This window comes from Hyperolius riggenbachi, chromosome 4 (genome assembly GCF_040937935.1).
Source record: "Hyperolius riggenbachi isolate aHypRig1 chromosome 4, aHypRig1.pri, whole genome shotgun sequence".
Taxonomy (NCBI): domain Eukaryota; kingdom Metazoa; phylum Chordata; class Amphibia; order Anura; family Hyperoliidae; genus Hyperolius; species Hyperolius riggenbachi.
In genome coordinates this window covers 331,642,920-331,715,008 of record NC_090649.1, presented here as the reverse complement: position 1 = coordinate 331,715,008, position 72,089 = coordinate 331,642,920, and the positions used below count along the sequence as shown (strand labels likewise).

General features: G+C 42.1%; 2 protein-coding genes across 2 annotated transcripts in view; one reads left to right on the top strand and one right to left on the bottom strand.

Moving 5' to 3' along the window:
• Window positions 1–19,326, top strand: part of COG2 (component of oligomeric golgi complex 2) — a 142,863-nt gene extending 123,537 nt beyond the window's left edge. The window contains exon 18 of the mRNA XM_068231820.1: window positions 18,928–19,326. Within this exon, the coding sequence (XP_068087921.1) occupies window positions 18,928–19,020 (93 nt within the window). The 3' untranslated portion in view covers window positions 19,021–19,326. The remainder of the gene's footprint in view (window positions 1–18,927) is intronic.
• A 6,705-nt stretch (window positions 19,327–26,031) lies between these two features.
• Window positions 26,032–60,591, bottom strand: AGT (angiotensinogen). Its single transcript, XM_068231821.1, has 5 exons — window positions 60,486–60,591; window positions 51,176–51,966; window positions 42,430–42,703; window positions 42,207–42,351; window positions 26,032–27,570 (listed from the first exon to the last, which is right to left on the bottom strand). The coding sequence occupies exons 2-5, from the start codon at window positions 51,951–51,953 to the stop codon at window positions 27,376–27,378; spliced, it is 1,392 nt and encodes a 463-aa protein (XP_068087922.1). The 5' UTR covers window positions 51,954–51,966; window positions 60,486–60,591; the 3' UTR covers window positions 26,032–27,375.
• Window positions 60,592–72,089: the final 11,498 nt, after the last annotated feature.

Here is a 72,089-nt window from a genome sequence, read left to right as displayed (position 1 = left end):
GCTCAACTCCGTCATTGGTCTCCCAGCGGCGATCTCCGCTAGGGAACATTTACAGTGTACAGCGCTGCAACCTATGGCAGTGCTGTACTGGGGACAGCCGTGTCACTCGGTTGTCCCCTGGGGAGGCACAAGAGCGATCGGCTGTCATAGGCTGATGCCTATGACAGCCAATCGCTGTCATTGGCTAGCGGGGGGAGGGGAGTAAAACAATAAATAAATAGGGAAATTTTATTTAAAAAATGCACAAATAAACATTGTGGGATTGATCAGAGGCCACAAACAATATGGTGGTTTTACAACAGAAAGCTCTGTTGGTGGGCAGAAAAGGGGGGAGGAGGGAAATCACTCGTGTGCTGAGTTGTACGGCCCTGCAGTGAGCCCTTAAAGCTGCAGTGGCCTGAATTGTAAAAAAATATCCTGGTCAATAGAGGGTTTAAGCTTAACCACTTGCCGACCGCGCACTCATACCGCGCGTCGGCAAAGTGGCAGCTGCAGGACCAGCGACGCAGTACTGCGTCGCCAGCTGCAGGCTGATTAATCAGGAAGCAGCCGCTCGCGCGAGCGGCTGCTTCCTGTCAATTCACGGCGGGGGGCTCCGTGAATAGCCTGCGGGCCGCCGATGGCGGCTCGCAGGCTAAATGTAAACACAAGCGGAAATAATCCGCTTTGTTTACATTGTACGGCGCTGCTGCGCAGCAGCGCCGTAAGGCAGATCGGCGATCCCCGGCCAATCAGCGGCCGGGGATCGCCGCCATGTGACAGGGGACAGCCTGTCACTGGCTGCACAGGACGGATAGCGTCCTGTGCAGCCCCGATCCCCAGAGGAGACAGATAGGAGAGGGAGGGGGAGAATGTCGCCGCGGAGGGGGGCTTTGAGGTGCCCCCCCCGCAACACCCATCAGGCAGGAGCGATCAGACCCCCCCAGCACATCATCCCCCTAGTGGGGAAAAAAGGGGGGCGATCTGGTCGCTCTGCCTGCACCCTGATCTGTGCTGGGGGCTGCACAGCCCACCCAGCACAGATCACCTAAAACAGCGCTGGTCCTTAAGGGGGGGTAAAGGGTGGGTCCTCAAGTGGTTAAAGAGACTCCGTAACAAAAATTGCATCCTGTTTTTTATCATCCTACAAGTTCCAAAAGCTATTCTAATGTGTTCTGGCTTACTGCAGCACTTTCTGCTATCACAGTCTATGTAATAAATCAATGTATCTTTCCCCTGTCAGACTTGTCGGCCTGTGTCTGGGAGGCTGCCAAGTTCTTCAGTGTTGTGGTTCTGCTATGAACTCCCCCTTCCAGGCCCCTCTATGCACACTGCCTGTGTATTATTTAGATTAGGGCAGCTTCTCTCTTCTCAATTATCTTTTACAAGCTGGATAAATCGTCCTCTGAGCTGGCTGGGCTTTCACATACTGAGGAAATTCAGACAAGGGCAAAGCTGTTTGCAGGAAGAAAAGAGCAGCCTTAAACTTCAGTGCATGAGAAATGCAGGGGGAAAGAAACACACAATGATCTCTTGAGATTCAAAAGGAAGGCTGTATACAGCCTGCTTGTGTATGAATGTATTTTCTATGTGTGAACATACTGTACATCAACCTACTTCCTGTTTTGGTGGCCATTTTGTTTGTTTATAAACAAACTTTTTAAAACTGTTTTTAACCACTTTTAATGCGGCGGGGAGCGGCGAAATTGTGACAGAGGGTAATAGGAGATGTCCCCTAACGCACTGGTATGTTTACTTTTGTGCGATTTTAACAATACAGATTCTCTTTAAGGTCTTTAACCATTTAAGCTTCCTGGACGTAAAAGTTTCGTCCAGGAGGCCATGTGCGCTCCCGCTAAATGCACTTTTATTTCCAAATAAAATATTGTCGCCATACATTGTGATAGGGACATAATTTAAACAGTGTAATAACCGGGACAAATGGGCAAATACAATACGTGGGTTTTAATTATGGAGGCATGTGTTATTTTAAAACTATATGGCCGAAAACGGAGAAACAATGAATTTTTCAGTTTTTTTCTTATTCTTTTACTGCATTTACAGTAAAGTGGCTCTTAGCAAAATGTACCCCCCAAAGAAAGCCTAATTGGTGGCGGAAAAAACAAGATATAGATCAGTTTATTGTGATAAGTAGTGATAAAGTTATAGGCTAATGAATGGGAGGTGAACATTGCTCGGATGCATAAAGTGAAAACGACTGAATGTGAAGTGGTTAAGAGGTTAAATACTGTATTTATGCCACAAGGGTGTATTACTGTTATTTTTTTTACAAATAAGGGCTTGTAATTGCTGATGGAGTACAGTGGGAACACCAATAACACAAAATGGGAAAAAATACATCTTTGTTTCTAAATAACATATTGTTGTCATACATTGCACTAGGAACATACTTTAAATGTTGTAATAACCATGATAAATGGGCAAACAAAATGTGTGGGTTTTTTCTCTCTAGTACCACTTTTCATTTTCAAACTGTAATGGCTGAAAACTGAGAAATAATGACTTTTTTTTTTTGCTTCTTATTCCCTTTAAATGCATACAAAATAAAATAATTCTTACCAAAAAGTACCATCCATACAAAGTCTAGTTTGTCCTAAAAAAAAAAAAAAAAGTGTGTGTGTGTATGTATGTATGTATATATATATATGTATGTATATGTGTATATATATATATATATATATATATATATATATATATATATATATATATATACAGTGGAGGAAATAATTATTTGACCCCCTCACTGATTTTGTAAGTTTGTCCAATGACAAAGAAATGAAAAGTCTCAGAACAGTATCATTTCAATGGTAGGTTTATTTTAACAGTGGCAGATAGCACATCAAAAGGAAAATCGAAAAAAATAACCTTAAATAAAAGATAGCAACTGATTTGCATTTCATTGAGTGAAATAAGTTTTTGAACCCCTACCAACCATTAAGAGTTCTGGCTCCCACAGAGTGGTTAGACACTTCTACTCAATTAGTCACCCTCATTAAGGACACCTGTCTTAACTAGTCACCTGTATAAAAGACACCTGTCTACAGAATCAATCAATCAAGCAGACTCCAAACTCTCCAACATGGGAAAGACCAAAAAGCTGTCCAAGGATGTCAGAGACAAAATTGTAGACCTGCACAAGGCTGGAATGGGCTACAAAACCATTAGCAAGAAGCTGGGAGAGAAGGTGACAACTGTTGGTGCGATTGTTCGAAAATGGAAGGAGCACAAAATGACCATCAATCGACCTCGCTCTGGGGCTCCATGCAAGATCTCACCTCGTGGGGTGTCAATGGTTCTGAGAAAGGTGAAAAAGCATCCTAGAACTACACGGGAGGAGTTAGTGAATGACCTCAAATTGGCAGGGACCACAGTCACCAAGAAAACCATTGGAAACACATTACACCGCAATGTATTAAAATCCTGCAGGGCTCGCAAGGTCCCCCTGCTCAAGAAGGCACATGTGCAGGCCCGTCTGAAGTTTGCCAATGAACACCTGAATGATTCTGTGAGTGACTGGGAGAAGGTGCTGTGGTCTGATGAGACCAAAATAGAGCTCTTTGGCATTAACTCAACTCGCTGTGTTTGGAGGAAGAAAAATGCTGCCTATGACCCCCAAAACACCGTCTCCACCGTCAAGCATGGGGGTGGAAACATTTTGCTTTGGTGGTGTTTTTCTGCTAAGGGCACAGGACAACTTAATCGCATTAATGGGAAAATGGACGGAGCCATGTATCGTGAAATCCTGAACGACAACCTCCTTCCCTCTGCCAGGAAACTGAAATTGGGTCGTGGATGGGTGTTCCAGCACGACAATGACCCAAAACATACAGAAAAGGCAACAAAGGAGTGGCTCAAGAAGAAGCACATTAAGGTCATGGAGTGGCCTAGTCAGTCTCCGGACCTTAAAGAGACTCTGTAACTTCGAAAAGATCCCCTGGGGGGTACTCACCTCGGGTGGGGGAAGCCTCTGGATCCTAATGAGGCTTCCCACGCCGTCCTGCGTCCCACGAGGGTCTCGCTGCAGCCCTCTGAACAGCCGGCGACAGGCCCGACTGTAATTTCAATATTTACCTTTGCTAGCTCCAGCGGGGGCGCTGTGGCTGCTTTCTGCTCGGAAATAGACGGAAATACCCGATCTCCGTCGGGTCCGATCTACTGCGCAGGCGCCGGAGACTTGCGCCTGCGCAGTAGAGCGGACCCGACGGCGATCGGGTATTTCCACCTACTTCGGAGCCGACAGCCGTCAGAGCGCCTGCGCAGGAGCCAGGAAGGTAAATATTACGTCAAGGCTGTACGGAGGGCTGCAGCGAGACCCCCGTGGGACAGAGGACGGCGTGGGAAGCCTCATTAGGATCCTGAGGCTTCCCCCACCCGAGGTGAGTACCCCCACGGAACGTTTTGCCGTTACAGTTCCTCTTTAATCCAATAGAAAACCTATGGAGGGAGCTCAAGCTCAGAGTTGCACAGAGACAGCCTCGAAACCTTAGGGATTTAGAGATGATCTGCAAAGAGGAGTGGACCAACATTCCTCCTAAAATGTGTGCAAACTTGGTCATCAATTACAAGAAAAGTTTGACCTCTGTGCTTGCAAACAAGGGTTTTTCCACTAAGTATTAAGTCTTTTATTGTTAGAGGGTTCAAAAACGTATTTCACTCAATGAAATGCAATTCAGTTGCTTTCTTTTATTTAAGGTTATTTTTTCGAATTTCCTTTTGATGTGCTATCTGCCACTGTTAAAATAAACCTACCATTGAAATGATACTGTTCTGAGACTTTTCATTTCTTTGTCATTGGACAAACTTACAAAATCAGTGAGGGGTCAAATAATTATTTCCTCCACTGTATATGTGTATATATATATATATATGTATATATATATATATATATATATATATATATATATATATATATATATATATATATATATATATATATATGTATATATATATATGTATATATATATATGTATATATATATATGTATATATATATATATAATGTATGTATGTATGTATGTATATATATATATATATATATATATATATATATATATATATATAATGTATGTATGTATGTATATATATATATATATATATATATATATATATATATATATATATATATATATATATATATATATATATAAATAATTTTGGTGTGATAAATAGTGGTAAACTTGTTGGCAAATGAATGGGAGGAGAGGGATGTGTGAAAATTGCTGTGGATTTTAAAGGGAAATAGCCCGTGGTAGGGAGGTGGTTGAGGGACTGCATTAAATGTGTGTTTGTACAAACCTTAAAACCATTGAGCTTGACAAAGGCCCAGAGATGTGGCATGGTGACTGCAGCAGGCATGTAATAATTTTATTAAAACAAATCAAAATTAAGATAAAATTTTAAAAGGTTGAATTTTTTTTTGCTATTTTACCAGCTGCTTTTTTAAATCTGACTTAAGTTCTGTTTTAAAGCAAACCTGCAGCTGCAAACTTGTATTTAGTATGTCAATTGACATGACAGAAAGAATGTCACTGGCTGTCAGTAAAGGGTACAGTCATGATATATTCTGTACGTCACTGGCAGTAACAGAGTTAAAATAGCAACTGGGAAAATAGTAATGTTTCTCAATGTTATTTTGAACTAGCGCCTGAAAATAATTAGGTTAATTTACTTGAAAAATAAACAGCTGGTGTTTAAAATTTAGCACATCCAAGGAAAAAATGTACACCACCTGTTACTTTCTATTTCCAGCACTGCAGCTGCCTGAGGAGATGGAAACGAGCAGCAGTTATGGGGTTACCATGCCTGCTGAATACAGCAAGACCTCTGAAAGATTCGTTTTGACTGACATTCATCAAATAGTCATTGGGGTTGATATTCTAAATTAGCCGAGATTACAACAGCAATACTTTATATACAGTATGATCTGCATGTTTGTGCATCTCTGCTATTTATCACAGGCCTTATATTTTGTGTTTATGTTCTACCCATCGAAGGAATACGTGTGTGTGTGTGTGTGTGTTCTCTAAACTGTTGTTTTAAATTGCATTTTAAGCACGAAAAAAGGATTACATTAAATAAACTATTTAGTGATGTCTTACAATGTAGCTAAATTTTCATTAAAATATTATATAACATACAGTACATCAGTGCTAGACAAATCACTTTGCAATGTAATGTTAAATTGAGCTATAGCATCCACTTCTGACTGCTTCGCTAGGTTTGCTTTAGCTCTACCACCTTAATGCACAACTCTGCAGTTTTACAAAACATCTGCTGTTCATACTGTCTTGTGCTTGCTTGCTGGATGTGGATGAAGTATCTGCTGGGCTGTTCTACATACATAGACTGACCCTTATCAGATGCTATTCTGATGTTGCCATCTCATCTTTGAAAGGCCCTTTGGCTACCTGGATACCTCACTGTGTACCTGCCCCTGCGAGTTGGGGGCAGCGTTTCTTGTGGCACTAAGAGTCCAAGTGTGGCCATTTTGAACATCCACCCTTTCAGGACATTAATATATTTGGTGGAGCTATAGTGCTGTGTGCACTAACATCTATTTGGCCAGTCCTGCATTTGATTCAGGTCTTGACAGAGTGGGACTATATATATATATATATATATATATATATATATATATATATATATATATATATATATATATATATATATATATATATATATATATATATATATATATATATATATATATATATATATATATATATATATATATATATATATATATATATATATTATACACGTACACATTGGGGACTGCGGCCCCATTACCATTGATCATCAGTGATTTGTCGGTTGCACTTATGGAGCCTTGAGCATGACTTTTTATTATACTATTTTTAGGGGGGTTTATACTGTGTGAATTTATGTTTTTCTAGGTTCATTAAGTGATTATTAATAAAGCTATTTATACTATTTTCATGCACTAAAGAGCCAATTCTCTTTCTTGTTTTTTTCATAATGTTAAATTGACTTGTACATTTTAGTCTGCAGCCAGCAATGATTTTCCATGAGACACAGTATGCTTCTTTGGAATCACAATACCAGTATGTGGTCTTTTATACAGGAATCTACTAATTTTCATTTCTCTGCTTCTTTTATTCCATGAGACACAGTATGCTTCTTTGGAATCACAATACCAGTATGTGGTCTTTTATACAGGAATCTACTAATTTTCATTTCTCTGCTTCTTTTATTGGGGGAATCCCTATTATTTGTATAGCCAGTGTTTCATTTTATATTCTTGAGGACTAAGAACTGTTTACAAGCCTAAGCTATGTCCTTGTATACATTCCCTTGTACAGTTATTCAGCAGCTGAGGAAATCAGCTGAACGCTGCCAATCAGCTATGCAGCTGTCAACCGTGCATCGCTCCTGCTTCCGGCACAACAAAGTAACAGCTTTTCTCAACCACGTTTTCATCAGTATTTTGTAATGAAAAATAGAAAACAACACAGAAGGCCCTAGTTTTTAAAGCAGAACTAAAGTCAAAATATATTCTTTTCATTTTTCTTTCATAAAATGTTTCAGAGAGTTGAGAAGAAAGAAGCAGTTGAATCACAAAATACATTTTTTTGGGCGGGTTACAGACCAACAGGACCTTGACATACAGTTGCCGTTTAAAGATTTGATGTGGTGTAATCCATCATGACGGTCTTTCAAAATGCATGAACATCGTCTGTCTTTAACCATTATGAAAAGATAGTTTCAAAGATAGTTTCAAAAATTTCTCATTTACTATTATTTTCCTTACCCAATTATGCTCAAAATCTGCGCGATCCTTGCTATGTCTGAAATGTAATTACTTTTCTCTTTCACAAAATGACCTTATATGACAGCCAAGTGTTATTCTCTAGGTCCAAAATGTTCCCCAGACGTATTCCTTTATCCTCCCACCTCCCGTAGCCTAATGCAGTAGTCCTGGGATAAACCTAAGTAGTCCTTCCAGAGGCATATACTTAGACTTTCCATGGCATGTGAAATCTTTCTGACCTCTCTCCATGCTATGATTGTTTCCCTCAATAGCCTACTGTGCTTCAGGGATAGCCCAGCCCTATCAAAACCCAAGGTCCTGCTATTTCTTTTTCTGAGAAGTATTAGAGAACTCTTCCGTGTCTGCCTAACATGCCAAAAACAAGCATGACAAATTGTATTGTGAGACATTGGGTATGCTTAGTCCCCCATCACCTTGTAATCTAGAATGTGCTCTATGAGGTTTTTTATTGCTTTGTATTAAATTGGTGAATGCCTTAGAGGGCAGTTGTATATTTCTTTGTTTTAACAACAGTGACAGGACCTGCATGGCGTTCAACAACCTCCTAAAGCTGATCATTTTTATCAGCGCAGCCCTGCCTGCTACACCCAGGGGCATATTGCTCCATCCCTGAAGTTGCATAGTTATGCCCTTTATGAGTAGGAAGATATCAGGCGTATAAGGAAGTAGGGTCTTTATATGAACGCCCAAGTATTTTATCTTGTCCTGTACTATTTTTAGTGTTCTCTAGGTGATAAGCAGGCAGCAAATTTCAAGGGGGGTAGCAGTTCACTCTTTCTCTTATCCTAAAACCACATTTATAGTATTGTCTTGCACACACTAAAGGATCAAACCCTTTGTCTTTGAGGGGAGTGCAACAGCTGGAAAAGAGGGATAATGCCCTCTATGCAGTATTCAGTAGAAGAAAGAGCTGGCACATCCAAAGTAAATCTTTATTTGTTCCATGTAAACGCATATGGGTAACATTTCAAAGTCACGTAGGGCCCCTTTATCAAGACAATGTTTGCTCGGAGGCACAAATCGCTCTGCCGCTGTGTAGAAATTCCAGTAGAGAAAGTGGGAGTCAGGCTCCTCTAAACACTCACATGCAGCGATGTGTACACATCAGATGAGTACACATCACTGCATGTAAGTGCTTAGAGGAGTCAGACTCCCACTTCCTCTACAGAAATATCTACACAGCAGCAAACAGATTTTTGCCTCCGATCAAACATTTCCTTTATAAAAGGGCCAAACGTGGCTCCGAAATGTTGGCCATATGGTTTTACATGGAACCAACAAAGCTATAAAGGAGTGAGCGCTGTACGGACATTGTTTATATTTATCTGTTAAGGGAGGCGGTACTCCCCCATTCTGTATAGCGATCCATCCAAGTAACATACAAAGAGAGAGGACTTTGAACTCATTTGGGTGGAGCGGTCATACCACTTTGTAAACAAGGAGTGGTGACAATTCCTGCTGTAACATTTTATAATTCTCCCAGCGTTTGGTTCGGGCACGGAGCTTTATGATTTTTCAGGTCTTTGTCTTTTTCACCTCCCTGTCTGAAATATATGTGGTCAGGTCTTCCAGCTTCCCCTGTGTAATGCCAGATTGTTTTATTTTACCCTTTCTATCCCCCTTGTATGTTGTTGCATCTGTCTGTTATATATAGTTTTTCATAGACCCGTTTTAAAGTTTTTATTGATTTTTTTCGGTTGATGTACTAAATCTCCCCTTTTGTTTTTTATTTCATGAATTACCAATGTAAAAAAAATGCCCCTTGCCTTTATTCGCCAGTAACTTTCCTGCTTTATTCCCAAATTTGTGTTTTTTCAGCCCCAGTTAGGGTTTAGCCATCAGCTCCCTCGTCTTAAACCATTGGATCCGTACATGTTTTTGCTTTCTTCCATTCCTCTCTATTTGCGGGAGTAGAGGCCTGTTTGTAATTCTTGTATGCCTCCTTTAGTGCTTAATACTGCTTCTGTGTAAGTTTTAGCTGCCTGTTTCTTCTTTGTAACTGTGTATGCCATGATCTAAGCACTGCCTTATGGAGTTCATTAATCTGGTTGAATTGCATAGCAGCTTTCCTTCTGTTAGTGGGTACAAACAATGGTTTTTGATAGATATTAAGATCAAATTGTGAGACCAATTGTCCAGATAATTGTATTTTTAATGACCACAATTCGCAGTATCCCCAAGGAAATGAGGGTGAAGCAGATAATTTGCATTGGTAATTTAAGCGCCTGAGGCATCCAAGTATTATAGCCACTATTTACTGTTTAGAGCAACTATATAGTTATTTATAGTTTATAGCCGCTAATTGAAGCTTTTAACATTGCTGCCTATGACATTGAAAATATCAGGGGTTAGGAAGCTGGGGTGTTATTAGTGTGGGGGGTCTTTAAGGAGTTAAAGAACTGTAGTGAAAATATCAATATAATAATGAATAGCTAATTTTTTACAACATTCATTTATAGATTATTTAGTCCAGTGGTTCCCAACCTATGTGCCACAACTCATTCAGGTGTCGCGGCAGTCCTGGGAATGTGTCGTGGCTGTCGCCACTCTGGCCATCACACATTCTGTGCAGAGCACACTGGGACCACAAATAGGAGAGTCCTGGGTGGCCCTCGGAGAAACATCAGGCTGCGCCCCCCCCTCTCTCACCAGTAAGCGGCGTTGTTGTTTTTTTTTCTTCAGCCAATAAGCGAGAGAGGCAGCCAGCCGAGTTTGCCCCTCCCTCCACAGCCTGGCGTGCAAGTCCCAGCCAGCATGGAGAAGTGAGAGCTCCCCTTTGCTCTTAACTCCTAGCAGAGCCATGCAGTCTTTCTCCTTCCTCTGTTTTTTCATCCTGTGCCACTTCCAGTCTAAATTCCTGAACACAGGGCTTGATTCACTAAACCTTGATAACTCATATAATGGCAGTTTTCGCGTGCGTTTGCGCGTGATTGCGAATTATCACGCACAATCGTGAATTTTCACGTGATAATTCACGATCGCACTCAAACGCAAAAATGTGCACGACAACACCCGTGATATGAGTTATCACGGTTTGGTGAATCAAGCCCATACTGTGAGCTGCACGTGGGAGCTGATGAGTGCAGATGCCTCGGATCACACACAGGAGGTATGCGAGCAGGGAATCATTTCTCCACACAGGACATCTGTGATTTAAGGTTCCTTGTTATAAAAAGTGTTGTGTGAGGAGTGAAGCAGGGAAAAGAGAGAATAGTTATTGCATCATTTCCCCCCAGATGAGTTTTGTGTCCATAGATATAATCACCTCTGACTTAATATACAGGACTCGGCTCTGAAAGGGCAAAGCAGGAAGATTTGAACCAGGGCAAAGGCATTGTTTTGGGTTGTGAGCTGTTCAGATAATTGTAATATAGCAGCAACAGTATTGTGTGTTCATCTGATGGGGGATCACTTCTTGTATAACTTTAATCTGGGACATCCACACACAAGCAGGACATTTCAGATGTACTTGCTTGTGGCTTCTTCCAGCCCCCTGCAGTCTAACAGGTCCCTTGCTGTACTTCCACTGACCTCCAGAGTGCCACTGGCTTCAGATCCGCTGGTTGCTCAGTCAGAGGCTACTGAACATGCATGGGCGCATCTGCAAGCCTTTTCGACCACACTTCTATGGCCGGGAGCGTTCTGAACTTGCACAGTTCACAAAGACTTAAATGCACATGTGCAGAACTCTCCTGGCTACGGGATCGCAACAGAGAAGTAGCAAAGATGAACCCATGCATGCGCAGTAGCCAGATCTTTCAGAGGGAACAGCGGCATCATGGAGGGAATCGGAATCACAGTGAGGGACCTGATAGACTGCTGGGGGCTGGAAGAAACCCTGCGTAAGTAAATCTGATCCCCCCCCCCCTTTCACAGGCTTTAATAGTACTGTATTTTATGTGTGTGCAATGGAAATATTTTAACCTCCCCTACAATTTAGTCCTACCCCCCAGATAGTTTGCTGCTGCTTACTCCACCCCCTGTCCATCCCCAAAAAAATAAGTGTCCAGATTTTTGGGGCTTTTTGCCCTGCAAAAATTATAAATGAGGTTGGCAACCCTGGCTTACCTATACTGGGGTCACCTATACCTGGCTACCTATATGGGGACACCTACGCTTGGCTGCCTATGTTGGGGGCACCTATAACAGACTTCCCATACTGGGGGCACCTAAACCAGGCTAACCTACCTACCCTGAGTGGGTTTTTTTGTGGGGGGGAGATTCACCACAGATAAAACACACGCAAATTGTCTGGTGCTGTGCGATCATTCCAAATCATGGGGGCCTAACTGTATTTTTCTATTATAAACATGTGATGTGTCACGGAGATCTGAGCGTTTCGCGTGATGTGTCACAACTTCAAAAAGGTTGGGAACCACTGATTTAGTCAGTGTTTTGTCCATTGTAAAACCTTTCCTTTCCCTGATTTTACATTCTAAAATTTATCACTAGTGTTGACATCTTTAGTTCTGCCAGGTGATTTGTACAGACTGTTCATTTACTTAGCATTCTATGCATAGAGAGGGATACTGCTTGCTTGGCAGGTTGGAAAAAGCTGTTATTTTCCACAATGCAACGAGGTTCACAGACCGCAAACTGTCAGGATCATGACATCACACTGTGGGAGAGGTTTCACTACAATATCATCCACACAGACCTCCGAGGATCTGTTCGAGAAAAGGTAAAGATTTCTTTTCTGGGATAACGTTCAATCCGGGGTTAAAGAACCCCCTTTAAGGTTAGGCACAGGGGTGGGTGAGTAAAGGGTAGAAACCACAGGGGCAGAGGGGGATTAAGGTTAGGCACCACCAAGAGGAGTGGTTAAGTTTAGGCACCACCAGGGCTGGTTTGGGTTAGGCATAGGTAGAGGGAGCATTCTGTGGGAGAGTAGGTTAGGTCATGGTAAAAAAAATGGTAAAGATTACCAATATTTTACTATCAAAATTAAGTAGTAGAATATTGGTAATTGTATCGATATTCTACCAGCAGATGTCATCAAGCTGAGTCCGAGTGCTTCGGACAGAGAAAACCGGAGCTGTACGCCGCATAGGTGGAGCGATCGGCACTGAAGAGAGGCATGGTGAGTAAAACTAACACATGCTTCTCACAGCACCAGGCATTGCTGAGGGAAGGGGGAGAACCTACACTGGGGCATCTATACCTGAATAACCTACACTGGGGCATCTATACCTGAATAACCTATACTGGGGCACCTTCATCTGGCCAAAATAATTGGAGGCACTTATATCTAGCTTCCTTTACTGGGGGCATCTATACCTAGATACCTATATTGGGGGCACTTATACCTGGCTGCCTATACGGGGGGGGGGGGGGGGCGGCTAAATACTGTATCGCAAATAACATTCTCAAGCCCATGGGGGGCTTAGTAACTGCTCTGACTGGAAGTTTATACTCTGGTTGGCTTATACTCACCATTGGCGTGCTGATCCCTCATTGTGTACCTCTGATAGCTTTCTCAATCTCTTCTTCCATGTTCCTCGGTGGATTTGCTTTTCCCTCGCCGATTACATTTTCCATGGCGATCTGTGTTGATTAAGCCATTTCGAATACTTGGTTGAAAACCCTTTGCTTGCAATGACAGCCTAAAGTCTTTAACTCATGGACATCACCAGATGCTGGGTTTTCTCCCTTTTCTAAAGCTCTGCCGGGCTTTTACTGCTGATGCTTTCAGTTGCTGTTTGTTGAACTTTCTGTCTGAAGTTAAGTCTTCAACAAGTGAAATGCATGCACAATTTGGTTAAAATCAGGTGACTGACTTGGCCATTCAATAATTTTTCACTTTTTTGCTTTAAAGAGAATCTGTATTGTTAAAAATCGCGCAAAAGTAAACATACTAGTGCGTTAGGGGACATCTCCTATTACCCTCTGTCACAATTTCGCCGCTCCCCGCCGCATTAAAAGTGGTTAAAAACTGTTTTAAAAAGTTTGTTTATAAACAAACAAAATGGCCACCAAAACAGGAAGTAGGTTGATGTACAGTATGTCCACACATAGAAAATACATCCATACACAAGCAGGCTGTATACAGCATTCCTTTTGAATCTCAAGAGATCATTTGTGTGTTTCTTTCCCCCCTGAGGGGGAGTGCAAAGCAAAACCACAACACTGAAGAACTTGGCAGCCTTCCAGACACAGGCTGACAAGTCTGACAAGGGAAAGATACATTGATTTATTACAGAGACTGTGATAGTACAAAGTGCTGCAGTAAGCCAGAACACATTCGAATAGCTTTTGGAACTTGTAGGATGATAAAAAACAGGATGACTGTATGTTTTGGGTCATTGTCCATCTGTATCACCCAATCACTTTACATGCATTTAGCTGGATTTGAGTAGACAGTATGTCTCTGAACACCTCAGAATTCATTTGGCTGCTTCTGTCCTGTTCATCAATAAACACTAGTATCCCAGTGCCACTGGCAGCCATGCACACACAAGCCATCACACTATGTTTTACAGATTATGTGGTATGCTTTGGATAATGACCTGTTCCACGTCTTCTCCATACTTTTTTTCTTGCCATCATTCTGGTAGAGGTTGATCTTGGTTTCATCTGTCCAAAGAATGTGCTTTTCCAGAACTACGCTGGCTTTTTTTTAGATGTTCTCTAGAAAAGTCCAATCTAGCCTTTCTATCCTTGAGGCTTAGGAGTGGCTTGCACCTTGCAGTGCACCCTCTGTATTTACTTTCATGCAGTCGTCTCTTTATGGTGGACTTGGATATTGATATCCTAGCCCCCGGAGAGTGTTGTTCACTTGATTGGCTGTTGTGAAAGAGTTTCTCTTCACTATGGAAATAATTCTGTCATCATCTCAAATCAACTTCAGGCCTTTTATCTGTATAATTGATAATTACATAACTGGACTTTTAAAAGCAAACCAGAGGCGCATCCAACCAGTCACATACGTGATGTATTACACCGTTGCCACAGTTGGAACAATTTCTTTTCCCCAAAAGTAATGTGTAGTGTATACTGTAGAGCTGTGCCAATCAGATAAGCATATTTGTCAAGTTCTCACAAGAAAGTTCTCACTCCCCTTCACTGTGGTTCCACTCCACCTGTAATAGCACTCCAGGTGCATCAACAGAAGAAAGATGGGGGAGAAAACCTCTCCGTGTTCTATCGCCAAGTAATTTTAATGGAAGTAAAATTGCAAACATAAAAAGTACAGGTTCACTCACATCTAGAGGGTCCTAATCCAACTAGGACCCCCCTTGGCTGTGCGGGCTTCCCACAGGAGTGGTACTCAGGACGGCGTTAGCGGAAACTAGTCGGGACGAGAGTGGGCAGTGTGGTTGCACGCAGTATGGGAGGGTTCAGAGTACCACTGAAGTGGGAAGCCAGCACAGCAAAGGGGGGTCTTAGTTGGATTAGCACCCTCTAGATGTGAGTGAACCTGTACTTTTTATGTTTGCAATTTTACTTCCATTAAAATTACTTTGATATAGAACACAGAGAGCATTCCTCCCCCTTCTTTCTTCTGTTTCTGCACCTGGAGTGCTATTACGGGTGGAGTGGAACCACAGTGAAGGGGAGTGAGGACTTTCTTGTGATAACAATGGATTTGCCCAAACCTGCCCATGAAATAGATGTTTAGTCAATTGTCCCATTACTTTTGAGCCCCTGAAATGAAGGGATTGTTTAAAAAAAAATGCTTTGGTTGCCTCAAATTTTAATACAATTTTTTTGTTCACCCCACTGAATTAAAATTGGAAGTCAGCACTTCAACTGCATCTGAATTGTTTTATTAAAATTAATTGTGGTAATGTAAAGAACCAAAGTTAGAAAAAAGTCGTCTCCATCCAAATATTTATGGACTTAACTGTACAGTACATCCTTGAAGTTGAACATATCCTTAGTCAGTTTCTATTGCAGGTCTTGCATGAATGGTCTACCCTCTGTATTAGGTCCATATGCATTACAAAATTTCAAGGTTTTTGCTTGGCAAGTGCTGTCTGTCCTATCACATTTGCGCACTTCGTACCTCACCTTTACCCTGCTTATTAAGACAACTGCCCAATCGCATACATCATTGTATGCTGCATTTCTTGTGCATTTCTCTGTGTTCCCCGCATCCAGAGAAAATCACAAAACACAATACATCATGTATAGCAGACATTCTGTACTGTTGTCAAAAAAAAGGATGCTCGCCACCGGTATATTAAAATTAGTGTGATGGTTTAATAAAGTCATCTGAAACTGACGGCTCCTTTTATACAGTTAATACTGGCGGCAAGCTGCTTTGATCCTCTGCTTGGGACTGTGTGTATCACATTGGTTGCTGTGGAAACAAATAAACAGTATGGCAAGACAGATGGCAATGTATCTTCTGAAGTGAAGTGCAGGAATATCCCATAGCTCCCAGGCATGCCCTCTAGCAGGATGCAGGTATCCAGCATAAAGGAATCTTAGGCCAAGTGCACACAGCGGTTTTAGCAGCGATCGGCCAGCTGCATCCACCAGTGAAAATGCTTGGCTAATGTATTTCAATGGGATGGTGCACACTAGCGGTTTGAGGTTTTTTCCAAACCGCAAACGTGCCTCCTGCTGCACGTTTGCGGTTTTCAGAAGCGTTTCGTCCTCAATGTAAAGTATAGGAAAAACGCAAACTGCTCTGGAAAACGCAACATCAGAGCGGTTTTCCAGGCGTTTTTGTTACATAAGCTGTTCAGTAACAGCTTTTACTGTAACAATATTTGTAATCTGCTACACAAAAACGCACCCAAAAACGCTAGGCATGTTTAGAAAACGTCTCTAAATATGCCTAGAATCGCTCTGAAATCTGCTCCAAAAACCGCTAGCGTTTTGACGATCTGCTAGCGGTTTTGGTGTGCACTGGGCCTCACTGATAGCTTGAGGTTTTGAAGCATATACTCTTGTCCTGTGAACAATAGAGGTATGTTCACCACGTATGTTGTATAGCAATCACCCAGTTGGGGGATATGGTTGGTGGTGTGGGGGGATTATATGCTTGTTCAGCTTACAATTGTTTAGTCTTCTTTACTGAGTATGTTGCTACTATAGGAAACATTTAAGTCTGCTAAAATTAGAGAGTGAAGGCAAATTTACTCACAGTATTCAGTGTTTGTAACTCTACCACCAGTGGCAGCTCTAGCTTCAAATTTTTTTGGGGGGGGCACAATGGCTGGCTAGTGGGGCCCATTTGGGTGATCAAAATCGATGTTTGTATGGTGAGGTTTCGATAGTTTTTGCCTAACTAAGGAGAAAAAATTAAAGCTAACTAGTTCAGCAATGTCCGGAACCAAATGTTAACATCACAAGCAGAACTCAGAAGCTTTTGAGTAGGGCAGATTGTCCAAGTGATGGTGCTATTATTGAAGCAAAGTTACCTACAGATGTACTTGGCTAGTTTGCTGGCATTCTTTCAACCTTACTTACTAGCAAGCTACTCCAGTGTGGACAGATCACAAACAAATCATTCCTGCCCCCAGACTGTGTCTAACGACTCTACAAGCAAGGGGAGGGGGAAGAGGCAGGAGGGAGAGAGACACTGGGGTTGATTCACTATAACAAACAGCATGCCTTATCAGAGTTAACGTACCTTATCAGCTAGCATGCCTTATCAGAGTCAACATGCATTATCAGAGATAATATGCCTTATCAGAGTAGCATAGCGAGTGATACGAATTTATGCCTGCTAATTGGCAATGACGAGAGCTCCACTTGTCCTGCCCTGAGCCCCTGTGGGTCTAATTACTTTAAAGGGCATTATCCCTGCAATTTGTTTGGCCCAATAGGCTGCCTGTCAAGTTTCCTGTCCGGTGACAGGCAGCCTATTGGGCCAATCAGATTGCAGGGATAATGTTTTTTAAAGTGATTGGACCCACAGGGGCTCAGGGCAGGACGAGTGGAGCTCTCATCTTTGCCAATTACCAGGCATAAGTTCGTAGCGCTCGCTATGCTACTCTGATGAGGCACGTTAACTCTGATAAGGCATGGTAACTCTGATAAGGCACGTTATTTGTTATAGTGAATCAACCCCACTGTGTGTGTGTAATTCCTTATCCTTGTAGCTAAGCATTGCTGGGGACTAGATCTTGTACTTTAACAACAGGAAGTTTTGAAGCAGGAATATTAGCCTTATTCAAAACGTCCTGTCTGTGACATACAGGCCCTAGTTTTATTGGCTAATTTAACAAAAAAAAAACAAAAAAACAGTAAGCTTTCAGCTTGTAAGCCTTCTTCAGACTCTATTCCTGTTGACTGACAATGTTAGAACATACAGTCAGAAGGAGGTAGAGAAATTTGTTTTGCATATATAAGTGTAATCCAGATCTGTGGCGTAATAATCAAGGATGCAGCCATAGGAGGGCCCGTGAGAGGAGAGGAAGCAGCAGGGGGCCCGTGGGGTAGAAGTTTATTTTCCCTGTGCTGAGAGACTGACAACTAAGGGCGCGGAGAGAAAATGCTTTCTGCTCTCTGCATAACTGTTCTAATGGCTGCATCTGCTCAGCCACTGATAGGAATAATACAAGGTTTTGTAGACAAAGATTTGTAAGCAGTCCCTATTCAGTGTGCAGCAGGGTCTTGTGTACAGAGCCCTGCCCAAACCTCTCTACCCCTCCCCAAGTGCTGTGTACTGTAGTGATGCTGCTGGAGAAGTCTGCAGAGCCAGTTTTGCTCCATCAGAGGTAAACAGAATGAGTGTAATATGAAGCTGAGGCTGGGAGCACATTTGTCTGTACACCCTGTTTTCTGTACACCATGTATGTCTGTGATAAAACGTGCATGTCTTCACACGTACAGAAGCTATAGTAATTGATAGAGAAAATGCGTGCAGTGCTTCACTGCTGTCAGTTTGTATCTTAAAACACATTTAAGTGTGCACTAGCCAACTAAATAACATTGACTTTAAGTTTACAGAAAGCAAAGGTGGAGGTGCCCCATCCAAAGTTTTCTGGGGGGGGGGGGGGGTGGAGCAGTGATTTATAGTTATGCCCCTGATCCAGATATATTAATTACAAGGGACCTTGCAAGGCTTGTGATGTATTTATGGCAAATAGATAAGTTTTTTACAGTTTATTTTCATAGTGTGTTTTTTAGTTACCAATGTTTCTTATGTTTCTTTGTAACCGTTCATTTTTTCCCCCCTAGGTCCAGCAGTTTGGTGTTTGCACAGATGACACAAGTTTTTCAGCACTTACAGAGTTGGTCCAAGCTGCCAAGGATCAGATTGGTGTTGACTGAATAGGCATCCAAGTAGTCTCATCTAAAGTGTATATGATTTGTTACAACTGTCTAGTTCATTATTTCCTGTTTTACAATATGAGGCTTTATTCTGTGCTTACAGCAGACTCTGTAGATGAAATTGTGAATAAGATTTGAAGCTGTGGTGGGAATTTGTAAATTTCACTTCATACTTACTGTTCAGCTGTCAGTAAATAGTATTTATTATTTTATTTCTATGAGGAATAGCAATTATTGATTATATTAAATCGGTAATAGGATAAGTTTACATGATTACATTCGCTAAATAAAATGGACCACGATTAATGATGAGTCTTTTTGCTTTATATCTATGGAAACCTGGAACCAGCTGCCTTTGAATCAAAAGCAGGCCTCATTCACATACTAGGCAGACTTGAGAATACAATGTTGAAATGCACTAATGTGAGCATCGTACCTTTCGATTAATTTGTTATTCTGCTGTGTCAGTCATGTAATGGCCAGAGCTTGCAATACACTTGCTGACCATCTCCCAGACATGCACAATTGAAGGTAAAGAGGCGCCCTGGTTGAAATAAAAGCATCTAAAAACAGCTTAAAACCGAGGAAATAATATGAGGTGGCTTACCTCAATAACGAAATCCTTGTATATGACAAAAGATTTTTATTTAGCACAGGCAACGCGTTTCGCGGGTCCAAGCCTGCTTCATCAGGCCAATAAAAGTGCCAAATGAACAAGTCGATATGGCAAAGGGATTTCGTTATTGAGGTAAGCCACCTCATATTATTTCCTCGATTTTAAGCTGTTTTTAGATGCTTTTATTTCAACCAGGGCGCCTCTTTACCTTCAATTGTGCATAGCTATACCCCCAAACAATCTGTGTTTGAGGGGTGGTGACAGACCACCTGTGGGTGCCCCACAGTGGACACCTGTCCCTACTTTTTCAAGGAGAGCGACCACATCCAGGTCCTGGCTGGGACTACCCCGAGTGGAGCCGGGTTTATGGTCTCCACCTGCTTCCTACGGTTGGTTGCCCTTGCAACCTCCTTTTGTGAGTAGTAATTTATTGAAATTCCTTTTTCCATTGCATACTAATATACTACACTACTGGGCTCCCGTATTTGTCTCCTATATTTTTTTCCCTGCAAGGTGCTGAGACATCCCCACTACACTACATCTCCCAGACATGCCCAAAGGGTAGATCCCTTTCTGACATTTGACCTGACCATAGCCACACAATGCACATCGATTTTTTTTTTCAATTACCTCCACTCCCCCAGACCAATGCTCCTTCCTGGCATTATTTCTATGTTGTAGTGACCTGGCGACATGTATGCACTCACATACATCTTGAGTACATGACTGCAACACAGAGGAAGGCGCATGCCTGCTGGAGAGGTGAGTGTCAGAAGGCTTTGCTGCGCTAATACTTTGCATGGAGCCCTGGGGAGCAGTATTACTAGTGGGGACACGTCACCAGCTCTAGCCCCCCACCGCACACACACACACGACTGTGGCCCGGATTGACCAGCAAAAAAACTGTCTTGTCTGATCAATAATGTCAATTTACGATCAGGCAGCATGTTGAGGCAACAATCTTCTGCAGATATGATCACAGTGATTAAAACTGCACAGGAATGCCTCACAGTGTATGGGCACCACATGGTCGTTTGAATGTGGCATTCAGTGGGACCTTGTGTGCAGGGGATCACAGGAAATTTATATTCAAACATAACATGTTTAACCATATTTTAAAGTACAATAGCCAGATAGCTCATGCCCCATAGAGCCATATCAATCCATGCCGTGCACTGATGAGGACCAGAAAGTCCGAAACAGGTGGTATGCTTGTTGGGTTGATGTGGCACTGTAAAATGTATACATTATAGGCTTGCTATATACCAATGGTTATGGATGTAAGCCTGGCTTCAGGGGAATAAAGAGATGATTTGCATATTTTGGAGTGATGCATCATGCAGTCACTCACTTAAAGCTCGTTTATTGCAAATACCTTCTATTTTAATGTAGAACTCTGGGAGCAAGACTACTTTAGGGGACTGCAAATCCCCATAGACAAAATGATCAGACTGTAAAACGCAATGAATTTCCGCCTTCCCACCGCCAAAACCTCCACGTTATATATCAATAGAAAGCAATCTCCCCTAACGAAATATGTTAACATCTTGTGATGCATACTTACTGCATAAATGGAACCGAAACACCGTACGCTCTGACTGGCAACAGTTTGGGGCGCGCGCGTCATACACACGGGCGACCTGTCGCTGCAACACGCGCGTGCCACGTGGTTGCGGCGACAGCTGTAGCCCGTGTGTATGAGCCATAACAGTAGTGTGGGTTTCAGTATTCCTTTAGCCATGTTATTTTCACCATTGCACGATGTAGCAGATGGCTTATAGGAAGCAGTAATAGCTTTCACCTTTCAGATCTCATCTCTTTGTATGTAGAGTTTGTCCAGCATGAGACTGATGTATGGATTTTTGACTTTGTACAGTTTAATATTTTTGATAATTTTACAGATATGTGATTAATCAACCTGCTGAACATTTTACTATGCCCAAAATAAAAGCATATGATAAAACCTTTTGTGTACTGAAGACTAATGGGTTCCTTTGTGTTTTCTTAATGAACATTTTATTAGAAGGAAAATAATGAAATGAAATATAGTTGTACAGTATTGATACCCCGAAGGACTGTTTAAGTAGCCCCAGTCATCATTCTGGTATAAAAGTCATACATTTTCTTACACATAAAATGTTATAGTCAGTAGAATTCCTCACCACATGCGCTTGGTTTAATTATATACTGTATTTAGAAAATATAATATCATATAATATACAATTTGACAACCATTTCCACTTGGCTCAGTCAGTAATAAATGATTTGCATATGCTGTAAGTACAAATAACAGTGTAATGCAGGTTTGGTTGAAAATGTGCTTAAGTCTTGCACCCTTAAATGTACCATAATTTTTAGACTATAAGACACATTTTTTTCCCCCCTAAAGTGGTGTGAAAAAGTCAGTGTTTCTTTATAATTTTAATACAATGCAGACTGTGTCAGGTGTCCCTCCACAAATACCAACATATTGCTGTGGTCTGCTGCCACCAGTCCGGCCAGATTTGGTGGGAGTTGAAAGCCAGTGGTGCTCTCAAGGTATGGCCAGCGACATGTGCACGCCGCTCTTAATCAGCTGGTGCAGAAGTAGCCACACATAGAGAGCCTTCAACAGGCTTGGGAAGCCAACAATCAGGCTACAGACCCACCTGATTGGTACATGGCCTTCTAAGCCTGTTGAAGGTTCTCTATGTGCGGCTACTTCCGCATCGGCTGATTGAAAGCGGTGTGCACTGTACTGGGACAGAGGAGGACACAAGAGGTAACACAAGGGACACATAATAATTAGAGGAAAAAGGTCACCATGGACGTATCAGGTTTAGTATATTTTTTTCCCCCAGGTTTTTGTCTCTAAACCTAGATACATCTTCTAGTATAAAATATAAGGTAATAAATCTTATTTTAGGAAGGCTTTAACAAACTATATTTTAGATGAAATTTTTGTATCCTATCCAACAGATGTCTTTCCCACAGCAAGTTAAAGTTTATGTCTACTAGAAGTTTATTTCCCTCCCACCACAACCTAACTGAGAAAGTAGCCACTAATGATCCAGTCTTTTTTTATCCAATCTTACCAAATTTATGTGGTAGAGGAGTAAACCGAGTGAATATATTGAATGGATCCTTTAGGCACTTCTTTATATTGCATAGAAAATAAAAGATTGGATCATTAGTGGCCACCTTATCCTACTTAAGCTCTAGCAATTATGTTATGCAAAGGCTTCTGGGCAGTATATTGCCTTCTGGAATTATAGCAGCAGCCTGGCTTACCACAGTTCCATTCTATGGGAGGGTGCTTTCAACATATACAACTTACTCTTCCCACCCCTCCACCATTATGGGAGGGGGCATGCCTGTTAGACGCTAAGCATTTTCTTCTACTCTGGTAAATGGCAATTGATGATAGAAGGGAGCAGGAATGGCTTGAGACTCAGCCTTCTTTCCATTCTTTATGGAAGGGAGTGTAGATCATGGTGGGTGAAGGATCCTGATCGTTGTAACCCAGCACTGGTGTTAGTAGTACAATCCACTTGGAGGAAGTGCCTTCCCAAAGTTGAGGACCCATGTAGATGAATCAAAGGGAGGAAAACTGCATAATTTGTGGACATTGGCTTTAAAGGAGTTATCAGGGATTTCCATGTAAAATAAGGGCTACTTACCCAGGGCTTCATCCAGCCCCAAGCTCCCAGCATGTCCCTCGCCTGCGCAGTACGCTCCGGTCCACGTGGCGGTGATTGACAGCACCGCTCGCAGAGGCGCAGTACAGGCCGACCTCCAGGTTGGCTTGACGTCATCACCGTGGACTGGGAGGCAGAGGCGGCGAACGGCTGCGGCGAGGGACATGCTGGGAGCTTGAAAAGAAAACGTTTTTCACCACTCTGATAATTACATTGTTCATTGATGGTAATTTACATCTAGAGATAGTTAAAATATGCTAATAATTTCAAGAATACACTAGTTTTATGTCAATTTATACAAGTTTATGTAGTTTAGCATTGGACCAATCAGCTACTACATTTGTTTTCAATTCCAAGCTGCATTTATTTGCAAAAATCAGCATAAAATTTGCAACCATGAAAATTATTTGCAAGTCATTGACAATCCCTAATTACTTAATATGTTGAGAACAGACATTTTGTCCTGTTTAGTGACTAGTGATATCATAATAAGTAGATCTGTAGAATCTATAAAACATTGTAAGTGCCTGGGAGTCAATATAGACAGCAATGGGATTGAAAAAGTAGAAATTCATGGAATAACTCAAGCTTACAGAACCTACTTTGTCCATTCATACATCGTTCACTCACAGGGTATCCACAGAAACAACAAAATCGTGGCATACAAGGCCATAATCAGGCCTATAGCTACCTATGGGTGTGAAACATGGATTCTCGCCCAAAATTTAGCAAATAAAATCGAAAGGAAGAGAGAAGAAAAAAAATCTATACTATGCAAAGTCTATGAACCCACCTATGAGAATGGTGTACGGAGAATCAAATATATCCATGAGCTATATCAGTTATATTAAGACCTCCCATTAACAGGTTATATTAGGATTCAATGGCTGCAATGGGCAGGACATGTGGTTAGAATGGATGAATATATGATCCCAAAAAGTATCTTTAAAAGGTGCATGAATGGAAGAAGACCAATTGCAAGAGATGGGCCAATGAAGTTGACAAAGATGCCAAAGAACATCTAAAGATACGCAACTGGAAACAAGTAGAAATAGACAGAGAGGGATGGGGCAGGCAAGGGCTCAAACTGGGCTGTAGTGCCATTTGAGGAGGATGTCATAAGTATGTTCTGAGGGCATGTGCAAACTGTATAATAAGGTGTTCACCAAGCACTATTTTATTCTGTTTAGTGGGTAGTGATGTCATTAGTATGTTCTGAGGGCATCCAAAAAAAACGGTCAGATGATGGAATGGCGTATGCACTTGACTGGCAACGATTCCTTGTCTCTCCCACTTTCCAGTTTCTGTTAAGCATACCATACAATGGTTTTGTTTTATATGTGCATACAAATAAAATATTCAAGCTAAAACCATATCTCCTCTGGTTATTCCATCTGCCGAAAATAAATGTTTTTATGGTTGTATACAGTGCCCGCCCTCTCTCTGTTTGCTATAAGATATAGCTTTGAGTCCAACAAAAATGGAACTTCCCTTGAAGTTAAGATGATAGGTCATATGATACATTTTGGAAGCAGCAGAACAGTATAAGCCTATGAGAAAATCAGGTGGAGGAGTCTGCACTTTTCTGACACATGGTACTTTTTGGAGAACATCTATATATAAGTTGGAGAAAACACATTATTTACTATACTGTATATAACGTGTGGTGGCAGTTATTGATATCTAAAGATGGTCAGTAAAATGCAAGTAATTCTGGCTTTCTTTAAAAAAAAATTCTGCAAATTGTATGCAGCCTGAGTTAATCAAGTGCACTACCTGACTGGCCCGGTTCAAGCTACGTACAATTTGCATGCAACCTATAATTATTTGAAACACATAGTCTATACTGATAATTAAAAAAATGCTGACATTGTGGAATTAAAGAGTAACTTCACTTAGTATAAAGTCTATATAACAAAGTCCTTGCCTTACAATTCATTTTTAAATGAATGCCATTAAATACCACCTTTCACCTTTTGTGAGCAGCTGATATGACCTTTTTGTTAAATTTACTGGACACCACTGCTTGGTGGAAAAGATAACCAAAATTCTTATCTGTCCGTCTCTGTCACCAATTCATAAGTCTATGCAAAGTAGGAACTCATATTTAGGCCTAGTTCACATTAGAAATCGCCAGTGCAAGCGCTGAGCGCTTTTGTAATCGCTTTTTCCCTGCGCTTTCAAGAGTGATTTTGTTTGTTTGTTTTCTACCTGACAATAATCAGAAAGTGAACTGTTTGACCTGGAACTTAATAAATACAACATATTTATTTTATTTATTTATTTTTTTTTCCTTATTCTTGTGTTGAAGCGCAAATGCTCAGGAAATGCAGGAGCCACGTTTGCTATTTGGAAAGAAAGCTCATTGCTCATGTGAGAATACTCACATTGAGAAACATTTAAAAAATGAAAAGCGCCCATAGTGTGAACAAGCCCTCAGTGCATGCTTTTGCACCTTTTAGTGTCTGTGATGCATTCATTCCACAGAGTGGAGGGATAAGTCAGATGCTAGGGATGTGGGACACAGCAGAGCGGTGTGATCACTCCCATCTCAGCAAAGTGACATCGCAAGGCATCTTTTGCAAGAAGAAAAATATGAAGAATACCAGCAGTGACTACAGAAAATTTTAGATTAATCAGGGGTATGTCTGTAAAGTATAATATGGTTACTATAGAGAAGCGACGCTCAGTTTTCACCAAATAAGCAAATAACAGAACTTTAATTGTGTTGACAAAACTTTACTGAGAAATCATATCTAGCCAGTATAACTACTTTGACCACATTTAATTCAATGTTTTTGCTTCAGGCTATTTAGTATTATAGTAATCTTGCACAATACCTTCCTTAAAGAGAAACTTTACAGAAAAATAGTGGGGGGGAGGGGAATAAATCAATACATTGCAAAGTGAGAAGTTAACCCTCCTGGCGGTCAATTAAAACCGCCAGGGGGCAGCGCAGCACTATTTAAAAAAAAAAATTTTTTAAATCTTGTAGCTAGCCTAGCGCTAGCTACATGACAGCCGCTGTGCAGCGGCATCCCCCCACCCTCTTTGATCGCCTCTGGCAATCAAGCCCGTCCGGAAATCCCGTTCTGAACGGGATTTCCATTAGGGCTTCCCCCGTCGCCATGGCGACGGGCGGGATGATGTCCCCTCAGCGCTGCCTGGCACTGATTGGCCAGGCAGCACAGGAAGGTTAAAAAATAGAAGCTAGTTCAACAAATCATTGATACTCATCGTGTAATTTGTTCTTCGTCTGATCCACAATGAGCCTGTGGGCAATCATCTTTACTACTCGCATACAAGGAAAAAATGAAATGGCATCAACTGCCATTATCTATAATAACTCCCAACACTGTGATAGGCTAAAAGGATGTTGATATGTATGTTACAGCCAGAACCCAAGGTCTGGCCCTGGAGCTATTTCATCGGCAGAACTAGTCCTCTCCCCCTGGCTCCTGCCCCCTCCTACACATGTAATGCGGTCAGAGTCGTTCATCGCGGCGGAAATCAGGATTCATGCGGTTTATTCCTGCAGAGCGAGTGCTGGCAGAAGCAATGTCTGCAACATTCCCGCTCTGCTTAACTGCCGCGACTCTGGCTGCATTGCGTGTATCCCTGGCTGCCAGAAGCCAATAGGAGGTGGGCAGAGGGAGGAGCCAGAGACGGGAGGGAGAGGAACGAAGCCGCCATGAATCAATTCATTTCGCACATTGGCCGCAGCGAGACGGCCACTTCTAGTTTTGACCGTCCAGAACCCGAAGTGGCCAAACTTCGGGTTACGGCCATAACATACTGTATTTATATATACAGTAGAATCCCTTTATAGTAAACTTTAAGGGAACAGGGAAAGTATATTACTATATCAGAATTGGTCACATTTTTATAGAAGCATTTGCTGGGATACTGCGTTGTTTGTGAATCTGTACACAATTAGTATTATGATGTGTGTTGTGCTGAAATGCAGGTTGTTTGGTTTTTTAACTCAGTGAAAAGAATTTGGTTGAAATGAAAAAAGCATTTAGTAACGCTGTCTGTCCTTTTACCCATACATAGCAGAAATTAAATGCCCTGGTTCAGTGGATTTACAATTCTTCCAAGTAGTGTGAATGCCTTGGTGGTTCCTTCAAACAGAACAAGAGTGAAGGGTTGGTTAAAGTTTACTTCCATGGGTTCCTCATCGTTCCTGGTGTCTGCTTTATATTTTTCATGATCGGCACCACTGTCTTCTAGCTTAAAGTGGATTATGTTGATGATCTTTTAACAAAAATAAAGAAAAAATACTGATTAAAGCAAATGATGGTTGGAAACCAATGATAGTTTGTTGGCGCTGTAGAAATCAATAATAATGAAGCCGTACGAAAATGATTTATATAGTTAAATAGATGAATTCATATGTATTGAGGCCGTGGCCCATATGCAATTTACTTTTTCTCCTGAGTTTTCTCTTAAAGGTGGCCTCTAACGGTCCAATTTCTAGCGAAAAATTGTTCGAGTGATCAAAATTTCTGATCGGATTGGTTGTAAATAATCTCAGTTGATTGGCACAATCGATTATGAACGATTCTAAAAATAGTCATCTGATTGGATTTCCATCAAACCAGACTCCAATGTTCAAGCAATAATGTAATTGAATCAGCGCAGGTCTTCACATTGCTCTTGTCGCTCATCTCCTTCCACCAGTTTCGCAAATATCCACTGATGACGCAAGTTACGAAACCAGTCTGGAAGGAGATGAGCGACACTGCATATTCTTTTTCCTACCACTGGCCAGTATACATGCGCTATTTTAATTCGGGGTACCCATAACTTTGGGCCCCGTATGTGAGTACTCTTTTTTTATATCTTTTATGGTTCCTACCACTTATATTGGCCTGATACCTCAGATGTGAAGCACACATACCTACTTGTGGCCTGTGCTGATTCAATTACAGAATTATCTAAACGCTCGAACAATTTTTCGCTAGAAATTGGATCGTTAGTGGCCATCTTAAGAGACAATTTTTCAATAAGCCGGTGTGGCTAATTTTTTCCTAGTGTCATGGAAAATCACTGGAAATTACCCAGCTTGCAATACAGACAGCTGACACACACACACATTCACTCAGTCAGTCGCACCAGTAGCAACCAGTCTCCCCACATGTAGGGTACCACCATATTCTACAAAACTGGAAAAAAAATACAAATTTGGTGTCTGTACACTCAAAATAAATAGCAAAAATAACTCTGGGGAGAAAATAGATGTTAACCATCTTTTAAAATATTTATGTACCAAAACTGTCTGTCTTGTCTCGGGAAAAAAAAACAGCTTCAGAAAGATGACAGGAATACCTGAGAAACAGTACATTATTCTTATCCTGGCAAACAACAAAATCCTAACAAAACATGGATTTTAAAGCACACCTCACCCTTTTTCATTGTTCTACTCTCAGAATCAGAATCAGAATCAATTTTATTTCGCCAAGTAAGTTTGCACCTACAAGGAATTTGTCTTGGCAGTTGCTTAACAAACACAAACAAAAACAATACAAGGGCAGACAGTGTGTATATTACAAGTCAAGGACATTATAAGTATAGTGGCAGTAAGCAATGTGAGAATTGTTTATTTACAGTTCTGTGCTGATTACTTTTCAGTCCTAGCAGCTCTAACGTGGTTCAGCATTAAGTATGGCTACCGCTTGAGGAAAAAAGCTGTTCCTGTGTCTGGAGGTTTTGGTAGCGATTGACCGGAATCTTATTCCTGAAGGCATGCGCTGGAAGATGGAGTGAGCTGGGTGAGAGGGGTCAGAGGCAATTGTGGTTGCTCTTTTTCTGCACCTGCTAGTGTAAAGATCCTGCAGGGAAGGTAAGCTACAGCCAATTATCCTTTCCGCTGTTCGGATGATGCTCTGCAGCCTCCCCTTTTCTAATGCTGAGCAGGAGCTGAACCATACAGTCATAGATGATTTTATGGTGGATTCAATAATTGCAGTGTAGAACTGCACCATTAAATTTTGAGGTAGGCCAAACTTTTTTCAGCTGCCGTAGATGGTACATCCTCTGTTGCGCTTTCTTGACAATAGTGGCTGTATTGTTATCCCATTTTAGGTTGTGTGAGATTGTGGACCCAAGAAACTTGAATGACTCTACCTGGGTTATTGTGGATCCATTTATGGTTAAGGTGAGGTGCTGGGGGGGGGAGATCTCCTAAAGTCTATTATCATCTCCATGGTTTTGAGAGCGTTTAGTTCCAAGTTGTTGCTGCTGCACCAGGAGGAAAGCTGTCCCACCACCTGCCTGTATGCAGATTTATCCCCGTTTTGTATGAGACCCAGAGGCGGACATAGGCCCGTGCAGGCCCCATATATTCTAGGGCTCATGTAATTCCACCAGTTAGGACCTAATTATCTTCTAGGCATTTATCCATGTATTTATCTCTAAAACTCAAGAGAAACAGTGATAATAACTTGTACTCCAGTCTTTTACAAGTTTAAAATGTGTGCTACATTAATACAGTGCCTACAGAATGTGACCTAGGTTCAGGTACTTTAATCTTATCGGCATTGTTTGGATCCAATTATGATCTGTTATGAACACGCCCACTCACATGGGGCCCGCTACATTCATTCTGCACAGGGGCCCATCGTTGGCTTTGTCCGCCACTGATGAGACCAACTACTGTTGTGTCATCTGCAAATTTCAGAACCTTAACAGATGGATCTGTGGAGATGCAGTCATTGGTGTACAGTGAGTAGAGCAGTGGGGAAAGCACACAGCCCTGGGGTGCACCAGTACTGATGGTCAGAGAGCTTGATGTGTGTTTACCAAATCTAACACGCTGTCTCCTATCGGTTAGGAAATCGGTTATCCATTTGCAGATGAATTCAGGTATGTGTAGCTGGGAGAGCTTGCTGTGTAGCAGAGATGGCATTATGGTATTAAATGCAGAGCTGTAATCTATAAATAAAATCCTGGTGTAGGTTCCTGGGGTGTCTAGATGATGTAGTACATAATACATACACATGTTCACGGCATCATCTGCGGATCTATTAGGCCTGTAGGCAAATTGCAGAGAGTCCAGCAGGGGATCTGTGATAGATTTCAGGTAAGCCATTAACAGTTTTTCGAATGCTTTCATGACCAATGATGTCAGGGCAACAGGCCTGTAATCATTTAAACATGTAGGTTTTGAATTTTTTGGGATTGGTACAATAATTGACCTTTTAAAACAGTCCGGAACAATTGAGAGTTCGAGAGATGCTTTGAATATGTCTGTGAATACAGGAGCTAATTGATCAGCACAGAGTTTCAGGCATTTCGCAGAGATAGAGTCTGGCCCCATTTCTTTCCTAGTGTTTTGTCTTTTGAAGAGTCTGCTTACATCTGATTGGCATATTGTTAGAGCATGCGCATCTGGGGACAGGTCAATAGATTGTGTCTGGCCTCCTGTGTTGTGTAGTTGCTGAGGCACTGCAGGGGGTGGAGACGTTGGCTGGCAGGAAGAGTGTTCAGTTTGCCTACTGCAGAGATGGAAATTATGCGAATTGACTTGGTGTGTTTGACTTTTGTTGCTAGTGTCAAACCTGCAATAAAATGTATTCAGTTCATTTGCAAGCTGCAGATTATGTAGTGAGGGCAGAGATTTCTTCCTGTAGCTGGTAATTTCATGCAGAGATTTCCATATTGTGAATGAGTCGGCGTTTGAACATTGTTTCTCAAGTTTTTTAGAATACTCTTTTTTTGCGTCAGTAATGGCTCTCTGCAGTTTGTATTTCGCAGCTTTGTAGAGGACTTTATCGCCTGTACGATATGCCCTTTCTTTATCGAGGCGCAGCTTCCTAAGATGTGATGTGAACCAGGGTTTATCGTTATTGTACCTGGTGCACTTTTTTGTGGGGATGCAGGACTCTTCACAAAAGGTAATATATGATGTCACAGCGTCAGTGTATTCATTTAGGTCACTGGTGGATTCTTTAAATATATTCCAGTTTGTTAAATCAAAGCAGCTCTGTAGTTTTTCTACAGCTTCACTCGTCCATTTCTTAACTGTGGTCACTACAGGTTTGGTAGTTTTTAGTCTTTGGATGTATGTTGGGAGAAGCTGTATAACAGCATGATCAGAGTTCCCCAAAGCTGCCCTGCTGACAGAGTGATACGAGTCCTTAATCGTAGTGTAACAGTGATCAAGTGTCTTACCTTCTCTAGTTGCGCTTGTGACGTGTTGCCTGTATTTGGGGAGTTCTTTGGAAAGATTAGCACTGTTGAAATCCCCTAGTATGATAAAAAAAGAATCTGGGTACTCCCTTTCCATCTCGGTGATTTGATCTGCGAGATCTTGGAGCGCAGGCTGCATACATGTTTGTGGAGGGATGTACACAGCAACCACAATAAATGAAGAAAACTCACGGGGTGAATAGTAGGGTCTGCAGTTTATGAAGAGTGTTTCCAGCCAAGCCGAGCATGTCCTCTTAATAACTGTAACATCCGTGCACCACCTATCATTAATATAGAAACAGAGTCCTCCACCTTTGGTTTTGCCAGAAGTAAGTGGGTCCCGGTCAGATCTGTAGAGTGTAAATCCATTAATCTGCAGAGCGTTGTCTGGAATAAGCTCAGATAGCCAAGTCTCTGTGAAGCAAAGAGCAACAGAGAGATGAAAGTCCTTCTTTGTTCTGATCAGTAGTTGAAGCTCGTCCAGTTTGTTATATATGGACCTGACATTAGAGAGTATGATTCCAGGTAGTGGAGAGCGCAGTCCTCTGCGTCGAAAGCGAGTCTGGATCCCGGAGCGCTTGCCTCTTCTTCTAAGCCTCACTGCCTGGTTCAGCACAGTAGCTCCACTGGTTAGGATCCCCAGAAGATCAAGAGTAGATGAAATATCCAGGGGTAGATTACATTTGTCGAAGTTCCGAATGCTCAGTAGTTGTTCACTGGTGAAGGTTATCCGGGTTGGGTTGCACAAGGCAATGTTGAAAAATAAAAGTACATAAAACAAACATAAAAAGACAGAGCAAGCTGCCGAGGCTGCCATCCTCCAGGCGCCTCCTGATCCCCCTGGTCCCCGTAATAACTTCTTGAAAAATTAGACTTTTGACCAAAATCAAATTTTTAGACAGGCCTCCTAAAATGTTCTCTCAGACACTGTTGATAAATCTGCCCCACAGACTTCAACAATATACTGTAGTCTGTGTCTGGCATGAACATATTCGAACATCTGTATATTTGATGTCTGTGATTTTAATACACAATTCTGTAAAGTTCTTCCATTTTATGGTAATTGTAAATTACATTCTTAAAGGAAACATCAGGCAAAAAAAAGTAAAATCAGCTTTACTCACCTGGGGCTTTCTCCAGTTCCTTGCAGCCGACTGTCCCACACTGATCGCTCCGCTCTCCGCCGCCGTCCCGGGCTCCCCGCACGTTGTTCAGGCCGACCTGAGGTCGTTGTTATTGCGGCTGTGTGAGGCGCCGCTGTCAATCATGGCCCCGTTGTGGCCCGCGGACAACGTGGCCATGATTGACAGCAGTGCTTCACGCAGCCGCAGTAAGGATGACCTCGAGGTCGGCCTGAACAGCGTGAAGGGAGCCCGGGACGGCGACGGAGAGCGGAGAGATCAGCGTGGGATAGTATGCTGCAAGGGGCTGGAGAAAGCCCCAGGTGAGTAAAGCTGATTTTACGTTTTTTTTTTTTGCCTGATGTTTCCTTTAATAAACTTAGGATACTTTTTCAATAATATGACTTGTCAAATATCAATTATAGCTCTGTTAGCCCTCTAAGGGCTATTATTCTCTTTAAACTCCATTTACATCTAGCTAGCTTCCTGTTTCCCTATGTCTATTAAATAGAGGAGGAGGATTTACTTTCCATCACATTGTTCATGACAGTAAAGTCTGGCCTTTTCAGTGGTCATATGTTATAAAGCATGATCTGTGTGATAACGGAGGACAAACTTGTGAAACATCCTGAAACAAACTCTGAGGTTTTTTAGAAACCTGTTATGAAATCAGGTGAAATTTTGCTTTTGTTTATAAAGCTGCACGACATGTATAAGTGTAACACAAGTGATTTCAGCACTTGAGCTCCCAGGGGCTTAGTTACTCATCTTTCCCTTTCTATTTGTGATCGGGCGTGTGAGCCCGCAGCGTCACGTGATAGTGCACAGATTGGTGAATGGGAACATATGTTCCCAAAGCCAATCTAAGTGTCTAAAGTGTCAATGATCACTGGTGCAATGAGCAACAGGTATAGATTAGAAAAATATTCCGCTGCACCAGATGATGTAGTAAAGTAGAAAAATCTTTATTCTTCAATCCTACATGATATGATTAACCACTTGAGGACCCACCCTTTACCCCCCTTAAGGACCAGCGCTGTTTTAGCAGATCTGTGCTGGGTGGGCTGTGCAGCCCCCAGCACAGATCAGGGTGCAGGCAGAGCGACCAGATCGCCCCACTTTTTTCCCCACTAGGGGGATGATGCGCTGGGGGGGTCTGATCGCTCCTGCCTGCCTGGGTGTTGCGGGGGGGGGGCACCTCAAAGCCTCGCGCGAGCGGCTGCTTCCTGATTAATTAGCCTGCAGCCGGCGTCCTGCAGCTGCCACTTTGCCGACGCGCGGTATGAGTGCGCGGTCGGCAAGTGGTTAAGGAGCCATTCTTGCTCCGATACGCGTGAGCTTTTTATCTGTGTGTTATCATGTTGGATTGAAGAATAAAGATTTTTCTACTTTACTACATCATCTGGTGCAGTAGAATATTTTTCTCATCTATATGAACTGTGGCATCCGATTTTCCTGCTCCCAGCTGTGATAAGTGTGTGTGTAGCGGTATTTTCTATCTATTTGTGAGCAACAGGTATCCTTGCATTGTAAAGGAAGTGAACTGTCATTGTATTTTTGCAAATAAAGGATTGATAAAGTACAATGTGAAAACCAAAAGCACAACAACAACAAAAATACACCTTTATTTCCAAATAAAATATTGTCGCCAATTTTTTTTCTATTAAATTTTTTTTCTTTTTCCCTTTAAAATGCATATAAAATAAAATAATTCATAGTAAAAAAAAAAAAAAAGTACCACCCAAAGAAATCCTAATTTATATTACACTGTAACAATTTATGATAAGTAGTGATAACATTATTGCTGAACGAATGGATGCAGTTTTTATGGGGAAAAATCCTTAAAAAATCCGGTTCACATTAGCGTTCCAGGTCCGGCTTCCCCGGAACGCTTCGTACACAGCGGATGGTGAATGGATACATTGTTAATCAATGTATCCATTCACACTCGTGCGACCGTCCGGATCCAGATCCGATCCGGGAACGCAGCTCCGGGACGATCCGGCTTTTTTCCAACAATGCTCCATTTTTTAGTCCGTCCCGGTGCGGCTGCGGACCCGGACCGGATCCTGACCCGAACATGCGGCTATGCTGTGCAATGAGAAACGGATGTTTCTCATCACACTGGCAATAGGACTGGATGCTTCCAGCACCGGTCCTATGCCACTTGGGGGGCCCGGACTACACGCCGTTATCCCCCATGCTTGCGGTTCCTTTCTGGCACTGAAATGTATCTAGTTCCGGCTACTTTATTGTAGCCGGAACTGATACATTCCGGATCTGCAACTTGTGACGCCTTGTGGCCACCGCAGAGACCCGTACGGTCTCTTTGCAGCCCCTGGACCCGGACCCCCGGACACTTGCGGACTCGAACCGCGAAGTGTGAACGGGGCCTTAGAGGTGAATTGGTTAAAATGTAATGTCATTAATTTTTATGTTAGTTTGTACCTAAATATAAATGTGTAAAACTGCCAAAAATGAAATACGTACTCCTATGAGTACTCTCTTAAAGAGGAACTTCAGCCTAAACAAACATACTGTCATGAAGTTACATTGGTTATATTGATTAAATTAGATAGGTAATAGTAAAAGAACAGTCAAATGTTTGTGATTCCATGGGGGCAGCCATCTTTTTGGTTGAAAAGAGGTGACAGGGAGGATGAGACACAGTTCCAACTGTCCTGTGTCCTGATCACCCCTCCCAGCTGTGTTTGCTAGGCTTCAAATCTCAAATTCAAAATAAAAAATAATAATTTGTGCCAAAATAGCAGAAGAGAACAACATCAGAAATTCCATCATGCTTTGCACAGCATCGGGAAAAATGCCCGGGCAGATTTCTTTGATGGGGCGGAGCTTAGCTTCTTTACAGCTAAAAATGACGCTTGGGTAAGAAAAACAAAGTTCTGAGAAACACCAAGCTGTAACGAATGTGGAATTGTCTCCGTGGTCAGCGCACCAGACGTGCGCTGACACGGCGGATTTCCTCCACAAGCGTATAAATTTGCAGGAACCCAGCAGTGGGTGCAATGCACCTGCAGAGGGAAACTCCTGTCGGCAGGTGGAGCTGTGGTGTGCAGAGGAACAGCTCCTCTGCCCTACCACACACGCCAGACAGGAATTGTACGAAGGGAAGAACCGTAATCGCAAGAGAAGTGATTGAGAGTGAGCACAGAGACAGATTGTGTGTGTGAGCATAAAACTAGTCGCCAACCCGCGACTGTGCACACACCACAGCAGATACGAAGCAGGTTCGCGATCGCGAGAGGTGCGATCGCCAGACGTGACACAAGGCTACAGCAAGGCGGAGCACGAGAGTAGCAAAGGCACAGCAAATCATACAATGAGGAGATACGGAAAACAACAAACGCTAGCTAACCGTGAACACCGCACTCATTCGCAACAGTGCATGCGGTTATGCGCGGTCTCCACGTGATAAGCACAATAGAGACAAGCACGCCTAACTAACCATCGACAGACAAACATGAAACAGAGGACGCGAACGCTTGCTTAACGGTTACCTCACCGAGCCTCCAACAAGCGTCCGTAGCAGACAAGACAGACACACGAAAACAGGGACAAGCGAGAGATAGGATCCACAGCACTAGCGAAAGTGGCTAGCGCGATCCAGGAAGACAGAACAGAAGGATCCACAGCACTATCGCGAAGCGAGTGCGATCCAGGTACAGAGTAGCAGAATAGAAGGATCCACAGCACTAGCAAAAAGTGGCTACCGCGATCCCAGGAGACAGAACAGAAGGATCCACAGCGCTAGCGAAAAGTGGCTAGCGCGATCCCAGGAGACAGAACAGAAGGATCCACAGCGCTAGCGAAAAGTGGTTAGCGCGATCCAAGGAGACAGAACAGAAGAGATAGCTGGTAGCAACCGCTGCACCAGCTATACTCCAAGAACAGAGATCAGAACCATTTCCTGTCGACCACCGCAGGGACAGGACAACAGCAACAGAACAAACAAACAGATAAACAATCCTAACTGCATTAGGGAATCTGCATAGCACAGTTTCCAGGAATTACTCTAAGCTGATCTTCAAACAAAGAACATGGCTGACACTCTCCAGAGTGTTTCACAGGAAGACTCCTTATGACCAGCGAAGCATTGTGGGAAAGACATAGTACTTATAGTACACGCCTCCAATGAATGTGGTCAGGCAATTTGCATGACAACGTATGCAAATTCCTCTGCAAGCACAAGCTGCAAAACTGACAGAAGCTCTTCTTTCCAGAGTCCTGCAGCATGCAAACCTACACAATGGTCAAAAAGCTGCCTGCCTACACAGGCAGCTGAGCAAATCATCACACAAGCTTTTTCAGTGCTGCTGAGTAGATTTTAGTCTGGAGATTCACTTAAAGTACATACTGCTCGGTAAGCCCTCAGTAATGCTGGATACACACCATGCGTTTCCGCGTTCGATGCGTCCGTCGATACGCATTGATTCGATTATTTCCGACATGTCCGATTCAAGCTTCGATGGATCGTTAGGTCGATTTGCCATACTTTACATGGCAATCGACCTAAAAATCATTGAAATTCATTCAGAAATGCTCGGAAATAATCGAATCGACGCGTATCGACAGACGCATTCGACGCGGAAACTCATGGTGTGTATCTAGCATAACTCTCATCTTGCTGCATTAATTAATTAACTACACACAGCAGGAAGCATTTCATTCTTCCTACACATCTGGTGTAATCAGCCAGCTCTGATACAGCCTTCAGGTATTTGCCACAGGCAGCTTTTATATCTTTTTCTGGAATGTGTAATGGTTAAGGGCTCTGCCTCTGACACAGGAGATCTGGGTTCAAATCTTGGCTCTGTCTGTTCAGTAAGCCAGCACCTATTTAGTAGGAGACCTTAGGCAAGTCTCCCTACACTGCTACTGCCTATAGAGCATGTCCTGGTGGCTGCAGCTCTGGTGCTTTGAGTCCGCCAGGAGAAAAGCACAATATAAATGTTCTGTGTCTGTAAATCAAGGTACAAAAGCTGAAATATTGTTTGTCAGAATCCTTGTATATGTTACGGCCAGAACCCGAAGTCGGGCCACTTCGGGTTCTGGCCGGTCAAAACGCGCAGTGGCCGTGAACCTGCGGCCAATGTTAGAAATAAAAAGATTCCCGTAACATTCATGCATTTTATGGCCTTCTCGCTGCGGCCAAATGTATCCAACGGGGGTTAATTTAATGAATTCCTCTGGTGGCAATGTCATAGATGAAGCCGCCTCTTCGGCTCTGCCCCTCTCTAATGCAAGTTTGGCAGCCGGTCCCTCCAGGGTCGTTCGTAGCGGCAGGGAATCCCGCCGTTCATTCCTGCAGAGCGGGTGCTGGCAGAAGCGATGTCTGCAGCCTCCCTGCTCTGCTTCCCTGCCGCTACAAACGACTCTGGGGACACGCGTGTCCCCCAGCTGCCATAACTTGCATAGGAGAGGGGCAGGGGGAGGAGAGGAGGCAGAGCCGAAGAGGCGGCTTCATCTATGACATTGCCGCCAGAGGAATTAATTAAATTAACCCCCGTGGAAACATTTGGCCGCAGCGAGACTGCCACAAAATGCATGAATGTTATGGGAATCTTTGTATTTCTAACATTGGCCGCAGGTGCACGGCCACTTCGCGTTTTGTGGCCAGACTTCGGGTTCTTGCCGTAATATATACATCTGAGTTAAAGGAGTTTTTTCTATTCCCCTAATTACATCCCCCAAAAAAGTGGATTTTTCACTTTACTAATTTGAATTGGACTTTTTAAGGCCACTGTATGCACCTCGGCTTATTTAGGAATGTCACGCCATTTTAAATACTTAAATATTAAAGTCTTTGATGCTTCTTATTTTAATTTTTTTTTAAAAAAGCTACACATTCTTTTTTTCAATTGAAGTTTGTGATATTTTATTCACTTATGTATTTGTTAATTTATTTTTAGGTCTGCAGCATAAAATCCCAATCAAGTTTATTTTAATACTACAGTATGTGCAGCAAAGCAAAGATGGGTTAGGAGATGATGGAATGGGTTGAATACATAGACACTGCAGACACTTATCACTTCTCAGCACCATAACAGTTGGTATGCACTCCAGATGGCATTCACAGTGATATTACAAATAATTTCCAATACAGCAATAAATATAACATAATGATTGTTGTCATCATGGCCCATATGCAATTAATGTTTTCTCCTGAGTTTTCTCTTAGGTGATATTTCACAACCTTCAAATCACTAGCAAGAAGGAAAATATTTAAAATAATCTTGATAGTACTTTTTCACATTATTTTTGTTCTTTTTCAATTGCAACGTGCTGTAAAGTTATTTTAGAGAGAAGATTAAAAAAATGATCTCCTAGGAGAAAAAAAAAATAATTGCATATAGGCCCACATATCAAATAGCATGGATAGATGAAAGAAAGAAAAACACAGCAGTTTCCTATTGTAGCAAATAGCCATAATATTGTAGCAAAAAGCAATAAAAAAAAGTAATTGGCTAAAACCACCACAAGATGGCATCAAAGAACCTTTCATTAGTTATAGAACAAAAAGCAGGGTTTTTTTCTGTTTTTTTTTTACAGCTGAAGATTATGTTCTTATTACAGTATTTGGATAATAGGTATTCTGTTCCATGCACCAAAATCACTTATTTCACAACTCCATTCATGGAATTTTCAGCTATGTTGGATCTTTCAGATAAAGCAGCTTAAGTTACAGTTAGTCAGTAATATAATAATTGTAAGAATTCCTAACTATTGCTGTCTATTATTTACTTTTGCTGGTAAACACACAATCCACACCATCTCAGTTGAGGGGGCTGTCTGCCTGCTGAGAAACGAGTATACTGTATGTACAGCTGCTCTGTGCATCCGGAATACCAAGTGCATTGTTCCTCTCCTGTTTCTGTCAGAAACCACTCCTTTATGCGCCACATCATTATTCCTCCTCCCCCTCAATAGTAATAGAGTGTGTTGCAAGATCGAGTCTCGATCCCTCAGGTTACAATCTCTGTGCGTGTGTCCATCTTTCAGGATTACTACCAACTGATCTCTATGGTTTTACAGGAACATCTACTGAAATTCCCACTGGGCAGCATCTCCAGCTCACCCTCCCACCATCTCTCGCCATAAAACAAAAATGGCTGCTCTGGCAGGAGTTCAGCAGCATGTCTGTACAGCAATCATGTTGCTGAAAACAAAGCAGATCTGAACTCTGCTCTAAAAGATAAGCAACAGCATAATAACCTTTAAAGAAAAACATTTCTTTGTTATGGCTGATACAAATACAATAAATCTGCATCCTGCTTTCATGGAAGCAGACATATTGTTAACATCCTGTGTTTACCAATTACCTCTCTGCCGTAGCAGTCAGCTGACACAGCTGAGGGATCAAATTACAAATTGTGCTTAGGCACAGATGCGGGGGAATTATACAGGCTAAACTCTCTAAATACATACAAGGGTGCAGTTCTATATTTTTTCCTTCTGTCCTGTGAAAGTTCAGGTCTACTTTAACCACTTCACATCCAGACCTTGTTTTCCCCTTATTGACCAGAGCAGTTTTTACGTTTTAGCTATGTCCCTATTCAATCAGGAATAACTTTATCCCTACTCACTACACCTAAATGATCTATATATCGTTTTTTTCAAGACAAACGAGGCTTTCGAAAGGGGGTATTTAGTCCCAAGAACAATTTTGTTTTCTAGGCATTTTAATTGAAAAAAGGGAACAAAAATAAAAAAAATGCATTATTTCTCAGTTTTTAACAATTCCAGTTTAAAAATAAAAAGTGCCACAGGGATAAAACCATTCCACCATTTTTATGTTCCCCCTAATATAGTCAGATGTGCCCCGAGTATCAGCCCAACCTTCCCAGTTTAGCCAGATGTGACCCCAATATCAGCACCCCCCGTATAGTCAGATGTGTCCCATGTATCTACCACCCCCCAGTACAGAGAGACAGTAACGCCGCCAGGATTGGCACCCCTCATTATAGGCAGATGTGTCCCCAGGATAAGATTTCCCCCATTACAGCCATATGTGTCCCCAGAATTGCCCCCCCCCCCCACCAATTATAGCCAGATGTGCCCCCAGTATTAGGTTACCCCCCCCCCCCCCCCCCCAGGTAACCAAATGATCCCCCATTGGCAGATATCATCCCCCCAGTTACCCAGATGCCTGGCAGTTGTTTTGGCACCCCAACCCCCCCCCCCAGTGTGGATAGCCAAATGTATGTCCCCTCCCCCCTCCCCCCCATCAGGCAGCCCCTCCGTGCACAGATGCCAAAAACATGTAAATAAAGCTGCCTCTCTCACCTTACCTCGTTCCAGCGATGAGCCTGCAGCCTGAGCATCCGATCCCAACTCTGAACTCAGCCGCGTATTGCTGGTGACCCGGGCCCCGGCTTGATGACGTCATAAAGCCGGGACCCGGGTCACCGGCAATACACGGCTGAGTTCAGAGCTCGGATCGGATGCTCAGGCTGCAGGCTCATCGCTGGAACGAGGTAAGGTGAGAGAAGCAGCTTTATTTACATTTTTATGGCCATCTGTGCACGGAGGAGGGGGAGATGAAGGATCACGCTGTTTGCTACAGCGGTGATCGTTCATCCGCGGGGGGGGTCACTAATTGGCTACAAGGGAACATGTTCCCTTTTGCCAATTAGTACTGCAGCTGACAGTGCCGGAGGGTGCGCTCTGAAGCGCACCTGTTCCTGCACAACAGCGCTGCAAGCAGGTCAGTATATCTACGTCGCTGTGGCTTGGAGGGTGCCACAGCTGACGTAGATATAATGTAGTGGTGGGGAAAGTGGTTAAGAGAGGCAGGCAACAATAATCTGAACTGTGTATGTATCTTTAGATGGTAAAGTGGACTCGGAGGGTCCTCTCTTCTTTTAGTGTCTTTTAGTCATAAATACTGTGTGGAAATACCCCAAATGTATAAAATAATGAAAAACTATTTAAAAGAGAGAGAGAGAGAGGGGGATCGTTGGCTTACCTCTCTCGAAGATACACCCCAGTTGTGTGGATGGTAATTAAACTGTTTTTTATACATTTTGGGTGCCTCTACACAGTAAGTATTTTCCCACACACCTCTATTGGGAGGTTGTAGTTGTGTTTTCATAACAAGAGCTCATTGGGAGCACAGCCACTCAAGTCCTTAAGTACCCAGGACCCAAACCAGAGCAGAGGCAGGTGCTCCTCCGCAAGCCTTATCTGGTGGATGCAATCCTATGCAATACGATTTGTGGGTAATTTTCCATTTAATCATAATCATAAGATTACAACACTATTGGCCCTGGTCTTGTTCTTTTGTCTATTTCTGGTTCCTGGTAGATCATCTGGTTCTTATCTCTCTTCTCATATATATGTAGGTTTGTTATTTGTACCTCATGCACCCAGGCATGTTATTTGTAGAACCTCTTTACTGTAAACATTCACATTCTGCGTCTCATAAATAAAGGACAACAATAATGGTAAATCCTGTGACCTTATTGCGGTGTATTTATCTTTTATACTGGTGAGAATAGTGAACTGGACAATAAAAACTTTAAAGCTGCTATGGATAAATGCTGGAATAAAATACATTACCTTTCCAATATTTATTTCTTTGTTGTTTAACTTGCCAAAATGTGCATTCTTCCCTAGTAGAGTAGGCAGTCCCATTTTAGTCACAAGGTCTTTGGCATCATAAAAACGTTCTATTTCCAACTTTGGAATAGTCAATTGTATGTGTCTGAAACAGGAAATAAAAGTGATTCGAGGTTTTATCAGTTACACCAGAAGTGAAGTGTGCAGTAGTGCTGATCCTTACCGGCTAACCAAACCATCCATCCAGGATAATGCCTGCCAATCCTTGTTTGTAAAGGAAGATTCCATGTTCTCAAGAGTATTTCCATTAGTTGGCTGGACGAGTAACAAGAAATCATTTTCACTGACATAAATCTTTAATACTATCTGATTAGTTATCTTGTCATCTTTGAACTGGAATTCTCCTGATACTGAAATCATGGGAACGAGGATTTGTTTGTTTGGCTCAATCCAAAATTGTTTAGGTTCCGGAAGTAAGTTAGACTTACTCACTTTACCTTGTCAACGAAATAAAAAGTAATTTATGTCAACAATGCTTATTAGAATACAAGCAGTTTGATTTATTGAAAAAATGCATAGACATCTGCAGTTCACCAGAAGATAACTTTAGCTAAATAAACTTGTGATGCTGCCAAAGTCCAGTCCTCAAAACAACCAGCGGAAATTCCTTTAATACGTTGTCGCTGATCAAACTTACAGATCCCAACTCTGATCACCATAAAATGAAAGAAGCTTACCAGAGCCAAAAGACCCAAACTATAACTTAAAGTGGACCCAAATTAAAAATACAAGATTTTAGAAATAAAATCTATTTTCTAAATAATAATAAATAGCAGCCTTTTTTCAGCTGCATGATGACAAATATAAAATATTTTACATTTATTGGAGGAACCCCTCCCTTCCTTTCAAATTGCCACGATTTTTCCGGCAAACTGGTGGGGTAGATGGTGTCCGGCAATGGAGGAATTGCTAATGGCTGCCCCCAGTATAACCCTAGCTATTAAAAGAGAAGGGTGAAAAGCATGCACTGAAATGATCATAGGTTTGAAGGAGTGTTTATTTATCTTTGTATGTGTCAGAGTGGTGCAACTAAATATTTTTAATTAACAAATTTTTGGGTTTGGGTCCGCTTTAACACTTTTGTCAAGGTCTTCTGCTTGTTGGATCACTCCTTCCATGATCAGATTCTACATTGCTCCTTTCCCAGCAGAATCACCAATGTAATGGAAACTTAATGTAAAGCAGTACAGTGTGCAATCTAGGCAGAAACTGCTGTTGGGAATTCATACCAACAAGGTGATCTATTCCCATCAGCTGTGTCTGCCTGGATTGCACACTACACTGCTCTACACTAAGTTCCCATTACATTGGTGATTCTGCTGGGAAGGGAGCAATACAGAATCCCATCATGGGACTAGTGACCAGATGTGTAACAAGCAGAGCATCTTGACAAAACAGGTTAAGACCTTTTGGTTCGGGTCTTGGCGGCTCTGACTTATATCAGTGTTGAGATTATGTATAAAGCTTGATCAGTGTTGATGTACTGAAAGAATATGATTTATTGGGTTCATTTTATGTGATGCATAGATTGGATTCAAATCACTAAAACACGCTTTATGGAGAAATTTGTGCTGTCCCTATTTTACAACTGATAATAGGGGTATTAGAACAGCATAACAGTGCTCCTTTAAGAATTTTCAAGAATTCTCCTTTGCGTTTGTACAGTTGTCTCAGCGCTTACTCAAAATAGCACTAATCCCTAGTAATATTACATAGTTACATAGTTATTTTGGTTGAAAAAAGACATACGTCCATCGAGTTCAACCAGTACAAAGTACAACTCCAGCCCGTCCCCCACATACCCCTGTTGATCCAGAGGAAGGCGAAAAAACCCCCACAAGGCATGGTCCAATTAGCCCCAAAAGGGAAAAATTCCTTCCTGACTCCAGATGGCAATCAGATAAAATCCCTGGATCAACATTTTGAGTAAACCTTGAGCCAATTGTTGTTAATAATGGTCAATGAGATGCAAATAATTCTGAGTTGATGCAGGATTATGCAAATTTGTTCAGCTTGAAAACAGGCCAAATGAATCCTGCGGTGGTGAGATTCAATTGGCCCATATCCAAAGCTGCCTAAATCTGCATACAAAATTTGCATAATCCTTCATCAGATAAGAATTATTTGTATCTCACTGACATCTCTAGATATAGCACATATTTCAGCATCTCTAGGCCTACTGCACTAGTTATTCAGAACACAAGAAAGTTAGTACATTTTTGTGGGAATTTTGAGGACACGTGGATGACAATGCCTTATTTTTCTGTACATGCTAATCACTCCACTCATCAGCTCCTAAATGCAAGTGAATATAGCACATTGCATGGTCAGATCTAGATATGGCAATATAACATACATTAGTTTGTTCAAATACTTGCAATGTACTGTATTTTCGGGTGTATAAGACTACTTTTTAACCCAGGAAAATCTTCTCAAGAGTCGGGGGTCATCTTATATGCCGGGTGTCGTCTTATAGGGTGGCTGCTGAAACTTCCAGCTGGACTGGAGAATCTGCAGTTTTCGCATATGGTGGGGAGCTCAAAAACGTCTGCAGCTGCATCCCCGCCATATGAAAAGTACATGGGAACCAGGAGTAGATAGACAATGGGAACAAATGCCAGAAGCCTTAAAGTGGACCCAAATTAAAAATACAAGATTTCAGAAATAAAATCTATTTTCTAACTTATAATAATAAATAGCAGCCTTTTTTCAGCTGCATGATGACAAATGTTACTTACAGTCTTACTCACAGTTTCAAGCTCCCATGGCGATATCCCATGGCATACACACATTCACAGCAACAGTTGCAGCTGTGGGTCTCCCTGGAAAGGATGGAGACCAGCATAAAGACTGGGGGGGAGGTTAGGGAGAACCCCCCAAAGGTAAGAAATGCCTTACACACAATCCTCTCTTCCCCCACGGACCACTCTATTTATGAACCCCACTTAGGGGGACTTTTGTTTAATATATTGTTTTTTACAGAAAATACTCAGGTCCATTTTATGACTATTGTAGAATATATATATGGAATAATAAGGAATGTAACAAAAATTGTAAAAAGGTCATCAAAACTGGAAGCTGAAAAACAAGTGGTTTTGTCTACATTTTTGCAATTACGGCCATACATAATTACAATTTAGACATTCAATTGATTTTGTGTAATCCATTTGTAATTTTGCATAATTTCCTTAAGAACTGCTGAAATTCATCAGAAATGCCGAATTAATTAATCTGTCTGCCGGCGGGCGAACGGGAATACGGCCCATGATTGCCAGGAACTGTGCGCGGGTGAACAGTTCAGGCCATCACCACAAAGCAACACAGGGGGCATAGCTGAGCTAAACTACCAGTGTTATAGTATAAGTCTCTTCTCACCCTGCATCACCAATGCACAGGTACAGTTTTGTTGCAAAAATAATGTTTATTTTGTAATTTTATAACATAATCAGTGCCACATAGAGGTTGTGTATGGCTATGCATAATAATGCTGCTGATGGCAGATGGAATCTACCACAACCATGAATGGTAGAATATCAAGATTTAGTCAGCAGCCAATCAGTTGAGTATTGGCTTTGTACTTTATTGAGCTGTTCAGCATCATGCATAGTGCAAGGTTGTTTTGATTCTTTTTTTTATGTAATCTTCATTGGGATTCTAGCTGAATTGCAGGTTCAGTGTGTTTCACTAATCACTATACCCTGGCTTTTATTATGATCAGACTAAAGCCTTGTATATATGTTAGATGGTTCTCGGATGCAGGCAATCTAACGTTTGTATAGTGGCCCCTATTCCTCTCAATGCATTTTTAAGCAATTAACCTCACAGGTCATCTCCACATAGGCCGAGTCCACTGTTCTCTTCCACACCTGCTACATACTGCTTCATCGCGCACCAGACCATTGGCCCTCCTCTCACCTCCATAGCAACAGATTGTGTCACTAACCTGGAGACTAGCATTTATTTATTTTAGTATTTATATAGTGCCAACATAGTACGCAGTGCTGTACAGAGTATATATTGTCTTGTCACTAACTGTCCCTTAGAGGGTCTCACAATCGAGTCCCTGCTATAGTCATATGTCTATGTAAGTATCGTGTAGTTCTTGCATCATAGTCTAGGGCCAATTTTAGGATGAAGCCAATTAACTTATCTGTATGTTTTGGGGATGTGGGAGGAAACCGGAGTGCCCTAAGGAAACCCATGCAGACACGGGGAGAACATACAAACTCCTTGCAGATGTTGACCTGGCTGGGATTTGAACCAGGAACCCAGTGCTGCAAGGCGTGAGCGCAAACCACTATGCCACTGTGCCGCCCAATCTTGACTTAATTTCTCAGGTGGCACTTGTTGATTGCAATACGGGCAGTTAGGTGGCATAACCCCAACCACCCTCCTGGTGGTGCCTATCCCTAACCACTCCCCTGGTGGTGCCTAACCCTAGCCACCCATGGTGGTGCCTAACCCTAACTAACCCTCATGTTGGTGCCTAACCCTAACTATACCTAACCCTACTCTCAAACAGAACCCACCTTGCACCTATCCTTGACCCCTAGAACCCTCTGGTGGTGCCTAAACCTAAAACTCCCCTGGTGGTGTCTAACCCTAAAACCCCCCTGGTGGTGCCTAACCCTGACCACCCCCCTGGTGGTGCCTAACCCTAACCACCCCCCCTGGTGGTGCCTAGCCCTAAACACCCCCCCTGGTGGTGCCTAGCCCTAACCACCCCCCTGGTGGTGCCTGCTTAACCCTAACCCCATATGGTGGTGCCTATTCCTAAACAACCCTCATGTTGGTGCCTAACCCTAACTACCCCCCTGGTGGCGCCTAACCCTAACCACTTCCCCTGCATAAACACCCTTTTACACGTAGAAAAAATAATATTGTAATAACACATATTATCGTAAATAAATCATATAATGACCTATTACCAGCGCTGCGTAATATGTTGGCGCTTTATAAATACAACAAAATAAAATAAATAAATTATTGTAATTACATCATTACACATCTTTATTTATTAAACATAGCAAAGAAATGAACAGCGCTACTTAAAAACAGATGAGTGCTTACCTGCAAAAAAGTGCACACCCCACTCATGGGATTCAAATACACAATGAGCATACACATAACCTGTCTACCACTTGGAGGATGTTAGTTTCACTAACAATTTGCAATTTGTTAGGTACTCGTCCCTCCCACTGTCGAAGAAGTCTTTCCTCCATGGGAGGGGACCTAACACTAACTAAATTCTACCTATGCATATGCATAGCCTGGGCGCGCTACCAGTAAAATTGAGAATTGCGCAAAAAAAGTGGGATCAGCGCATCACCAGGCCGCCTCTGAATGGCCTCAGCTCAGAGATGCGCTGAGCCCCCCCAGAAACTGCAAACGCACCTTGAACCCAAACAGAGGCTCTGCATATACACCAAAGGAAAACTATTAAGTGGGAGCAGCTGACCAGAAATAAATCAATCAAACATAGCAAAGAAATGAACAGCGCTACTTAAAAACAGATGAGTGCTTACCTGCAAAAAAGTGCACACCCCACTCATGGGATTCAAATACACAATGAGCATACACATAACCTGTCTACCACTTGGAGGATGTTAGTTTCACTAACAATTTGCAATTTGTTAGGTACTCGTCCCTCCCACTGTCGAAGAAGTCTTTCCTCCATGGGAGGGGACCTAACACTAACTAAATTCTACCTATGCATATGCATAGCCTGGGCGCGCTACCAGTAAAATTGAGAATTGCGCAAAAAAAGTGGGATCAGCGCATCCCCAGGCCGCCTCTGAATAGCCTCAGCTCAGAGATGCGCTGAGCCCCCCCAGAAACTGCAAACGCACCTTGAACCCAAACAGAGGCTCTGCATATACACCAAAGGAAAACTATTAAGTGGGAGCAGCTGACCAGAAATAAATCAATCAAACATAGCAAAGAAATGAACAGCGCTACTTAAAAACAGATGAGTGCTTACCTGCAAAAAAGTGCACACCCCACTCATGGGATTCAAATACACAATGAGCATACACATAACCTGTCTACCACTTGGAGGATGTTATTTCTGGTCAGCTGCTCCCACTTAATAGTTTTCCTTTGGTGTATATGCAGAGCCTCTGTTTGGGTTCAAGGTGCGTTTGCAGTTTCTGGGGGGGCTCAGCGCATCTCTGAGCTGAGGCCATTCAGAGGCGGCCTGGTGATGCGCTGATCCCACTTTTTTTGCGCAATTCTCAATTTTACTGGTAGCGCGCCCAGGCTATGCATATGCATAGGTAGAATTTAGTTAGTGTTAGGTCCCCTCCCATGGAGTAAAGACTTCTTCGACAGTGGGAGGGACGAGTACCTAACAAATTGCAAATTGTTAGTGAAACTAACATCCTCCAAGTGGTAGACAGGTTATGTGTATGCTCATTGTGGGCTCTATTCATAAACCATTACCGCAAGTTTTCCGCTCAAAACAGCGGGTTTTCTCGTCCATTTAGCAAAGTGGGCATTCATAAAAGCTGTTCCCGCATGAAAATCTACAATCCCCCAGCAGAGCGAGAAATTTCCGCCTTCTCCAGTGTTTTTCTAGATTTATCTAGAAAAAAGTAACAAAATGGCCATTCATAAACTTTAGAGGAAGCGGTATGTGGACGGGAAATACCGCTTCCTCTGATTTTGCGGATTACATACAAGTGAATGGGACAGACCTCCCAAAGAGAGCAGTGCACGGAGGGACTCTGCCGGCTGAAGTGTTCCCGCATGCCTTCCGACAGCTTACCGCCAGCCTTCAGCGGGAGATCTCCGCTCTTGCATCGCAGCTGGCAAGATTTTTTTGAATGACCACCCAGAAGTGTAAAATACCGATGCGGTATTTTACCTCTACGAGTATTTACGCCACAAGTTTTTTATGAATAGAGCCCTGTGTATTTGAATCCCATGAGTGGGGTGTGCACTTTTTTGCAGGTAAGCACTCATCTGTTTTTAAGTAGCGCTGTTCATTTCTTTGCTATGTTTGATTGATTTATTTCTGGTCAGCTGCTCCCACTTAATAGTTTTCCTTTGGTGTATATGCAGAGCCTCTGTTTGGGTTCAAGGTGCGTTTGCAGTTTCTGGGGGGGCTCAGCGCATCTCTGAGCTGAGGCCATTCAGAGGCGGCCTGGTGATGCGCTGATCCCACTTTTTTTGCGCAATTCTCAATTTTACTGGTAGCGCGCCCAGGCTATGCATATGCATAGGTAGAATTTAGTTAGTGTTAGGTCCCCTCCCATGGAGGAAAGACTTCTTCGACAGTGGGAGGGACGAGTACCTAACAAATTGCAAATTGTTAGTGAAACTAACATCCTCCAAGTGGTAGACAGGTTATGTGTATGCTCATTGTGTATTTGAATCCCATGAGTGGGGTGTGCACTTTTTTGCAGGTAAGCACTCATCTGTTTTTAAGTAGCGCTGTTCATTTCTTTGCTATGTTTGATTGATTGATTTCTGGTCAGCTGCTCCCACTTAATAGTTTTCCTTTGGTGTATATGCAGAGCCTCTGTTTGGGTTCAAGGTGTGTTTGCAGTTTCTGGGGGGGCTCAGCGCATCTCTGAGCTGAGGCCACTCAGAGGCGGCCTGGTGATGCGCTGATCCCACTTTTTTTGCGCAATTCTCAATTTTACTGGTAGCGCGCCCAGGCTATGTATATGCATAGGTAGAATTTAGTTAGTGTTAGGTCCCCTCCCATGGAGGAAAGACTTCTTCGACAATGGGAGGGACGAGTACTTAACAAATTGCAAATTGTTAGTGAAACTAACATCCTCCAAGTGGTAGACAGGTTATGTGTATGCTCATTGTGTATTTGAATCCCATGAGTGGGGTGTGCACTTTTTTGCAGGTAAGCACTCATCTGTTTTTAAGTAGCGCTGTTCATTTCTTTGCTATGTTTGATTGATTTATTTTTGGTCAGCTGCTCCCACTTAATAGTTTTCCTTTGGTGTATATGCAGAGCCTCTGTTTGGGTTCAAGGTGCGTTTACAGTTTCTGGGGGGGCTCAGCGCATCTCTGAGCTGAGGCCATTCAGAGGCGGCCTGGTGATGCGCTGATCCCACTTTTTTTGCGCAACATCTTTATTTATTGTAATGTCACATATATCGATATAATTGACATATATCGATATAATCGTCAATTATCGTAATAAACATACACAATATCAGACACTGAAAGTCTAGATTTAGTTTCACAAACCTCTATTTATCAATCGTACTTTATCATTTTACATAAAAATTTTGATATTTTGCAACGGTGCCGAAACATTTGCAAAGTTGAGTGAAAAATTACAAAAACGATAACATTAAAAACATAGCCGCGCCCAAATCTATTAGCGCTATAATTAGCTGATCCGCCTACAGCCCCTGGCAACCGATATGTCCCTCGCCGCAGCTCTGCTTCCAGCCGGTGTCCCGGGGTCAGCTTCGATACAGATGCCAACTGGCATCTACTGTGCGCACTCACATGGATTGGAGTGTCCTGCGCAGAACACTCCAGACCACCTTAGCGCAATTGCAAGCGGTGCTCGCGCAGACGCTGTAGATGCCAATCTGGTAAGGTCAGCATCTGCAACGGAGGGGACCCGGCTGGGAGCGGAGCTGCGGCTATGGCACAGGACGGCTGCCAGGGGCTGGAGGAAGCCCCAGGTAAGTAATCTTTTTCTATTTCTATTTTCCTTGGATCTCTTATTTAAGGATTTGGGAGGAGGTTCAGAACAGCATCAAACCACATGTGGACAGCTTCAAAGTCTATTTACAGTATTTTTAAAAACATGCCTTCCTTCCTCAACTAACCTGTGTGCCCCCATTCTTCAAAACCCCCACTGATACTTTGATGGCCTTACCCTTTTGGGCCCCCATGCTACCAAACAGCAATACAGCCTCTTTATTACCTACCTTTATAATAAATGTGGCTCACGTACATCAAATTTGAAGTTTCATCAACCACTGACAGTCCAGATCTAAGTTTGTTTGGCAGCTGAGCATCCAGAAATTCATGGATAGAATTTACAGCATTGGCTGAATTGGTAAAATCCACAGCTCTTACATACAAATTATCTGAGGTTGGTTCCAAATCATGAATGAACTTTTCCGATAATGGGAAGTTCGGAGAGACAAATATGCAGACCGTCTTCTTCATCACAAAGTTACCATCTTCAGAAACAAGAAAACTATCAATGTTTTTTAGTTTTGAAATTACTTTTAAACTATTTACTTGAGAAGTACAGCTTGTAGATTCTGATGGATTTTCAAATCCTAAAAGTCTTTGCAAACTGACAGCAGTTTCCCCAGAGGCTCCGAGATAGAAGGATAATATAGACCAGTAGAAATTTGTAAAGGATATGAGCATAGTGTCACGTGAATGTATTTCTTTCCATGCCTGGAAGGCCCTAAAACCCAAGGCATTAATTAGTGAAGTCAGATAACTTTCAGAGGAACCAAGATGATGAGTTGCCTGGTTTGTTTTCACTTTTATACTGTGCTCTTCATGCTTCATCTTCGACTCGATGGGGATAGGAATGACCATTTTTCCAATTGTGTGATTCTCCATTTCTATTTGTTCACATTCGGTTTGGTTGTAAGCAAACAGATTAAAGGGGTGAACGTAGACACGGTTGCATGTTGAAACAACAATGCACAGACACAAGGACAACAGGAAGATTTTTAGGTCCATTTTTAAAAATTACCTGTAAGAATAAAACAATACATATTTGAACCACTTAAAGAGACTCTGTATTAAAAAAAAAAAATAAGCGCTATTTTGGATACTTCGGGAGGGGGAAGCCTGAGGGTCCCAATGAGGCTTTCCCGGCCCCTGAAACTTGCAGCATTCCAGCGCTGGCTCCCCCGAATCCTCCCCCGATAAGCCTGACAAGCCGTGATATATTTACCTCTCTGGGATCCAGCACAGGCGCAGTAGTGGCTCTTCCTTCAGGTAAGACGGAAATGGCCAAACCCGATCGTATCCGCTATACTGCGCAGGCACAAAAGGACTCGCACCTGCACAGTAGAGCGGATCAATCGGGTTCCGCCTTAACCTGAAGGAAGAGCGGCTAGTGCGCCTGCACAAGATCACGGTAGATAAATATTTACTTTGCTGCACTTCGGAGGGACCCTGGCAGGCTAACGGAGTGCTAAAGGAGGACGGGGAAGCCTCGTTAGGATCCATAGGCTTCCCCCCCTTCCCCAAGGCAAGTATCCCCCAGAGGGTTTTTTTTTTAGTTACAGGTTTTCTTTAAGGACCACAGTTTTAAATCCCCCTAGTGACCAGGCCATTTTTTTCAATTTAGCACTCTGCAGCTTTAACAGTTTATTGCTTGGTCATACAACTTACCACCCAAATGAATTTTATCTCCTTTACTTGTCTCTAATACAGCTTTCTTTTGGTGCTATTTGATTGCTGCTGCGATTTTTAGTTTTTATTATATTCATCAAAGAAGACAGGAATTTTGACAAAAAATATATATATTTTTTATTTAATAATTTTTAATTAATTTTTAATTAATGTTTATTTATTTTTTATTTATTAATTAGAGATTTTTAACTTTCTGTGGCAACATTTTTCAAATAAAATTAAATTTCTATATACGTTTTTGTCCAAATTTATTGTGTTATATGTCTTTGATGAAAAAAATCCAATAAGTGTATATTTATTGGTTTGGGTAAAAGTTATAGCGTTTACAAACTAAGGTACAAAAAGTGAATTTCCCCAGTTTGAAGCAGCTCTGACTTTTCTGAGCACCTGTCATGTTTCTTGAGGTGCTAGAATACCAGAATAGTATAAATACCCCCCAAATGACCCCATTTTGGAAATAAGACACCCCAAAGTATTCGCTGAGGGGCGTGATGAGTTCATAAAATATTTAGTGGAAAATGACACTTTGTGCCAAAAAAAAAAAAAGTTTCCATTTCTGCTAACTTGTGGGTGTGTTTACTGTCCTGCCATTTTGGGGAGGAAGGGGCTAAATTGGGAGCACCACTGTAAAGCCTAAAGGTATTCATTGGGGCCCTTTGCAAAAGTGTCACACGTGGTATCGCCGTACTCAGGAGAAGTGCTATAATGTGTTTTGGGGTGTTTTTTCACACATACCCATCCTGTCTGTGAGAAATATCCCTGTAAATGACAATTTTTCAATTTTTTTACACAAAGTTTACAGAGATATTTCTCCCACCCAGCATGGCCATTTGTAATACTACTTCTCCTGAGTATGGTGATACCACATGTGTGACAGTTTTTTGCAGCCTAGATGCACAAAGGGGCCCAAAGTCCAATGAGCACCTTTAGGCTTTATGGTGTGCTCACATTTTATGCCCCTCCCAACTGCCAGGATAGTAGACACACTCCACAAATGACCCCATTTTGAACAGAAGAGGCCCCAAGGTATTCCATGAGGGGCATGGTGAGTTCATAGAAAAATTTATTTTTTTGTCACAAGTTAGCGGAAAATTACACTTTGTGTGGGGAAAAAAAAAATCTGCTAACTTGTGACAAAATAATTAAATCTTCTATGCACTCACCATTCCATTCGGCGAATACCTTGGGGTGTCTTCTTTCCAAAATGAGGTCAATTGTGGGGTCTGTCCTGGCATTTTAGGGTCTCCGCAATTATTACACGTATGGCCAGTATTAGGAGTTTCTGCTATACTACTTATATTAGGCATAGGGGTAATGCACTTTTTTGTTCCTCTAGGCTGAAAGGAAAAATTAACGGCAAAGATTCCTTCATTCGCATTGATCAATGTGGATGAAAAAATATCTGCCAAAAAATGTGCAAAAAAAAAAAAAAGAGGGGAAAGGCGTCTGCCAGGACATAGGAGCTCTGCCAATAATCCAAACCCACTTCAGCTTGTATGCCCTGGCAAATCCCATTTCTCCATTCACATTGATCGATGTGGATGAAGAAACCGTTGCCATTTTTGATACAAACAACACATATGCCTTGACAAACGTATCTTTTTTGACTGCAAAGTAGAAATCTCGTCCTGCAGCGCTGCATGCACCGACTTTGTGTAATCTGACAGCAGCACAATGCTTCTGTCAGGATGTACATCAGTGTTGCAGCTGGTCAGTCGGTCGGTCTCCCTGGAAGGGTAATGGATGTTAAAAGAGAAAAATCAAACAAGCAAGCAAGCAAGCAGCAATACATTTCATTCATTAACATTAACTTTTATAAATGTTATTGAACATTTCAAACTGAACACGAATATTTCAAACCAGACATTAACTTTTTTGATTACCTGTTTTGTGTGTTTGTTTGTTTTTTTACTTACCTTCCGAGGACAAACCTCTCCTTCCCCATGGGACAGTGTGCAAAGCGCAAATCACACAGAGATGTGAGAAGTACACTATGCACTTTGTCCCAAGCGAAAGGATAGCTTTCTGGCAGCCCTGCGTATTAGCATCTCTCAAAACCTCATGCCTGGTTTCACGCTGCATATTGGCGTATCTGGTGGGTAACTTTTGTTGTAAAATGCAGGCTTATCTCTGCATGTTTACTTACTGAAAAAGAGCCAGGACCAGCCCTACTGCACTTATCGTTTGCAAATGTTATTGGTACTTCAACAGATAGAGCCATCTCCAGGCACAGGCTTTCTAGGTCTGCACCAGAGAGCACCATGGATTCAAAGAAGACACTTTTCCTTCCTTTCCTGCAATAGCGTGGCTTCTTTCAGTAGTGGAAGCTTAGCCAGATCTGTTTAATCCAATTAGCCTCACTGTTGCTAACTGCGGTCGCTGTTTCACAACCCCCCCCCCCCCCCCCCATCAACTGCAACCTGTCACTAGCAGTCACCTGACACCATGTGTTGCAAACTACCTGTCGCTAGTTATTGCCTGCTTCCATCAGTTACCAGTTGTTGGTCATGGCTCACTGCCTTCCACTAGCCATCACATACCTGTCACCCACTACTTGGCACAACCTAGCCATCCACTGTCTGCCACTAGCCATCACCCACTGTCTGTCACTAGCCATCACCCCCTCTCTGTCACTAGCCATCACCCAAGTACATGTCATCCATTTTTACTACAGGCATTCAATATATTTACTGAAAAATTACCGAAACATCATGCACAACACAATATGCACAATTGTGCATTGTTAGTAAATGCAAATTGTGTATCATATGCATTACATAAAAATGTGAGGCTTAATTAGGGCTAAAATGTGAGGCTGAATTAGGGTTTTAAAATACACCTGATAGTTACTGTTAAGACCCTTTTTCTAAACAGGTGGTATCCTTCCAGTCAAGTATGGTGTATAACCTCTGGTCCTACATGCATGATGAGGATAAATGCTCATTTGACATGACTTTATATTGCCCTTGGATTTACACATGTTAATTAGTTCATCTCAAAGTCATCTCTTTTCAAAGCTAAATAAACCCACTTTGTCTAACTTTTCTTGGTAAATGAGACTTTCCATTTCTCCAATTAATTTAGTTGCCCTTCTTTGTACCTGTTCTAGAATGTCATTGTCCTTTCTATAGATGTGGCCTCACAAGTGATTTACAGTGAAACCCCATTATCCAGATCTCAGTCTCAGAAGTCTCAAGCAGCCAGAAATAAAATCCTGGCCAGGCAGGATGCATAAATCGACTTTTACACTTCTTTATACAGTAATAAACCTTTGCTATATTAAGTTAAGTCTGACCTTGGTCCTTATTTGTTTTAGTTACTGTAGTTCCACATCAATACAGAGTTTTTAATAAGTATACAGTGTGTGGAGAATAGTTCTATTTTTTTTAGCTAGGCCTATTTTTAACATTGACACTCAAACAACCAGAAACTACACTTATCCAGCATCAGCCAATCACCATTGGTGACAGGTAATGAGGGTTTTACTGTATATTGAGTGAGTGGTATACTAACATCTTGTGCTTTTCTGTATTATGCATCCCATAATTGTATTTCCTTTACGGACTTTGGAGATACGCAGTGAGCACTGATGGGGATGTGGGATGCGGAGCTGTCAGCAACTGGCCATGTATGTTCTGATAACATTCTGCAATTGGGTGATCGTTTGTTTGACTGGCAAATTCTGAATGACAGAAGCAACAGAGTACCCCCAAAGGGTAACATTGTTGGTGCAGTTAAAGGGAACATAAGGAGGCTGCCATATTTATTTTCTTTTAAACAATGCACATTGCCTGGCTGTCCTGCTGATCCCCTGTCTCTAATACTTTAAGCCATAGACCCTGAACAAGCATACAGATCAGAGGTTTCTGACAAAAATATGACAAGGTTTGCTGCATGCTTGTTTCAGGCTTATGATTCAGACACTACTGACAGAAAAGTCAGCAGGACTGCCAGGCAACTGGTATTGGCTCCATATGTCTCTCACCTTGGGTTCCTTTTAAAGTAAATATGCTGGAGTTGTTGTAAGTAATGTTTTTCAGTGGTCATACATTGATGAGCTCTAGCTGCATCTCAGAGTGGACTGAAGGAATGCTGGAATGGGATATGGCACATCAGCTGAGATTGCTGCATATTGACCAGTTCTTAATAAGCAAGTAGTGGATGCTTGTTATGCTTTCCCCGCCCCTCTACATTTCTGCATGTCTGTTAGTCAAATTAGAAGTAATATTTGGATCATGCCCAACAATTATCTGAAGTCGGCACACACAGCTTTAAAAGTTGATGTAACAATCCTATTTCCATGACCTTATGCTTTGGACCAGTGTTTCTCAACACTATTGCAACACATTCTCCTCTATGAAACATACCATTTGCCAAGTTCCCTTTTTTTGTAGACAAGTACATTTTGACACACAAATAGTATTCTATTATTTGTTAGAAGTTCTGTGTAATTGCATGTGAATGCCTTCCAAACATTTGTATTATTTAACTGTAATATATATATATATATATATATATATATATATATATATATATATATATATATTTATATATTATTTTTTTTATTTAAAAACGAACTATATTTGATTGCATCATGTTTAAATAACTCCAACTACAGTACTTGCACTACATGCTGAGAAGCTAGACTATAAACAATTCTGCAACTCCATTGCTCCATGAGAAGCATTACTTAAAAAGCAATAAATAAAAATATACACTACAAAACAGACTATTTAACTGGTTCATAACTGTTCCTTTCTGTAGAGAAACATGCACTATATGCAGAAATAAGAAGTACTGCAGGACTCAGAATCTTCAGGTACCTGTCGCTGTAAATTTCTCCCACTTATCCAGGTCATTGTATATCCCAATGAAATAATGTAGCTCACAATGAGCATTTTTTGTTCTAGAAAATTACTTATCATCTCTTTTTCTTTAGGTCTATTGAAATGAAGGAGGTATCCAAATGCCTATAATGCAATATCAGTACTCATAAGTGTCTACCTGTTTCCTTCACCTCATATATCAGAACTGAAGAAGTTGCTCTAGGTGTCCAAATGAAGCTACTTTTTTTTTCTTTGTGATATGGAAAATTGGTATCTACTCTAAAAAGTCAGAATAAATCCTATTTTTCTGTAATCTAATGCAGGCATGTTACTAAATGTCCTCCACTGCAAACACATATAATGGCCTGACCACACTTGCTTGCATCTATGGATTTATCTGCAACACATCAATGTTACAGACTTATATGCATTGCTGAAAAATGCACAGAAGTGGCCAAGTGTGCTCGGGCCATAATCCGATAACTATTTTTACCATCTGCAAATGACAATTTCACCCAATTGTAACAAAATTTCTTGTGCAATAGTGTTTGTAATACACCTGAAAAGTTGTTAAATAATGTAGGAAAAGATACATCACCACAAATAACATGGGTGATCTCTAGAGATGGCCCGAACCTCCAATTTTCCGCAAACTTCTGCAAAAGTTTGATTTGCGCAAACTTCCGCGAACCGCAATAGACTTAGTCTTGGGGCAGGCAGTCACAGGGCATGCAGGCAGAGATGCTGTGTGTGGGGACTGACTTAGTCTTCGGGCAGGCCTGAGCATGCTTTGCAGACCAGGCATCCGTGGTCAGATGGACCCTTGATCCAACGCTGTGTGCCAGAGATGTCACCACTTGCCTTTCAACATCATGGTACAGTTTAGGCATCGCCTTTTTTTGAGAAAAAATTGCGGCCTGGTATCTTGATGGCACCTTCTTCTGCACACTGTACTTTCATTGAGAACCGCACTAAATCACGACAGCGCGACCTCGAACAGACCTGCCAGGTGGCCTGCCTCTGGCTCTGCCTTTTGTTTTGTCCATATTGGGGGGGGGGGAAGTGAAAGGTATGCACTGACTTGACTAATACAATGTACGGGTACACAGGTGCAGTGAACAGGTATGCAGTGACTGCTGGTACAACAATGTGCGGTTACATAGGTGCAGTGAACAGGTTGCAGTGACTGGTATTATAAATGTGCAGCTGCCTGTCACACACACACACAGGTACCCTGAACAGGTGCAATGACTGGTGGTATTAACAATGCGTGCACTCACATAGGTATAGGTAGGTAGGCTCACTGAACAGTGAACAGGTGCAGTGATTGGGTTTACAAATGTGCAGCTGCCTGTCACACACACACACACACGGACTGCAATGACAGGTGCAATGACTGGTGGTATTAACAATGTGTGCGCTCACGTAGGTAGGTAGGTAGGTAAGTAGGTAGGTAGGTATTTAGATGGACTAAACAGTGAACAGGTGCAGTGATTGGGATTACAAATGTGCAGCTGCCTGTCACACACACAAGTAGTCACTGAATGTGCTGGGCCTGGCAGTGGCACAGTAGGAATTAAGATGCCAAAGGCCATCTGCGACTGACTGACTGACTGACAGGGCTGTATATAATGCAAGTGGGCCAGACACAAAAAAAAATAGATCACAAGAACAACATTAGCTTTCAAAAGAGCTATTGAGGATGAGGAGTGCTTTTTAGCAATAAGTATCAGCAAGAAAGAGCAACCTAACAAGCCTAACTGTAGCCTAACTAAGCTTTCTCTAATGTCTCTGCAGCAGCTCTCCCTTCTCTAATTACTGCAGGCACACGGATGAGTCCAATGCCTGATGCTACCTACATTTTATAAGGGGGGTGGAGCTCCAGGAGGGAGTGAAGCCTGATTGGCTACAATGTGCCTGCTAACTGTGATGTACAGGGTCAAAGTTGACCCTAATGATGCACTATGGGGGCGAATCGAACTTCCAGAAAAGTTTGCGGTTCTCCGCGATCGCGAACCTCGGAAGTTGGCCTGGAACTGTTCACCGGAGAACAGTTTGGCCTGTCTCTAGTGATCTCACTGCAACCGTAGATCATTGAATACAAAAAAATGTAAGATTTTTTTTGTCGTCAGTAGTTCTTGAAATATTTGTCACTTAATTGGAAAATTAATCGGAAAAAGAATCTGAAATATTATTAATACCAGAATATAAAATATTATTAATACCAGACCTCTCACCCAAAACACTAATATTAGAAATACCTGTCTCCACTAAAATTGCTTATTTGACATTTTATTCTCACTGTATTGGAAAGTGGCTGATCTTTACTTGTTAAACCCTAATAAGTTATGTGAGCATTTTCAACACTTGCAACACTTTCATTTATTTGCTACCAATTGGGAGCAATTCTCTGCACTGTCTGGTTATTTTGAACACTGCTTAAATAAGATTTAATGCTTCTGAATATTGGGCTACACTTGGCCTGCTTTGAAAGGAGAAATATTCATATTCAGAACAAATCAGATGAAGACATTAAAGACAAACATTAAAGACCTGAAACATGGATATGTCAGGCATGTGAGAATAGTAGCCTGAAATTCTATTAGCTTGGAGACTGGGTATTCTTAACTTGTGTAAGAAAATGTTATATAGATTAACTTTTACAATGATCCGTCTGTACACTTTGCACTTTCACAATGTGCTTTTTAAATATTTGAAAGAAGAAAAATGGTCACACAGAATTAAACAACAGAGGAGAGAAAGACAGGCAAAAAGAGGAAAGGGGCAAAGAGAGATATGGCTAAAAGACATACAGCTAAAAGAACATATATCAACTCAGTAAATAAAATATATATATATATATATATTCAATATACTAATATATGTTTTCTTTTTTGGGGGTAATTCAGTCTTTGAATTCTGCTAAATCTCCAGGTTTCAGTGCCATTCATGGTCTCTGGAAATAGGAAAAGGCTGAATCTTATAGATCTTTATGATATATAAAGAAAAGAAAACTTGTACATACCTTTTTCAGGAATCTGCTCTTCAATAGATGTCTCTTGAAAACTGGGGTAAGCGTGTATTTACTCAAAATGTTATATCAACAGTTGCATGGATCTAGTTACTTATTAGCCCTTGTACGTTGGCCCCGCTGTGTGTTCAGAATGTTCTATCAAAGCAGGATGCACACGCAAAATGAAAAACATGTGACATGCGGAATTATTTCACAAATGGGAACATTTCTCTGTGTGTTATCTTCTGTGTTTACTTTTGCACAAAATCTGTTCCTAATTGAAGTTCATTTCCAGATTCTGTTTTCTTTGAAATTGTGATGAACACAGTTAACGAATGCAGTGGTTGAAATGGGAAAACAACAAAACAAAAACAAGATAAGCCACATGTATGGTATAAACAACTGCAATGTACACACCCGTATCTGCAAATGGGAGTGTTATGCACCTTTCCTTTCATTCTTAGCTTGATCTATACCCAATCTGTAACATATGGACACATGAGTTAAGGTTAGGTAACTGACAGTTTTTTATGGTATCGCGCCAGTTGAGGAGTTCAATCCTACACTGACCACTGACATCAATTAATGTGAACCTAAAGTGAAAATAATGTGAGATAATGAATTTGACGTATAGCGCTTAACATTAGCTTGAAAAATATAAACATGGATATTAGTCTTTTATTTTCAGTTTAATGGCTTAATTTTTGAGACTGCATCGGACTGTCAGAGTTGCTGTTTAGAATCCATACTGTACCTTGTTAAGCTGAAAGAGAAGAGTAATGACCCTTTGAACATTCTGGCACCTAAACCTCATTTGTAGCCTTATCTGCTATTTCTGAGCTGCTTTAGCATTTATTTACTTTTCAGGAACCCAAACTGAATTCAACAAGTTGTCTACAGGCTCTTTTGCATGAATAAAGTTTTTTCCCTTTTTTTCCCTTGCTGTACTGGAAAACAGAAAGGGACTTCAGAGAATTTCTTATTAAGAGCTCTTACTATATGTACCTATGTTTATGTCATAATGTCACATGAGGTACACTTTAAGTACTTGCCAATAGCAGATCAACAATGCATTTGTGTGATCCTATGCTCAGCCAACATTGTTACTATGCTTAAAAGACAGGAAACAAAAGACCGAGAGCCAAATCTGGTGTAGTATGTTTGACCAATATGAGAAAAATTGTAGTTGAGAATATACTCACAAGTGTGGGTCACCACGCAGGCGACCACTGAAATGGCAGGTGGGGAGAATTATAACCTGACCCCACTCAGGTATAAAAAGTCGCTCTCTATAGGAAGAAAAATGGGGATACACCCCTCCACCAAGGGTGGACAAAATATAAAACTGGTAAAATAGAGGCGCCAAAACAGGATAAGATCAATTAAAATCCGGTTAAAAGGAAGGGGTGGGTGGATCCACTACCTTCACCAAAATGACCAGGCCAAATCCAAGCCAAAAGTAATACAAATAAAGTATTTATTGGTCTCCAAATATAGTGCAACGCGTTTCACGGGCACAAATATATACACAATATAGTGCCCGTGAAACGCGTTGCACTATATTTGGAGACCAATAAATACTTTATTTGTATTACTTTTGGCTTGGATTTGGCCTGGTCATTTTGGTGAAGGTAGTGGATCCACCCACCCCTTCCTTTTAACCGGATTTTAATTGATCTTATCCTGTTTTGGCGCCTCTATTTTACCAGTTTTAACATTGTTACTATGAACATAACAAACTAGGTCTTTGGCTGATGACTTTTACATATACGGGTAGTTGTCAAGTGATGCACTTTCACTTCAGGCGAATCTGAATTCACACCAGCGCTATCATTTAACCACTTCTCCCCGGGATGATTAACTACATCCCTGCAAATTCCCTCTTCCCCTCACAAGAACGTAGCTACTACATCCCTTGCCGCCGCACACTCCCACTCATTCCCCCACGAGATCCTGCGCTCACTATTGCCACCGATTTTTAGACAGAAGATGAATGAATGGGAATGCAGTTAACCTCTGTCCACATGTGAATGATCGCCAGAATCAATGAGATGGCGGAATCATTTGTTTACATCCAGCTGAACCCATGCACGCATTACTACCTATTTAGCGCACTATAGGTACGCAATAGGAAGTAATGCACGAGGACATCTTGTGGCTAAATAGTAACATTACACCTACACACAAATATTTTTTAAAAAGACCCTCAAATACTTTTCACATACACACTTTACCTCCCACACTATCCCATAATCACCCTTTTTTTCTTCAAATTACAAATTAAAAAAAATACATAAATAGTTACCTTAGGGACTGAACTTTTTTTAATATGTATGTCAACATGGTATATTACTGTTAATTTTTAAACTATGGGCTTGTAAATAGTGATGGACGCAAAACTGAAAAAATTCACCTTTATTTCCAAATAAAATATTGGCGCCATACATTGTATTAGGGAAATATTTTAAATGTTGCAATAACCAGGACAAATGGGAAAAATGTGTGGGTTTTAATTACGTTTGCATGTATTATTTTAAAACTATAATGACCGAATACTGAGAAATAATTAATTTTTTCAATTTTTTTATTTTTCCTGTTAAAATGCAGTTATAATAAGGTAATTCTTAGCAAAAAGTACCCCCAAAGAAAGCCTAGTTGGTGGCAAATAAAAACAAGATATAGATTGTTTCATTGTGATAAGTAGTAATAAAGTTATAGGCAAATTAATGGAAGGAGTGCTGACAGGTGAAAATTGCTCTCATTTTAAGGGGAAAAATCCTTAGAGGTGAGGCAGTTCATCTGAAATTAAAACAAAATTTTGCCTATTTTGTTTGCATTTTATATTTAGGGTTTGTTCACACTAACACATTGCACTTTAACTAACATAATTTTGCGGACTGCAAAGTGGTGTGATTCAAAGTCTATGAACAGTTCACAACTTAACTTCTGTGCAATGCAGCTGATTACATTGCAGAACATGCAGTACTTGCTAGAATCACACATATTGACGTGCACAATGTTAGTCAATGAAGGTACAAGTTGGCAACTTGTTCATTTACCTGCGTTACATTGCATGCAACCGCAAATATTGGTTTTGGCTGCCTTATGTGCACATTATAATGCAACGCAACGTCCCAGTGAGAAACTAGCCTTAGGAAACATTGCTAATGCCAGCCACACACACACACATATTTGCATAGTAAAATAAAGATTGTCTGAGTATTTGAGAAAGTAACCTCAAACGAATGATGCAAAATAAAAGCCCATCAAAGGAGCATTGTGATGAAGTCCTCTATCTTTGTGATACATTTTAATTACTATTGGTTATTTTTTAGAAGGTCAGCAAGCTATATGAACGTGATGACGTAATTATGTTATCCATGAAAACAATGGAGGGACATGCTACATAAATATGTCACACCAACCGAAGGAGATAGCAGCGTGCTATCCAAAACCAGCAGCCATCTCCTGACCTAGAACTTATGAGCCACTTTCAAAGGGTTTTACCTGCCCTACGATTCATACTGAGACAGAATGGCATGTTTAAAATTTATGGGGGATATAGAAGATCCATATGGATACGTAGGGAAGCCTGTTGTTGTTTACTCTTTACTGTCTTGGTGCAGTAATATTGTGACTTGTTTTTCAGAGGAATGCCAATAATTACTCTTACCGGTAATTGGATTTTCATGTAGCCTCCACCACGACAGGTCCACCTGGAGATTACCCCTCCCATCCCTGGGACAGGAAGAACAGAATCAATTTAAATACCACCTCCTACTTCCTACCTTCAGTGTTTAGAATATTACCTTGTATTAGTAGGAGACTTACTGTTTGTGGAGGCTACGTGGAAATCCAATTACTGGTAAGAGAAATGATTGGCTTCCACTTGCCTCCAAGACAGGTCCACCTGGAGATATAGAATATCACAACGTCTCAGGGCAGGACAACAGAAGACAGTACCTTACGTCCAAAACCCAAGTCTTGTTTGCTTGGTAGATCCAAATGGTAATGCTTTATAAATGTATCATAAGAGGCCCATGTGGCAGCTTTGCAGATTTGAAACACCTTGGCAGAATTTCTCTCTGCCCAGGAAGAGGAGACAGCCCAAGTAGAGTGCGCTTTCATGTTCTTAGGAGCTGGCTTACCTGCAATATCATATGCTTTGTTAATACACAGTTTTAACCAGTTACTAAGCGTACTCTTGGACGATTTCAACCCTTTTTGGGCACCCTGAATCTGAATAAACAAATGATCTTCCTTCCTTCATGCAAACGTTTTGTCTTAATAAACTAAAATTATTTTGCTCAGATCCAGTGAGCTGGAGTGAACTGATTCCATCAAAATCTTTTGTATTTCACTTGCAGATTCAGAAACCGAAGATTGATGATAAGGCGAAAATCACCATTCGGTTTAGGAACCAGGAAGAGAGTGGAATAGAATTGAATAGAATCCTTTCCCTCTCTCCTGCAAAGGAACCTCCACCACAAGTCCTTTCTGGAACAGAGACCCCACAGCTGTTTCCATCGCTATCTGCTGGACAGAGGACTGGAGAGAGTTCATTACCCTGAATAATCTCGGGGGGGGGGGGGTCGAGTAAATTGAATTTTGTAACCATCTCATCTTGTAACCCAGGAATAGGTGCAGCCATTATAGATAGCCAGGAATAGGTTCAGCCAGTACAGGTAGGCAGGAATCGGTTGCATCCCACCCCTGCCACTGTTTGTGTGGCCATCACTGCTCCCTTCCCCCTTTCCTGAAAACCAGTAAAATGCAACTGTATGAGAATCGTACACAATCAAACTGTGGTATACCACTATACCAGGGCAACCTAGCTTGGGAGCACATCTTGCTATACAGATCAAAATCTATATCACACAGTGGCTAAACTCTTATTTTTCCTAAAGAAACGAAAAGTCCTTTTGTTATCTCGTTATTTTCTTTGGAAAAGATTTTTTTCTTTAAGGTGCTCGTAGTAAAGGTAGCCAGGAATAGGTGCAGCCATTATAGGTAGCCAGTAATAGGTACCTGAAGTATAGGTAGCCAGGAATAGGTGCAGCCAGTATAGGTGGCCAGGAATAGGTGCAGTCAGTATAGGTAGCCAGAAAAGGTGCAGTCAGTATAGGTAGCCAGGAATAGTTGCAGCCTTTATAGGTAGCCAGGAATAGGTGCTCCCTTCCCTCCTTCCTGAAAACCGGTAAAATGCATCTGTATGAGAACCATACACAATCAAACCGTGGTATACCGCTATTTACCGGGGCTACCTAGTGTGGGAGCACAATTTGCTATACAGATCAAAATCCATATCCAAAATCCAAAATCCATATCCCGCAGTGCCACCACATATGAATATAGTGACCCATAGGCTCTCCACACCTCCAGGTTTTCATACACAACCAACTCTAAAGTTTACAGAAAATGGTCCAAAAAAGAGAAAATATCCAATGAGCAGCAGCTGTGTGGACAAAAATGTCTTGTTGATGTCAGAAGAGAATGAGCAGACGTTCGAGAAGATGGAAAAGCAATAGTAGCTCAAATAGCCGCTGGTTACAACCAGATTATGCAGAATAACATCTCTGAACACACAACATGTCAGACCTTGAAGCATATGGGCTATAGCCTATAGCAGTAGAAGACCAGGGTCACAATTGGGCATAAACAACAAAGCATGGATCCATCCTGCCTTGTGTAAATAATTCAGGCTGCTTCTGCTGCTGCTATCATCTTAAACTGCTTTCTTGAGCATGACAACGAGCTCTCTGTATTTCAATGGCCTTCATAATCACTAGATCTCAATCCTATATAAAACAAGAGATTTGCATCATCAGTATACAGCTGAGAAATGTAAAGCAACTGCATGATGATATGTCTATGGGCCAAAATAACAGGGATGTTTCCAACACCTTGAATCTATGCCACAATAAAAGGGGATCCAACTAGTAATAAGATCGGTGGTTATTTTTACCATATCGTGGCTGTGTCTTGAAGTTTGATATCCTAGAATGTCATGGGGTCTTAATACATTAAGCTTAAGTTAGTATATGATCACCTAAAGAAATCCAGACCTCATATTATCTACAACTTGACTGCGTCTAGTGTTAATTAAAAAACGACCTTTGATGGCTTCCTATTATGTACCCCTTTTTTTCCTCCTTTTCTAGAGGAATGTAACTTTACTACCAGGTTACCTGGTACCATACCTAATGTGAAAGTGAGAGTCAAGCAAGATTAAAGGAATACGATCGATGAAAACAACTTTTTTTTTAATGCTGTATGTTAGGGCACACATTACCACAAGTACTAGGAGCAATTTCCTTCCTCACACAGCTCTGCCTCTCTGCTGTAAATTCCTCCGTCAGTTTCAGATACAAAAGTTTCGGACTCTAAAGCTGTCCATACACTAGGCCGATTCCCCGCCAATCGACAGCAGATTCGATCACTGGGATCGAATCTGCTGTCACATCATTCCCGCTACACGCTGAATTTCGATCTATTTCATCTGATCCCGTCGATCGCTCCGTGCGGAAAATTACCGTCGATCACCCGCAGGTAGGGAGCGCGTCGCTAGCGGCGTTCGAGTGCCTGACGACCGACGCAATAGAGCTGCAATACATTACCTTCTCCGCCGGCACGACTGCCCCCGGTCACCGCTGCTCCGTGTCCACTCTGGTCTCCCGGTCCGGCATACTTTACTTCCTCCTGCCCGGCAGGAAGTTTAAACAGTAGAGGGCGCTCTACTGTTTAACCACTTGCCGACCGCACGCTTATACCGTGCGTCGGCAAAGTGGCAGCTGCAGGACCAGCGACGCAGTACTGCGTCGCCAGCTGCAGGCTGATTAATCAGGAAGCAGCCGCTCGCGCGAGCGGCTGCTTCCTGTCAATTCACGGCGGGGGGCTCCGTGAATAGCCTGCGGGCCGCTCGCAGGCTAAATGTAAACACAAGCGGAAATAATCCGCTTTGTTTACATTGTACGGCGCTGCTGCGCAGCAGCGCCGTAAGGCAGATCGGCGATCCCCGGCCAATCAGCGGCCGGGGATCGCCGCCATGTGACAGGGGACGTCCTGTCACTGGCTGCACAGGACGGATAGCGTCCTGTGCAGCCCGGATCACCGGGGGGAGAGGTAGGAGAGGGAGGGGGGTGAATGTCGCCGCGGAGGGGGGCTTTGAGGTGCCCCCCCCCCCCCGCAACTAGCCTGCACGCAGGAGCGATCAGACCCCCTGCACATCATCCCCATAGGGGGGAAAAAAGGGGGGCGATCTGATCGCTCTGCGTGCACCCTGATCTGTGCTGGGGGCTGCAGAGCCCACCCAGCACCGATCACAACAAACAGCGCTGGTCCTTAAGGGGGGGTAAAGGGTGGGTCCTCAAGTGGTTAAACTTCCTGCCGGGCAGGAAGAAGTGAAGCATGCCGGAGAGCAGACCAGAGTGGAGACGGAGCAGCGGTGACCTGGGCAGTCGCGCCAGCGGAGCAGGTAATGTATGCGGAGCGGGGGGGGGAGCGGCGGCTCCACCACCACAGATTGTGAACGGTTTCAGGCTGAAATCGGTTCACAATCTGTTTGCAGTAAAGGTAGCCATACGATCCCTCTCTGATCAGATTCGATCAGAGAGGGATCTATCTGTTGGTCGAATCTGATGGCAAATCGACCAGTGTATGGCTACCTTTAGAGGGCTGAGGAGTTGCTATCAACTCCTCAGTGTATAGTTTTAAGGGGCCCATACACTCAGACGATTTTCTGGCCGACCGATCGATCCCGATCAATCGCAAATTGGTTGGCCAATCGACTGATCGATGGCCGATTTCAATGGATTTCGATGGATTTCCATCGAACTGGCAGGATGGAAAATTTAGGTCGATATGATGAGATTGCTTATCAGTTTGCATTGGCCTTAATGGAAATCTGATGGCAAAAAAAATGCCATCAGATCGAATTTCAACAGATTTCAAACTGAAATCTATTGGAATTCTATCCTGGTAAAAATGTTCTAAAAACGCATCAGATAGATCATCAGATGCATTTCTTATCTATCTGCTGCCAATCTGATGAGTGTATGGGCACCTTAATAATCACCTTGCTGAAAGAATCTTATTCAGATGGTGGTAAGGGGTTAAAGATTCCAGCAATGTGTGTTTATTATCTTTTCTTCTCTGACTGATAAAGATCCTAATAATGCCTTTGTAAATGGTGGAATTTAAGTATACTCTGCTTGAATCCGGAGGCCTCAGTTACTTTAGATAACTGCTTTTAGGAAAAAGACTTGCTCGGTAGAGTATTTCTTTAAATGACAAAGACATTTGGAGGAATTACAGTTTTGTCATCTGATTTTAGTTCTGTCATCTCATCTACCTGTCTGCTGTATATACGCTAAGTGCAACGTAGCATAGATGTTCGTAAGATAAAGCCTGGTTACCATTCAGGAATGGACCAAGAGCCTGCAACACTTAAAGATGACCTACTACAGACCAATTGCTTTGCTGAGGTAACAAACATGCAAAGAAGATAAGATTGCTGCTGAACCCACCTGTATATCTGTTTTGCTGAATAAACTCCTTAAACTTTGAAGACGTCTAATCAGTGCTATCTCCTTTGCTGTTGCTGTGATGAGTGTCAAGTTATCACACATTCTGTGATATGGTCCCGAACAAAGGTGCAGTGTTGTTGACCATAATATTTATTACAGTAAACAGCATCTCTCCCACTCAGCACTGCACCACATAGCAGCCTACAAAGCAGATGAAGCCTGGAGTGAAAAGTCACAAACAAGCCAGTCAGTCAGGAATAGTGTATACTATATACATCTCCCTGCTAGTTACATTACAGCAATATTACAGCACATATAGCTACATGTTACCTCTTCAGATCAGCCTCCTCCTCATGTCTCCTGCATGCTGTGACACAGTAAAGTATATTTGTGAGCTGTGTGAGGAATGAAGAATGATTTTTAACTACCAAACAACCGCGTCACGCCAATGGGTTTGAACGTGGCGGCAGCCCCAGGACTGCCTAACGCCAATTGAAGTCAGGTCCTGGAGCCGGCTACTGCAGGAGATCGCGCACAGGCTGCGCGCACATCTCCGGCTCGGGGGCAGAACTCCGCCCTGCCTTCAGTGTCCGCGTGGCGATCGCCGCTTGGGAGACTGTTAGTACAGCGCTTCGTTCAGCAGCAGGGCTGTACCGTGGACAGCCGTGTGACACGGCTGTCTCCCTGGGGCACTTGAGAGCTTTCAGCTCTCATAGGCAGAAACCTATGACAGCCGATCGCCAGGATTGGCCAGCTGGGGGGAGGAAGGTATTTGTAAAAAAAAAAAGAAAAAAAAAAGTTAAAAAATAATCAAAGATCAGACCCCACCAACAGAGAGCTCTGTTGGTGGGGGGAAAAGGGGGGGGGGGGAATCACTCGTGTGCTGTGTTGTGCAGCCCTGCAGCTTGGCCTTAAAGAAAACCTGTACTGAAAAAAGTTCCCCTGGGGGGTACTCACCTCAGTAGGGGGAAGCCTCTGGACCCTCTTGAGGCTTTCCCTGTCCTCCTGTGTCCCACGGCGGTCTTGCTGCAGCCCCCGGAACCCACAGGCGACAAATCCGACAGCCTGTGCTATATTTACCTTTTCGGACTCCAGCGGGGGTGCTGTTGCAGCTCTTCTGACAGAGATAGGCGAAAATAGCCGATCTCTGTTGGGTCCGCTCTACTGTGCAGGCACAGGAGACTTGCGCCTGCGCAGTATAGCGGCCCGACGGAGGTCGGCTATTTTCACCTATCTCTGTGGGAAGAGCGAATACTGCGCCAGAGCCAAAAGGTAAATATTTACATCTCCGCCGCTCCGGGAGGATTTTCTCCGCCGCTGTGGGGCCGAAGAGGACGGGGGAAGACTCAACAGGATCCGGAGGCTTCCCCCACCCGAGGTGAGTACCCCCCAGGGGAGGTTTTTTCATTACAGATTTTCTTTAAAGCTGCAGTGGCCATTTTAGTAAAAATGTGCCTGGTCTTTAGGGGGGTTTACCACTGTGGTCCTCAAGTGGTTAAGCAGGGAGAGAGAACTGGGTGAATAAATAAAGTGCGCCTAGCCTAGTATTAAAAAAATTGTTTTAATAGTCTTCCTTTAACCCCTAGAACCAGTTTGTGGGGGAGCTTATTCACTTCAGTTGTCCTCAATCACCAAACACTTGGTCTTCAGCCTGTCTTCAAATGTGTACCACATCTGTGTAATTACCAAGGGAGAGGAGAAAATAAAAGGGTGCTCCCTGTGTGTAAAAGTTTATATAGTGCTAAATCACCTCAGCTACAAAGCAGCTCACTTTGTAAAAAGGCAGGAATCATCATAGGACATCAGATCAAGGAAAGCCATCAGTTAGAATCAGCTGTGATGTCTCTGATCTCTCCTTCATCACCATACTCCGGGAAGCATTTCAGTTCATGACTGTAGGCAGCATCCCAGTTAAGGTACACGATAATGTGTGTAGGTGGCATGAATGGATATCTCAGTGAGGACAGTAATGTTAAGGTGGAGAGGATGGTGTGTGGTTATGGCGAAAAGCTGACTGTGTAGCTGGAGAGAGAAACTGGAGGAAACCAGTCTGAGGTGATGGGGCACACTGGTTTCCCCTGATTCTGCATCTTTCACATTTTTTAATATAGATTTTTTTATTTATTGTATTTATGAAGCGCCAACATATTATGCAGCGCTGTACATTAGTTAAGGTTACAGACAATATTAAAGGGTGACAAACAGCAATAAGACAATACATGAATACATGCAAACCAGATCACGCAGCACAGTATGAGCACAAGGTAATGCTTAGTCAGTCATTGGATGGGAGCATGGAGATTAGGTACAGTGAATGCTCTATTAAGGAATCTACATTACATCCTTAAAGATCCTCTGATGATCGAGGACTTGAAAGTGGTGTCTGACCTCTTGTTAGATAACCTTACTAAAGGTGATCACTTATATCCCATTTATAGAATAGACTTAATATAAAACTTAAAAGATGGAGATAAATATAACTAACTTAAAAGATGGAGATATAGAAATCCCACTAAAACATGATATATCCTTCCTGTTTCTCTGACTTATATACAACATGTCAAGAATCAATCTACTATTTGGGTCTGCTGATCTCTTTTCTATGAATTTCCGGTCATTCTCCCATTCTCTGTAACATCAATCGTCATGTTGAGCTGAGTTAAGGTGAGTGGCCCCTGGTGAATGGAGGACAGAAATGTTCTGGCAGAATGCCTTGGGTGGGGGTGCGACGGTAAAGACGCCAGATATTGGCATAAAAATGTCAACTTAACAAGGAATTTGCTGGACAGTGCTGGATTGTTGGAGCCTCTATGGTGGGTTTGTGGTATAAGTCAATAGTGGCCACACGCCTTCAAAATAAGACATTGACACACTGTCCCTCTCTAATTACTCTGAATAGGCCAAGCTCCTAGTACTCACAAACTCAACTTATTTAACAGGGCTAAGCAGAGTGAGGCAATTCTCGTGAACAAGTGAATGCACCAGAATCCTATCCTACTTTTTTTTCCAACTAGGACATTTTTATTTTATTGCGGAAAAAATGAAAAGTTACATGCAAATATATTATACAGAAGTCAAATGTAAAGGCCCA

Excerpts from the sequence above, each read along its gene's own strand:
- AGT (XM_068231821.1), bottom strand. The coding sequence starts at position 51,953 with ATGGACCTAAAAATCTTCCTGTTGTCCTTGTGTCTGTGCATTGTTGTT. Across the intron at positions 42,704-51,175 it reads GAGCCACATTTATTATAAAG|GTAAAGTGAGTAAGTCTAAC; the intron begins GTAGGTAATAAA and ends TTCGTTGACAAG. Across the intron at positions 27,571-42,206 it reads AAGAAATAAATATTGGAAAG|ATCATCAACATAATCCACTT; the intron begins GTAATGTATTTT and ends TTTTGTTAAAAG.